At 40.7% G+C, this 72,089-nt stretch overlaps 1 protein-coding gene across 4 annotated transcripts; it reads right to left on the bottom strand.

The window, feature by feature from the left end:
- Window positions 1–51,242: 51,242 nt before the first annotated feature.
- LOC149022344 (calcium and calcium/calmodulin-dependent serine/threonine-protein kinase-like) lies at window positions 51,243–64,492 on the bottom strand. 4 transcript variants are annotated; one of them, XM_089150471.1, is made up of 9 exons: window positions 64,232–64,492; window positions 63,747–63,829; window positions 62,889–63,652; window positions 62,747–62,801; window positions 62,523–62,633; window positions 62,111–62,343; window positions 60,167–60,374; window positions 51,894–51,953; window positions 51,243–51,810 (listed from the first exon to the last, which is right to left on the bottom strand). In XM_089150471.1, exons 3-9 carry the CDS (start codon window positions 63,596–63,598, stop codon window positions 51,634–51,636), a joined length of 1,554 nt encoding a protein of 517 aa, XP_089006597.1. In that variant the 5' UTR covers window positions 63,599–63,652; window positions 63,747–63,829; window positions 64,232–64,492; the 3' UTR covers window positions 51,243–51,633. The 4 variants fall into 4 exon arrangements, with proteins under 4 accessions (XP_089006597.1, XP_089006598.1, XP_089006595.1 ...); XM_089150472.1 differs by having other exon boundaries at window positions 62,889–63,649; XM_089150469.1 differs by having other exon boundaries at window positions 62,889–63,829.
- Window positions 64,493–72,089: the final 7,597 nt, after the last annotated feature.

Below are 72,089 nucleotides of genomic sequence, written 5' to 3'. Positions count from 1 at the left end.
CCTGAAGCAATGATCCATCCTCCTATTGTTCTTGTCTTTGATTTCTATTTCGAATTCATCAAGATCCATGGTTGATTTAATTATGGTAACTTTTTGTTTCCTAATTTGGATCTTGATATCTTGATTTGACTGGTGTTTTGAGGTCCCCTATATGTTAGAATACTACTAATGTAGTCTACCCCTTGATTAGTACCCTTTTGAACCACCAAATTCGGATTTCATATCTTAAAACTCTGTTTTTTTGGGCTATCGTCGCATTGGTCGATCGATTGGTCGACTAGGCCGATCGACCAATCCACTCGACCAATGAGTACAAGCAACTCCAGAATTGGTCCGTGTTGGATGTTTTGGTATCTTTTCTGTTAGGGATCTTTCCTAATATGTTGTATATACTTGTTTAGGACCTTCTTCTCAAGTTTGCCAAGATCTTACTTGATTTCTTAGGATTCCTTTGCGAGTTATAAAAGGTAAGGATGGTTATTTCCTTAATTACATAGATAGCATGAATCTAGTTTCTATATTTGAATATCATAGATATGATTCCTAAATTAGATTCTTACAATGATATACTACTGTTGCATAACTTTGATTACAGTAGCATTACTTATTCATATTAAATTGATTCATGTATGATTTACTTACCAATGTTTTACAAGTGATTGTAATTATTGATTTCTTTCCATATATGAAGTTACCATATATGTGATGATATGAATTGATGCATGTGTATGCTTAAGTATGGTTTGGAAAGGAGAGGTGTCCTTTTGACACTTCTGTCCTTGGACTACTACGGGAATATTATGGGATGTTTCCGGAGATGCCCTCCGGACACCTTCCTAAACTGTTGGATGACATATCTAGGATTGTCTAGTAGTGTTTGGCTAGGATGTCCTGTTATGTCAGACCCTAATCGGAGGGGTATTGAGACCGAACGACCTGTGGTAGCAATGGGGATTCATGGGCGCTCAAGACCGGTAACCAACCCGTGAGAGGACAGGAATCACATTGTGGGGGCCATTTATTGGTAGGGTTGCATATGGTTAGACTTGGGCTCACGGGCGCTTAAGACCGGTAACCAACCCGTGAGAGGACGTGAGAGCTTCCCGTTTACCATATGTGGATGATCAATAGGGTTGATGAGTCCGTAGTCAGGGACTATGAGGACTCTAGTGTGAAGGATACCGGAAAGGATCGTCGGGGACGAGGAATGGAAGTATCTGGATCGACTTGATGTAACTAAGTAGAAGACTTGCATTTGGCTAGGTTTTACCCTGACATGCGCCAATACTTATACCAAATGGTTGTGAGAGAGTGTGTTGACTTAACCCCTGCCATGGTTTGTCCTGAGGGATGAAGGACCCATTACCAATCGGCTGCTCAAGACCGGTGAAATGATCCGTGAGAGAATCCAAGATATCTTAAATGGTTGAGGATGTGAGTGGACTTTTCTAAAGAAGTACGGTGCTATGACTTAAAGCATGTCTGCCAATAGAGACCAGCATACATAGAGTTAGATTCATTCATTCATTGCTTGTCTCATATCATATTGCATTCATGATTGTTCTGGAATCCTGCCATTTATGTTATTATGGATTTTTAATCGCTTTACCGAGTTTCTTTGAAACTCATTCCTTTATTGTACAATGTTGTTAGACTATCCTGCAGGTACTGAGTACTATGATGGTCCCTATGAAGAAGCGCATGGCGAAGAGGCATATCTCCAGGAAGGTGATTGCGGTTACCACAATTACTCTGAAGATCCCGCGAGTGGTTATGCTCCGTACGATGCTTAGTCCGACCATTGAGTGGAAGCGTCCTTGTGCCATTTATGAGATTTACACTTATAAGGATGTTGTCTATAAAGTGGAGAACAATTTAGTTACCCAATGTACTAGCTACTGGGATTAGATTTTATTTAGTTTATTCTCTTTAGAGCTACTTTTCCGCTGGTTGTAAAGTGGGATTTTTGCCTCACTTTACTTATCTGTTTGATACTCTGATTATATCTATTATTCTGATTTATTTATGATTCATTCTTTCTTTATTGGTCTATGGTTTATCTTCCGCACTTTTGTTATGGTTGTTCATGATTATGTTATTGTTTATGTGGGAGGTTGATCACTCGATACCTGATCTTCGGGCTGTGGATCACACTCTCGGGTATGCCAGATAGGGTACCGGCTGGGAGGGCGTGACATATACACTAGTTTCATTCTGTGCAAGAAACATGATTGATAGACCCATAATTAAAAATAATTTTAATAAAATAAAACATGCAATCATGTTAATACTATGAGGTGGTTCACACAGAACACTTCTACCTCATTAGCTCCCACTAGACCCCATTAGGCCCTCAATGCTCAAACATCACATAGATTGTCGAGCCATTGATGTCCAGTAAATAGAAACACATTCAAAACTGGACAAATTCTCAGACGGATTCTGGGACGGCTCTCTGTCTGGGAATCCATCTAGCTTTCTACAACTAGACGGAAAATCCGTTTGGGTCACTGTGGTCTGTCAGACCAATAGACGGATGACCGTTTGACCAGACGGTCGTCCGTTTGGTCCACAATGACCAAAAAACAACGTTTTTCTATTTTTTTTTCTGAACGAATTTTTTCAAAAAACTGTATAAAACGTTTTTTTTTTTTTCTCAAAAATCATCCAAAAACACATGAAAAAAATTCAGCAATAAATCTTAAACAAAATAATTATCATGGATCCTCAATTGATGCAAAACTTCATTAGAGAAATTCACAAGGATCCTCCCACTCGGATTCTAACAAAAATAAGGGTTTCCAAAAACCCTATCAATTCTCCCATGGGTTTCACATTAAACCCTGGATTCTCCATGGGTTATTATAAGTCTTTGATCCTCCCATTGGATCCATTTATTGAAAATAAACAATGGGGAGGAACCAAGAATAGTGGGAACCAATGTCTCTGATACCAATGTAAGTAATACTCCAGTTATCTCAATTCGATTAATTGATGGGAAATATCCTTACCTGGATTCTCTTTCCTAAATAATGAAGTATAGGCAGTGGAAGTAAATGATCCACGTTCTCGTTCCACCACCAAATCTCTACCGGGGTGATTCCATAATCACTAGGATAGGGAATAATTTCCACAACCCAAATGCCGTGTGGAAAAAAGGATGGATGAGTGATCTAAAGCAAAGGAAAGAAACCTCCAATGAATTTCTCCTTCCTGCGTTTCTTGGAGAAAGGGAGAGAGAGAGAGAGAGATGGGAGCCGCCGTTTTCTGGAAAAACTCTCATACGAATGAAATCACACTTACGTGATGTGGTGGTTACAAATATATAACCTATATTCTGTAACCGCCCTAATTGTGAGTTTCCATATTTGCCCTTGAGCATTTAATTTATTAATTACATTAATAAATTCCAACAAAAATGATGTCTATTACTATCAATAGGAGCCATCAATGTAGTCCACATCAGTGTACTAGTTGTATCACTGGTCATTATCTTCTCCAACGATGTCCATAGCTGTACCATATAAGGAAGGGTCCTCCATACTGAAGCACGGGATCTCTTCCGAACCTGTAAAGTCATCTAAAAACATATCCTCGAAGGGTGAGCTTAAAAGAACTCAGCAAGTAGTTCAATTGACAATAAAGAACTACAAGCAGTTCAAAGCAAATATGATGCAATGATGTGAGACAATAAATGCAAGTATGCTTCTAACTCTAAGTATGTTGGTCTCTATTGTCAAACAAACATTAAGATACAACACCATACTCCTCTAGGTAGGTTTCAAATCACTCTCCCTCATGGTTTTGATGCACGGCTTTTCGGTTCTTCGATGATGATTGTGTCACAACCACCCAGCTAGGACCCTATCTAGCATACCCAAGTGTGTGATCCACAGCCCCAAAGATCAGTTCAAGAAAATCAACCTCCCACATTTACAATAATACAATCAAGAACATGACAAAATCAATGTTTAACTATTATAACTGAATAATCAAGAGAAGATTTAAGGAGAGTTTACAATATAATCAAAGTGTGAAAAATAATACCAATAGAATAAACCACATATAGAGTGTAGCGGAAAATCACTTTACAATAGTAGTGGAAAAGTAGCTCAAACTAAAAAGAAGATTACACAGATTCCAAAAAATGGAAAGAAAAGAAATAAACTAAATCTAAGCTAAAGTCTCTTCAAATCTATAAATAATGTATCCATAAGTAAAAGCTTCAACGTCCCATCACTGGCATTCCAAAAAATGGAAAGAAAAGAAATAAACTAAATCTAAGCTAAAGTCTCTTCAAATCTATAAATAATGTATCCATAAGTAAAAGCTTCAACGTCCCATCACTGACACACAAGCACTAGATTCGAACTAATCTTGATACGCTCCAGCTTCGTACTGGTAGTCTTCATAGTCGCAATCACAGTAGCCAGTACTTTGGGTACCGTATGAGTCATCTGCTTGGGCTTCATAGTATTGGCCCTCATAGTCATCTGTACCTATAGATAGATCTAACAAAGTTGTTGCAAAAAGGAGTGAATTCAAAAGAACTCATCAAGGCAATTTATTCCACAATAACACATATAACATGATAGCAAAACATAAAAGATGGAATATGATATGAGACAGTCATGCAAGTATATATGTTTTTAACTCTATGTATGCTGATCTCTAGTGGCAGACATGCTTTAAGTGATAGCACCATACTCCTCTAGGTAGGTCTCAAATCACTCTCCCTCAACCATCTTGGTATCTTGGGTTCTCCGGTGGTACTTGGGTCCTGCATCCCTCTCGGACATTTCATGGCTGGGGTTTAGGTCACCGCTCTCTCACATCACCATTGGTCTAAGTATTGGCGCATGTCAGGATATAACTTAGCCCAATACAAGTCTTCTACTTAGTTATATCAAGTGTTGATTACTAAGACGGCCAGTACGGAGGAAGCGAAGCTGAAGAAGCATACTTCACGCAAGGTGTTGGCAGTTATGAAGATCTCGATGATGATGCCTTATGTGATCATGCTACGTACCATTATTAGCCCTACTGTGGAGTGAAAGCGACCGTGCTTAATTTCTGAAGTTTATGATTATGAAGACGTTCTTTATAAAGTAGAATAAACTCTAGCTTAGTTTGATTTCTTCTTTCTTTCATTTCTTTTGGAATCGGTTGTAATCTTCTTCTTGACTTTTGAGCTACATTTCCGTTGCAACCATGGAGTGAGTTTCCGCCTCACTTTACATTTTGAATATTATATATTGGTATCATTATTTTTGCACTCTGATTATATTGTCATTCTCCATTCTCTCTTCTTATCTTGATATCTTGTTTATGTTATTACACATTGATTATATCTTGTTCATGATTATGTTATTGTGCATGTGGGAGGATGATTTCCTCGATACTTGTTCTTCGAGGCCATGAATCACACACTCAAGTATGCCAGGTAGGGTACCGGCTAGGTGGATGTGATAGTTTTACTTTCTTTACATTACATTACTTTTGCAATTATAGTAGGTCACTCATATTGTGATTTACATACTGGATTCAATTATGAATTATGTGAATATCATTTGGACTTGATTGTGACATGTATGAAAGCATGATGTGAAGTGAATGCCTAGGTTGTGATTGGGGAATGGGGAATGCCCTTTTGGCATTTCTGTCATTGGACATCAGTGGAGGTGGTATGGGATGCATTCCTATGGTGCCTCTTGGCGCTTTCCCTGATTACTGGGTGACATACCTAGGGCATGTCTAGAAGTGTTTGGCTAGGAAACCCTTGTCATATCTGACCCTATCGGAAGGGGAATTGAAACCGAGTGTCCCGTGGCAACAATGGGGATTTGTGGGTGCTCAAAACCGGTAACCAACCCGTGAGAGGACATGAATCACATTGTGGGGGTCATTCATTGGTAAGGTTGCATGTGGTAGACTTGGGTTCGTGGCGCTCGAGATTGCGGGAAGCATGAGAGGACATGAGAGCTTCCCGTTTATTATGTGTGGATGACCAATAGGGTTAAGAGTCTAAGTAGCCGAGAAGTAGATGGTGACTCTAGTGGGAAAGGTACGGGAAAGGATCGCGGGAAGTGAGGAATGGAAGTAGCTAACCCTAAGTAGATGTGACTCAGTAGATGACTTGCATTGGGCTAAGATTATCCCTGTACACGTGCCAGTACTTAGGACAAACGATGATGTGAGAGAATGTTGACCTAAAACCCAATCAAGGATGTCCGAGGAGGTTTCAGGACCCATTTACCAAACAGAGAACCCAAGATGCTGGGAAGGATGAGGAGAGTGATTTGAGACCCACCCAGAGGAGTATGGTGCTATGACTAAGCGTGTCTGCTAGTAGAGACCAGCATACATATATAGAGTTAGAAGCATACTTGCACATATTGTTTTGTGTCATTGCATTTATGTTTGCCTTGGATTGTGTGTGAAGATGTTTATTGTGGTTGGATTACTTGCAAAGTTCTTTTTGAGCTTACCCTTCGGGGGACATGATTTTAGATGGTATTGCAGGTACCAATGACTTTGAGAACCAAAACAATGAAGCCTCGGTGGGTGACTCATTGGGTTTCCAAGATGTTGGTGACTACGAGCAATGTAGTGAAGCATACCAATGTGATGATGGAGTGCATCGGAATTAGCGGGATCTTGAAGCTTTATTGTTTTTCTTATTACTAGAATGACTCTTAATTTCCTTTCCTTTTCCTTCAGTTGTGATAGCTTAGAACTTGCTTTAGATTTCTGATCTACCTTCCGCTTGTTTGTGGAGTATATTTCCGCTATACTCTACTATTATCTTTTGATTGGTATCTTGTTATCCGTACTATAATATTATTTTGTGATCCTTCTGAGATTTTTTCTTGACTTTTATTATTAAATTACTGGAATACAATGATTTGTTCTTGCTTTTGATTATATTATTGTGCTAAGTGGATATGATCGTTCTTAAACTTGATCTTCGGGGTTGTGGATCACACACTCGGGTATTCTAGATAGGGTATCGGCTGGCTGGATGTGACAAGAGGGGGAGTGTGAGCGTGGTGACCTAAACCCCAACCATGGAAAGTTCGAGAAGAATGCCCTGACCCAATTTACTCGGAGAACCCAATAGACAAAGATTGTTGAGGGAGAGTGACTGAGAATGCGCAGAGGATTATGGTGTTCTATGTCACATCCACCCAGCCGGTACCCCATCGGGCATACCCGGGTATGTGATCCACAGCCCCAAGGATCAAGTATCGAGCAACCATGCCTCCCACATACGCGATAACACAATCATGAACAATAACAATCAAGGTAAAAGCATATAATAAAAGAATCATGAGTAAGATAAAACAGATAATCAAAGTGCAGAATAAAGATAATACCAAGTGTATAAAGATAATTCAAAGAGAGAGAGAGAGAGAGAGAGAGAGAGAGAGAGAGAGAGAGAGAGAGAGAGAGAGAGAGAGAGAGAGAGAGAGAGTGATCGGAAGTCACTTCCTCAATGGCAGCAGAAAGTAGACCATTCAAGTTAAGGTTACAAAACCAACTCCTAAAGAGTATATCAAGAAAGTTAAATTACAGATCTGGTCTTAATAAGAATTCAAAATATAACACTAAACAAATGTTTCATCGGTCACATAAAGTATGTCCTCATAACTATAAATATCGAAGTCCAAGACAAGCTGCTCCCTCACCAATGTCAGGCTAATCCTGATGTGGAGCATGATCCTCTTCGGTACCTTTACCGAGATCTTCATAGTAGCCACTACCATAAGGGTAGTTTGACTCATTGTAGGGCACCTCGAAGGACGTACCATCAGTCTCTTCAAAACCTATAGAATAGTCTAACAAAGCAAATGCACAAAAAGGAATGAGTTCAAAAGAACTCAGCAAGGCAATTATTCCATAATATATAAACCGTATGATACAAGTCATAACATGATGCGAAATGATATGAGACATATGATGCAAATATGATTCTAACTCTACATATGCTAGTCTCTAGGGTAGACATGCTTTAAGTCATAGCACCATACTTCCTTAGGTAGGTCTCAAATCACTCTTCCCTCAACCATCTCGGTATCTTGGGTTCTCCAGTGGGAATTGGGTCCTGCATCCCTCAGGACAATCCATGGCTGGGGTTTAGGTCACCACTCTCTCACATCACCATTGGTATAAGTATTGGTGCATGTCACGGTAAAGCCTAACTGTGAAACCCAACCCTAACCTAACCCTGACCTTGACCCGGTGACCTGGTTGTTTTTAGGTCCGAAGACCCGGAGTAAAGGAAGAAGCCAACTATGGGACATCTCAATAGAAGACATGGTGTTTGCCTCTAACCCATGGATGTTGTTGATGGAGTTCCATACTTGGAAGTCTGTGCAGATTTGGAAAGGAAGTTGCAGCTGTCTGAAGATGAGATTAGTTGAAGGACTTGGAGTATTATCTGACTTGGTTTGAAGGTATTTCCTCACACTAGACATGTCACTTGATCTGTGTGCAAAAGCCCATAAGGTTTAGAGCCCATTTGATCATTCGATTCCCTTTCTTGGCCTTACTGTCTGCCTTGGTCGACTGATTGGTCGAGTGGACCACTCGACCAAGCACTCGACCAAAGGAGTGTGAAATCCGAGAATTTGTAATTTTAGGGTTTTTCACTTTTATTTAAACCCTACTTCCTGTTTCTTTGCTACGGTTGCCTCCTAAACACTTTTTGAACGTCAGAAGACCTCTCCGAAACTTTCTCTGGTGATTTCGAAGACTCCTCTGCAGATCTGAAGCCTCTCATCGCTGTTCTAACAATTCAAGGTTAGTAATCGCTTCCACATTGCGAATTTATTCTCTTTAATCTTATTCTTGATTGAGATCAGGAAGAAGATGCTGCAATCTTGCAACCATCTATTCCATGATCTCCCTCGATTCTTTGAGATCTATGATCATCGTCATGATCTCAACCCTAGCCGAATTAATTCTTGAAACCCTAACCCTTGGTTGATTTCTGGAAAACTTTGGTGACCTCACATGCGAGGGAAACCTCATGGGTAATGTTTCTATTAACCTAAACTAGATTTTATATGATTTTCTTATTATGTTCTTGATTGCAATCATTCCCTTTCATCCTATGATCATAACCTTTCCTTAGGAGCCATAAAGGTTGAAACCCTAATTTCTTGGGTTAAATCAAAAACCCATATTTTTACCACGACTTGATGATTTTATCTTCCCATATGATTCTAATACATCCTAGGAAGTTCCCCTTCGAATTTCGGATCAATCCGACTTCAAACGAGGAAGTTATGGCCAAAGCAGTCTGTACAATTTCCGTACTGACTTGCTTGGTCGACTCCTTGGTCGAGTGGACCACTCGACCAAAGGAGTCAGTAGCTTTGTTTTTCGCCCGATTTGATTCGTTTGCTCTCTGATCTTTTAGGCATCTTTCCTAATGTTGTATCTATGTTTGTTAGGAGTTTATTTGCTAAGTTCGGAGTTGCTCTCTTTGATCTTTGGATTATCTTCGACGATAATCAAGGTAAGGACAGTTATTTCATAATGATATAGATCGCATACTCTCTGGTTCTACTGTATGAAACTATGAGTTTAACTACTTTCTTGTACTTTATACTTCTGATATACTACTGATAGTACAGTAGCACTTGTTTATGTATTCTTTTTCATTATTCAAGTATATGAAATGTTTATTACTGCTTGATCAGATTATGCTTTTACATTCTCTTTGATATGATGAATTGTTGGTTGTGTATGTCATGATTGATATGAGAATGTGTTTGATTAAGTATTGGTTTGGGATTGGGAAGTGTCCTTTTGATGCTTCTGTCCTTGGACATCGGAGGGAATAGTATGGGATGTTCTCCGAAGATGCCCATCGACGCTTTTCCGAATCATTGGTTGTCATACCTAGGGTTGTCTAGCAGTGTTTGGCTAGGATGTCCCCGTTATATCACATCCCATGTATAGGCAATAAAAACATGGATATAAGTGTCACATCCACCCAGCCGGTACCCTATTTGGCATACCCGGGATGTGATCCACAGCCCCGAAGATCCATAGTCCAGGGACCACATCGATGATAACACAATTATGAACAATTAATATTAAACTAACAATTGATAATAATAGAATTCAGAAATGAGATACCAAAGATAATCGAGTGCTGAAGTAAATATCTTATCAGATAAATTAGGAAGGCAGTGGGCGGAATCCACTCCTTCGATCAAGCAGAAAGTGAGGTCGAAACTGGTAAATTACAAATCCCAAGTTATGAAACTAAATTTAAAGTTATTACAATTCCTCCAAGTTTATCTGTCACAAAAGAAGGGGGGTGGGTAGCTACTCATAAGCCTCCTCCACAATAAATATGTTCTCTTCAATAGTGAAGACCATAGAGATCCTGTCACATCCTCCCAGCCGGTACCCTATCTGGCATACCCGAGAGTGTGATCCACAGCCCGAAGATCAGGTATCGAGTAATCAACCTCCCACATAAACAATAACATAATCATGAACAATAACAATAAAAGTGCGGAAGATAAACCATAGATCCAATAAGGAAAGAATGAATCATATATAAATCAGAGTACTAGATAAAATCAGAGTGTCTACATCAGATAAGTAAAGTGAGGCGAAATCCCACTCTACAACCAGCGGAAAAGTAGTTCTAAAAGAGAATAAGCAAGACAGAATCTAATCCCAGTAGCAAGTACAATGGGTAACTAAATTGTTTTCCACTTTATAGACAACATCCCTATAAGTATAAATCTCATAAACGGCACAAGGGCGCTTCCACTCAATGGTCGGACTAAGCATCGTACGGAGCATAACCACTCGCAGGATCTTCAGTGTAATTGTTGTAACCGCAATCACCTTCCTGGAGATATGCCTCTTCGCCTTGCGCTTCTTCATAGGGACCGTCATAATATTCAGTACCTGCAGAATAGTCTAACAAACATTGTACAATAAAGGAATGAGTTTCAAAGAAACTCAGTAAGGCAGTTAAATCTATAATAACATAAATGGCAGGATTTCAGAACAAACATAAATGCAATATGGTATGAGACAAGCAATGAATGAATGAATCTAACTCTATATATGCTGGTCTCTATTGGCAGACATGCTTTAAGTCATAGCACCGTACTTCTTTAGGAAGGTCTCAATCGCCCATCATCAGTTGGTAATGGGTCTGGCATCCCTCGGGACATTCCATGGCTGGGGGTATAGGTCACCACTCTCTCACATCACCATTGGTCTAAGTACCGGCGCATGTCAGGGTAAAGCCTAGCCAAATGCAAGTCTTCTACTTAGTTACATCAAGTCAGATCCAGATACGTCCATTCCTCGTCCCTGACGATCCTTTCCGGTATCCTTCACACTAGAGTCCTCATAGTCCCTGACTACGGACTCATCAACCCTATTGGTTATCCACATATGGTAAACGGGAAGCTCTCACGTCCTCTCACGGGTTGGTTACCGGTCTTGAGCGCCCGTGAGCCCAAGTCTAACCATATGCAACCCTACCAATAAATGGCCCCCACAATGTGATTCCTGTCCTCTCACGGGTTGGTTACCGGTCTTGAGCGCCCATGAATCCCCATTGCTACCACGGGTCGTTCGGTCTCAATACCCCCTCCGATTAGGGTCTGACATAATAGGACATCCTAGCCAAACACTACTAGACAATCCTAGATATGTCATCCAACAGTTTAGGAAGGTGTCCATAGGGCATCTCTGGAAACATCCCATAATATTCCCGTAGTAGTCCAAGGACAGAAGTGTCAAAAGGACACCTCTCCTTTCCAAACCATACTTAAGCATACACATGCATCAATTCATATCATCACATATATGGTAACTTCATATATGGAAAGAAATCAATAATTACAATCACTTTGTATATAATTGGTAAGTAAATCATACATGAGTCAATTCAATATGATTAAGTAATGCTACTGATATCAAGATTATGCAACAGTAATATATCATTGTAAGAATCTAATTAAGGAAACAAATCAATGATATTCAAATATAGAAACTAGATTCATGCTATCTATGTTGTTAAAGAAGTAACCATCCTTACCTTTTATAACTCGCAAAGGAATCCTAAGAAATCAAGTAAGATCTTGGCAAACTTGAGAAGAAGGTCCTAAACAAGTGTATACAACATATTAGGAAGGATCCCTAACAGAAAAGATACCAAAACATCCAACACGGACCAATTCCGGAGTTGCTTTGTACTCATTGGTCGAGTGGATTGGTCGACTGGTCCAGTCGACCAATCAGTCGACCAATGCAGACAGTAGCCTAAAAAAACAGAGTTTTAAGATATAAAATCCGAATATGGTGGTTCAAAAGGGTACTAATCAAGGGGTAAACTACATCAGTAGTATCCTAACATAAAGGGGACCTCAAAACACTAATCCAATCAAGCCATCAAGATCCAAATTAGGAAACAAAAAGTTACCATAATTAGATCAACCATGGATCTTGAAGAATTCAAGATAGAAATCAAAGACAAGAACAATAGGAGAATGGATCATTGCTTCAGGTAAAGGTATCATGAAAAGCATACTTAGATCTTCAAGGAAATAGGCTTAAAAGCATAAATCTAAATAAGGAAACAAAACCTACCATATATGTAACTATCATGATTCATGAAGAAAACATGGTATGGTAGAAGAGGAACAACTAGAGATTGATAGATCATGGATCATGAAAAGAAAACACAGCAATTGACTACTAACATGATCAATGTAGAAGATCCAAGGAGATCAGAATTCAAATCGGAAGTTAAACACAGACTAGATCATGGTTTGATCATGATTCCTTCAAAAGCTTGCAATGATCATGGTTAAGATCATTGTTTTAGCCATTAATCCTTAGGATGATCATGAGAGACAAGTCTTGAGATGTTTGCAATAGAGAATGCAGCATCTCCTCTACTGTCTCAACTCAAAAAGGAAAGAAAAACAGAGATGGAGGAGAAGAAGAGAGTGTAGACATACCTTTGATGCAGAAGGAAGAGTTTTGACGAAGATCCGTCAAGAAAATCACCAAGGATGCAAGGGAGATGACTTGCAGAGGTCTTTGGTTCGTTCCAAAGAGTTTGGAGGCAGCAAATACGAAGTAGACTCGAGATTGGACTTAAATAGAGCAAGCAAGACCTAATTGCCAAAGACAACACTCATTGGTCGAGAGGATTGGTCGACTGGTCCAGTCGACCAATCAGTCGACCAATGCAGACAGCAATTCCAAAACAGGGAATTGAAGGCCCAGATCAAATCCAATCCTAAAGGGGTTTTGCACACATAACAAGTGACTTACCTAATAGGTAGAAATGCCTTCAAACCAAGATAGAGAGCACTCCAAGTCCATCAACTAATCCGATCTTCATCAAGATTCAGTTTCCATAAATAGAACTTCATCATCAACTCTCATGGATTCAAAGCCAGACACCAAGTCCTCCACTGGGATGGCCCAAAGCTGACTTCTTACTTTACTTCAGGTCACTAGTCCTACAAATAACAAGGTTTCCGGGTCAAGGTTAGGGCTGGGTTTTACATTCTCCCCCCCTTAAAGAAATTTCGTCCTCGGAATTGAAAGCGTACCTGTGCTTCCAAAGAGGTAAGGAAACTTCTCCTTCATGTCTTCTTCCTTCTCCCAAGAAGCTTCTTCAGGGGTATGGTTCTTCCACCGAATCTTCACCAAAGGGATGGTGCTATTCCGCAACTGCTTGTCCTTCCTATCCAAGATTTCGGCTGGTTCTTCATCGTAGGTCAAATCAGCACTAAGTCCTTCAGGTGCTTGCTGCAAAATGTGTTCCGGATTCTCTATGTATTTTCGGAGCATCGAAATATGAAACACATTGTGAACACCAGCAAGAGGCGGAGGTAATGCTAATCGATACGCAACAGGTCCAACCTTTTCCAAAATCTCGAAAGGTCCAATGAAACGAGGGCTAAGCTTTCCCTTAACATTGAATCTCATTACACCCTTCATTGGTGAAACCTTCAGAAAGACTTTCTCTCCAACTTGAAATTCCAAATCGGTCCTTCTCTTATCAGCATAAGATTTCTGTCTTGAGTGGGCAGACTTAATCCTTTCTCTTATCATATCTACCATAGCACTCGTAGCTTCAATCATTTCAGGACCTAAGACTTTTCTTTCACCTGTCTCAGTCCAGTACAAAGGTGTCCTACAAGTACTGCCATACAAAGCCTTGAATGGAGCCATGCCTATTGTTGTTTGATAACTGTTGTTATAGGCAAACTCAACCAAAGATAGGTGTTCATCCCAATTACCACCCATATCCACCACACAAGATCTGAGCATGTCTTCCAATGTCTGAATTGTCCGCTCGGATTGTCCATCGATTGTGGATGATGAGCTGTACTCAAGTTCAATTGGGTTCCCAAGGCCTTCTGCAAACTATTCCAAAACCTTGAGGTGAACCTAGGATCACGATCCGAAACAATACTCAATGGCACACCATGCAGACGAACCACATTATCCACGTAAAGCCTCGCTAGCTTATCCAGAGTATGAGTGATCTTCATAGGAATGAAGTGGGCTGATTTGGTCAACCTATCAACAATCACCCACACGGTGTCATTGCCTTTACTTGTCCGAGGCAAGCTAGTCACAAAGTCCATAGAGATATCCTCCCACTTCCAACTAGGAATAGGAAGAGGTTGAAGTAATCCAGATGGGGGTTGTCGAACGGCTTTCACACGTTGGCAAGTCTCACACTTGGCAACAAAATCATCAACATCAGCCTTGAGACCAATCCACCAAAAATGTTCCTTCAAGTCCTTCTACATCTTGGTGCTTCCCGGGTGTATAGTAAAGACTGACTGGTGTGCTTCCTTCAATATTTCTTTCTTAACTTCTTCGTTTGCAGGCACGCACAGTCTTCCTCTAAACAATAAAGCACCATCCATGGATATACCAAAGTCGGGGTCCGACTCAGGATTCGAAGAAATCTTCTCAACTTTGATCAAAAGCTCTTGATCGGAACTCTGCAGAGCAACAATCTTATCTCTAAGACCAGATCTTGCCGTCATGGCGAAAGAATAAAATCAGAATTCTCGGGGACAATTTCCAAATCAAAACTCTCAATAGAAGACCACAATGGTAAACTCAAAGCATTCAAATCCAAAGTCTTCTTCGGTTCTTCCTACTAAGAGCATCAGCAACAACGTTTGCTTTCCCCGTGGTGATCTTGAATATCACAATCATAATCGGAGACTAGTTCCAACCATCTCCTTTGTCTCATGTTCAACTCCTTTTGGGTAAAGAAGTATTTCAAACTCTTATGATCCGTGAAAATGGCAATCTTCTCACCGTAGAGGTAATGTCTCCAAATCTTCAAAGCAAAGACAACAGCGGCAAGTTCTAGATCGTGAGTGGGGTAATTCCGCTCATAATCTTTCAATTTCCGAGAAGCATAGGCTACGACCTTGCCATGTTGCATCAGATCGCAACCCAATCCAATCTTTGACGCATCGGTATAAACTGTCATACCACCGGAACTATCGGGTATAGTCAAAACCGGGGCACTTGTCAATCTATCTTTCAACTCTTGGAAATTCTTCTCACAAAGCGTCGGACCAAACAAACTTTTCTTCCTTCCTGGTCAACTTAGTCATAGGAGCAGCCAACCGAGAAAAATTCTCAATAAACCTTCTGTAGTAACCCGCCAATCCAAGAAAACTTCTTATTTCCGTTACCGACTTCGGTCTTTCCCAATCAGCCACAGCTTGAACCTTTTCAGGATCGACACGAATACCTTCGGCTGAAACCACATGGCCAAGGAATACTACTCTCTTAAGCCAGAAATCACACTTGCTAAACTTGGCGTACAACTTCTTTTCTCGCAACCTTTGCAAAGTGAAACTTAGATGACTCGCATGCTCTTCTTCGCTCTTCGAATAGATCAAGATGTCATCAATGAAAACAATCACAAACTTATCAAGCACATCGTGAAATACTCGGTTCATGAGGTCCATGAACACCGCAGGAGCATTGGTCAATCCGAAGGGCATGATTCTAAACTCGTAGTGACCATACCGCGTTCGGAAAGCTGTCTTGAAGATATCACTAGACTTCACTTTCAATTGGTGATATCCGGACCTTAAGTCAATCTTTGAGAACACAACTGCACCCTTCAACGATCGAAGAGATCATCAATTCGGGCAGCGGGTATCTATTCTTGATAGTCAGCTTATTCAACTCACGGTAGTCGATGCACAAGCGCATACTACCGTCTTTCTTCTTGACAAACAAGACCGAAGCTCCCCAAGGTGACACACTAGGCTGTACGAAACCTCTATCAATAAGCTCATTCAACTGATTTTGCAACTCTTTCAACTCAGTAGGAGCCATCCTATACGGAGCTTTAGATACCGGAGCGGCACCAGGGACGAGATCAATTGAAAACTCGACATCCCTGTCTGGAGGCACTCCCGATAGATCATCAGGGAAGACATCAACAAAGTCACAGACAACCCTGACTTCATCGACTCTTTTCTCCACTTTACCCTTGCCTTCAGATGAAGCATCATCCACTAGGGCATAGACTTGCATCAGTGCGGACAGCACCTTCTTACAAACCCTTCTCTTTTCCCCCTGAAATTCTAAGACCGGACTTCCACAAATATGGAACTGAATCTTCTTTGAGGAACAAAGGAACACAGCTTTGTGGGCTGTTAACCAATCAATTCCCAAAATAATATCGAAGTCCTTCATATCAAGAATTACAAGATTGGCTTCCAAGTTCTTCTCACCAATCAACACAAGACATTTAGATAAACCCTTATCTAGTTTCACAACAGGACCAGTAGGTGTACTAATCAATAAACAACTAGACAACTTCTCAAGGATTAGGTTAGTCTTCTTGATGAATGCAGATGACATGAACGAATGAGATGCACCCGTATCAAATAAGACAAATGCAGAAATAGAAGCAACTAACAATGTACCTGTAATCACTTCATGGCTTGGATCCTGCCAAAGACGGAAATACTGAAAACTCTACCAGAGGGAGGAGCAGGAGCACTCTTCACCACCGGAGCGGGGCTGCTTGGGTAGGCCGCTTCGGACAGCACGAGCGAAATGACCAGCTTGCTTGCGGTAGAAGCAAACAGGATTGCTTGGATCCAACAGGGGTGGCTGCAACAGAGGGCTTCGAACAAAAGGCCTAGCACTTGCACTTGCTGGTGGTCGGTTTCCGCCATCTTGTCCTAAACCGGCCGGGCTGCTGAAAACCCGAGTTCGACCTACACTCTTAGGCTGAAAGGTAGGAGTGGGGTAGGGTGTAGGTCTCACAAAACGTCGATCATTACGATCCACCAAACCAGAGTTCCTTGGCTGCCAGGGCTTTTGCACACATACACTTTCCTTCTCTGTTTCTTCCAATTTCTTCGAGTTCTGCACCACTTGAGCATAGCTCACTATAGGCCGGACTGTGAGGTAAGCTTTAATGGCGGGCGCAGTCCTTTGAAGAACTTCTTCGCTTTGGCGAGGTCATCCTTCGAGAGAATGCGGAGCAAAGAAATGAAGCTCCTCGAACTTCGTTGGTACTCCAACACAGACGAGAGATCCTTGTGTAAGAACCATGAACTCAGCTTCCTTCGCATCTTTCACCGCCTCGGGAAAGTAATTCATACAAAAAGCCTCTTTGAACAACTCCCAAGTTACAACTCCCTGCATGCAAACCTTCCAAAACAGGCCGAGTGGAGATCCACCATGCATCAGCTTCTTGTTGCAACTTCGTTCTCAAGCAAACAGAATCTTTCGAGCTTCCGAGCATTGCAAATGACGGAAAGCCTTCTCCAACTCACGAAGCCACTTGTTAGGAAACAAGGGGTCCTTGGTAACTCCGGTGAAAGTGGGTACTTGCATCTTCGAAAACTCTCCATCAAAGTAGTATGAGGAGTTCCAGCTAAACCTCCCGCATTCGGGGACTGCGGCATGCGGATTCACATTAGCACCAGCTCGAGTCTCATTATGCGAGTCATGAAACCCACCAACATCTGGTTGAACCGAGCCGCTTGCTGTCGCAGCATCATATTGCCCATAATATTGGCAATATCTCGGAAACTTCCAACATTCGGGGCACCGGGTATCTCATAGGTACCCTGATCAACATTAGGTATCTCACCACCTCCATGAGGTATTTCACCACCTCCTTGAGGTATTTCACCACCTCCTTGACCACTGGATTCACCACGCCCACTTCTCAGAGTAACCATTCTGCAAAACTGAGAACATCAAAATACCGAATTTCGAAGTTTCAACATAAACCACAAGTCCAAATGATTTGAAAACTTAAATCATGCTCAAATATATCCATATAGTCATCAAACAATAATCCATAAGGCAAAAATCACATTTTCCAAAAATTCAACAGCAAATGAGGTCTCTGTGACCATTGGTCGAGTGATTGGTTGACTAACCCAGTCGACCAATGCAGACAGAATGCGAAAATTCGCATTATAAGCCTTATTTCCACATTCCAACTTCATTCTATCTTCTTCCAAAGGTGAGAGAGCTCTAGGGAAAGTCTCCAAAGGTTCTCACAGGTGTTCTTGAGGTGTTTTGGTGCTTCAACAACAACACAACAACACACAATCATCACAAACAAGGTAAATCTCTCATTCTTTCTTCCATTTTCATCTTCTCATGCTTGCATTTCAATCAAAACCATGCTTTGCTTGTATCCAATGCTAGAAATCATGCTTAGGAATGCTTAGAAACATATTCCCTAGGTTTTAAACACAATGCCATGCATAGACAACAAGTTCTCACATATTGGTGTTCATCTCGCAACGTTTTCATACCGAAATCGTTATCTTTAGAAAAATTTCGTTTTCTCTCAAACCGCTTGAAATTTTCGCACGAGATCAAATGCTACATGCTCAAGATGATACTGTAGATAGGTCCATAAAATTTGATTAAACCAATTTCAACTTTTCAAAAATCCAATTTTGACCTAAATTGCAAAATCCCCAAATTTCCTTCTTGCTGAATTTTTCGCTTAAATCCAAGTTTTCGCTTAAATCCAAGTTTTCGGTTGATTTTCTTCAAAAAAACTTCATAGGCATGAAATTCCAAGTATTGCGCACATGCTAGTATGCTCAAATCAAATTTCCCCCAAATTTGAAATTTTCCGAAAAAATTACGAAAATACCCTTTTGGCTCAAATCTTAAGGTAGCACTAACTCGAATTGTCTCTTGTCTCTTTCACAGATACACACTATGCAGAGGGGAGGGCGAGGACGAGGTAGAGGTCGTGGTCGCATTGTAGGGGCACTTAGGGGCAGAGGTCAGGTTCCTTCAGAGCCTAGACAGGAGGTTAGGAGACTAGACATGTTCGACACACCTCAGGCCGAGTTCCTGTACGAGGCCTACTTTAGTTACTGCAATATCGAGATGGGACGTCTACTTCAGCTACGCCAGCTCAGAGTCTTTAGGATTCGGCAGAGATTCGACACGTTGCAGTGGACTCATCTCTTCACCGAGGATCTGCCGGTATACCCGGAGCTAGTGAGGTTGTTCTTCAGCAACCTTACCTACACAGAGGAGGCTCGAGGCCAAGGACATCCACTTAGACTTGTCCTAAGGAGCAGGGTCTTCCGGACTCAGATTCGCTTCTCCACCCGAGCACTGGCTGAGATCTTGCAGGTTCCTTACTATCCACAGCAGTGTGTGTGGATACCTGCAGGAGCAGATATGGACAGCCATCTGATGTCGTACGAGCTTTGCGAGATATGCTCTATGCTATGGGATAGTCGTCGATGCTTCACTGCGTGGACCAGCGGACGGATGACGGATTCTGCCCAGATTATCGGTCGCATAGTCGGCCGAAACATTATGCCGAAGGCAGGACATCACCATCGGGTCACAGTGATGGAGGCCTTAGTCATCTACCGCATCTACATGGGCTTCGAGATCGATCTCTCCTACATCATTCAGCAGGTCATGTTGGACTTGGTTCTGCGGCCTAGCATGCGGAACCTTTGCTATGGGAGGCTACCGACTTTGATCTTCGGGCATTTCGGGGTGAGTTTCGAGGATACACCGGTGGACACCGGTTCACGGGGATACTCAATCGGGACTCGGACCATTCGTCGGATGAGACTGCATGAGTCCGGAGAGATCTCCTGGTCCGGAGGGTGAGGATGATGAGGAGTTAGAGGATGAGGATCAGGAGTCGGAGGATGGAGGAGAGGATATCGGTCCCGATAGTGATGATCAGGCCGGAGATGATACAAATATGCACGAGGCTGAGCCGGTGCATCACGAGTTTCCTTCATCACACTTCGAGGCGGTGGCCCTTCACATGCGGTTCCGGAGACTTCGGATCTTGGGGCACAGATGAGATCGATGACTTCCATGCTAGAGAGGATGGAGGTCGGACAGAGCAGATGTACGAGAGGATGGAGTCACGACGAGATAGGATAGAGCATCGGGTGACTCAGCTAGCGGAGGAGTTCGGAGCATACGAGAGATCGGAGAAGATCACCTAGATAGATCTGTACCCTAGGATTTTCATTTATGCATTTCAGATGTAATCGTTGTAAAAGCTTTTGAAATTAATGAAATTCATTTTGTTTCACTTAATTATTGTATATTATGCACCTTTCTTTTCTTTGCATTAGTGACATTTGTTTAAGTATAATTATGGTATGTTATTCAGAAATGTTCGTTATGCTTCATAGGTTAAGTTTCTAATCCCAGGTGTTCTATTATTCACTTCTAAGAGTAGAAGAGTCATTTCAGATCAATGACTCAGGAATGTTCAGTTATTGTCTTTTGTGGTTAGGATTTCCTCGAACCTTGGGCTCTTATACCAATCTGTCACATCCTCCCAGCCGGTACCCTATCTGGCATACCCGAGAGTGTGATCCACAGCCCGAAGATCAGGTATCGAGTAATCAACCTCCCACATAAACAATAACATAATCATGAACAATAACAATAAAAGTGCGGAAGATAAACCATAGATCCAATAAGGAAAGAATGAATCATATATAAATCAGAGTACTAGATAAAATCAGAGTGTCTACATCAGATAAGTAAAGTGAGGCGAAATCCCACTCTACAACCAGCGGAAAAGTAGTTCTAAAAGAGAATAAGCAAGACAGAATCTAATCCCAGTAGCAAGTACAATGGGTAACTAAATTGTTCTCCACTTTATAGACAACATCCCTATAAGTATAAATCTCATAAACGGCACAAGGGCGCTTCCACTCAATGGTAGGACTAAGCATCGTATGGAGCATAACCACTCGCGGGATCTTCAGTGTAATTGTTGTAACCGCAATCACCTTCCCCGGAGATATGCCTCTTCGCCTTGCGCTTCTTCATAGGGACCGTCATAATATTCAAGACTGCAGAATAGTCTAACAAACATTGTACAATAAAGGAATGAGTTTCAAAGAAACTCAAGTAAGGCAGTTAAATCTATAATAACATAAATGGCAGGATTTCAGAACAAACATAAATGCAATATGGTATGAGACAAGCAATGAATGAATGAATCTAACTCTATATATGCTGGTCTCTATTGGCAGACATGCTTTAAGTCATAGCATCGTACTTCTTTAGGAAGGTCTCAATCGCTCATCATCAGTTGGTAATGGGTCCGGCATCCCTCGGGACATTCCATGGCTGGGGGTATAGGTCACCACTCTCTCATATCACCATTGGTCTAAGTACCGGCGCATGTCAGGGTAAAGCCTAGCCAAATGCAAGTCTTCTACTTAGTTACATCAAATCAGATCCAGATACGTCCATTCCTCATCCCTGACGATCCTTTCCGGTATCCTTCACACTAGAGTCCTCATAGTCCCTGACTACGGACTCATCAACCCTATTGGTTATCCACATATGGTAAACGGGAAGCTCTCACGTCCTCTCACGGGTTGGTTACCGGTCTTGAGCGCCCGTGAGCCCAAGTCTAACCATATGCAACCCTACCAATAAATGGCCCCCACAATGTGATTCCTGTCCTCTCACGGGTTGGTTACCGGTCTTGAGCGCCCATGAATCCCCATTGCTACCACGGGTCGTTCGGTCTCAATACCCCTCCGATTAGGGTCTGACATAACAGGACATCCTAGCCAAACACTACTAGACAATCCTAGATATGTCATCCAACAGTTTAGGAAGGTGTCCATAGGGCATCTCCGGAAACATCCCATAATATTCCCGTAGTAGTCCAAGGACAGAAGTGTCAAAAGGACACCTCTCCTTTCCAAACCATACTTAAGCATACACATGCATCAATTCATATCATCACATATATGGTAACTTCATATATGGAAAGAAATCAATAATTACAATCACTTTGTATATAATTGGTAAGTAAATCATACATGAGTCAATTCAATATGATTAAGTAATGCTACTGATATCAAGATTATGCAACAGTAATATATCATTGTAAGAATCTAATTAAGGAAACAAATCAATGATATTCAAATATAGAAACTAGATTCATGCTATCTATGTTGTTAAAGAAGTAACCATCCTTACCTTTTATAACTCGCAAAGGAATCCTAAGAAATCAAGTAAGATCTTGGCAAACTTGAGAAGAAGGTCCTAAACAAGTGTATACAACATATTAGGAAGGATCCCTAACAGAAAAGATACCAAAACATCCAACACAGACCAATTCTGGAGTTGCTGTACTCATTGGTCGAGTGGATTGGTCGACTGGTCCAGTCGACCAATCAGTCGACCAATGCAGACAGTAGCCTAAAAAAACAGAGTTTTAAGATATAAAATCCGAATATGGTGGTTCAAAAGGGTACTAATCAAGGGGTAAACTACATCAGTAGTATCCTAACATAAAGGGGACCTCAAAACACTAATCCAATCAAGCCATCAAGATCCAAATTAGGAAACAAAAAGTTACCATAATTAGATCAACCATGGATCTTGAAGAATTCAAGATAGAAATCAAAGACAAGAACAATAGGAGAATGGATCATTGCTTCAGGTAAAGGTATCATGAAAAGCATACTTAGATCTTCAAGGAAATAGGCTTAAAAGCATAAATCTAAATAAGGAAACAAAACCTACCATATATGTAACTATCATGATTCATGAAGAAAACATGGTATGGTAGAAGAGGAACAACTAGAGATTGATAGATCATGGATCATGAAAAAAAAACACAGCAATTGACTACTAACATGATCAATGTAGAAGATCCAAGGAGATCAGAATTCAAATCGGAAGTTAAACACAGACTAGATCATGGTTTGATCATGATTCCTTCAAAAGCTTGCAATGATCATGGTTAAGATCATTGTTTTAGCCATTAATCCTTAGGATGATCATGAGAGACAAGTCTTGAGATGTTTGCAATAGAGAATGCAGCATCTCCTCTACTGTCTCAACTCAAAAAGGAAAGAAAAACAGAGATGGAGGAGAAGAAGAGAGTGTAGACATACCTTTGATGCAGAAGGAAGAGTTTTGACGAAGATCCGTCAAGAAAATCACCAAGGATGCAAGGGAGATGACTTGCAGAGGTCTTTGGTTCGTTCCAAAGAGTTTGGAGGCAGCAAATACGAAGTAGACTCGAGATTGGACTTAAATAGAGCAAGCAAGACCTAATTGCCAAAGACAGCACTAATTGGTCGAGAGGATTGGTCGACTGGTCCAGTCGACCAATCAGTCGACCAATGCAGACAGCAATTCCAAAACAGGGAATTGAAGGCCCAGATCAAATCCAATCCTAAAGGGGTTTTGCACACATAACAAGTGACTTACCTAATAGGTAGAAATGCCTTCAAACCAAGATAGAGAGCACTCCAAGTCCATCAACTAATCCGATCTTCATCAAGATTCAGTTTCCATAAATAGAACTTCATCATCAACTCTCATGGATTCAAAGCCAGACACCAAGTCCTCCACTGGGATGGCCCAAAGCTGACTTCTTACTTTACTTCGGGTCACTGGTCCTACAAATAACAAGGTTTCCGGGTCAAGGTTAGGGCTGGGTTTTACAGATCCAACATGGCTGCTCCCAAACTATCCAAGGGCTAACCCTGATACGCCGAACGATCTGCTTCGGTACCGTCACCGAAGTCTTCATTGTAGCTAGCCTCCGGATAGTAGTATGAGGTATCCGGGTCCGCCTCAGGGAACATACCATCAGAGTAATCACCTGTAGAGTAGTCTAGCAAATATTGCAACAGAAAAGGAATGAGTTCAATAGAACTCAGCAGTTGAACTCAGCAAGGTAGTTATTCCACAACACATAAGCCACAAGATAATCATAAAATGATGCAGATGATATGAGACATATGATGTGATATGATTCTAACTCTAAGTATGCTGGTCATCTAGGGTAGACATGCTTTAAGCTATAGCACCATACTTCTTTAGGTAGTCTCAGTCACTCATCACCGGGGGGAAATGGGTCCTGCATCCCTCTCGGACAAATCCATGGTTGGGGTTTCGGTCACCACTCTCTCACATCACCATTTGGTCTAAGTATTGGAGCATGTCAGGGTAAAGCCTAGCCCAATGCAAGTCATCTACTTAACCATACCATGTCAGTTCCAGATACGTCCATTCCTCCCCTCTCGGGATCCTTTCCAGTATCCTTTACACTAGAGTCACGGATATTACTCACCGGACTTATCAACCCAATTGGTCATCCACAAATAGTAGACTAGAAGCTCTCACGTCCCTCTCACAGATCATTTCATCGGTCTTGAGTGCCCGTGAGCCCAAGTCTTGCAATTTGCAACCCTACCAATAAATGGCCCCTTTCGGGTAACCGCAATGCAATTTATGTCCTCTCACGTGGTGGTTACCGGTCTTGAGCGCCCACAAATCCACACTACTACCACGGGTTGTTCAGTCTCAATGCCCTTCCGATTCGGGTCTGATATGATAGGGACATCCTAGCCAAACGCCACTAGACAAGTCCAATGTATGTCATCCAATAACCCGGGAAGGTGTCGACGGACATCTTCGGAGAACATCCCATACTATTCCCTCCGATGTCCAAGGACAGAAGCACCAGTAGGGTACTCCTCAATCCCAAGTTATACTTAAGCAATCACATGCCCAAGTTCATCATATCAATTCACAAGATATAACATCATAGTAAACATTCGATTCATGACATTGACATAATTCATCATATATTGAAATTGATAAACATAATAAGACATTGAAATAAAACTAATGTGTTCACAAAGCTACTGTTGAAAGACATATGTAACAAGTCTAACATGATAAGAATATGAGATAGAGACTATGTTCATTAGGTTAGGAACACCAAGTCAAAATTTCACATCCTATGTAATTATGTCGATAACTATCCTTACCTTCAATTGGAGAAGAGGATGGTCCAAGATCACAAGCAAGTGGCCCAAATAGTCTTAAAACCCTAAACAAGCATATATGAAGGGTTAGAGAAGAAATCAGAACAATCGAAGATTGAACGAATCAAAACTAGGCAAAAGTTGCTGACAGCAACTCTGTTGGTCGATACATTGGGTCGATAGTATCGACCAACAAGCATCGACCAAAAGAATTTCTGGACAGCAAGCTGGCTTTTTGGGTTTTTGCCCAAATTTGGTCTTCCGAGTCTCGGATCGATACGAAACTTGGGGAACAGTCTAAGCACGATATAGAGACACTAATTATCAAGGAATTAATATAACCCAATGGTCCATTTAGAAATCCCCAAATTGGCATATCAAAGTCAAGAGTTGTTAATCATGGCATTGGCTATATCTTAATGCAAATTGGGGGAAAACATAGTGGATTAGGTAGGGAATCACTTAGGAGCAATATTGAAATCATATGCAAGGTATAGATTAGGTTAATCATAGGCTTCATCTCAATTTTGGTAAATAAAGCAAGTTATTGGTGAGTAATAAATCATGGAAATGCATGGTTAATGATCAAGAGGTAAGTAAATCATAGCAAGATCAGATAAAACATCAATGTATAAGGTATAGAAGACTCATGGCAAGGTGTTTGCAAGGTTGCAGGACCTTGGCCATGGTCCCAACAGTAAAATAAGAGAAAGGATGAGTGAGAAAGTGACTAGGAGAGAGAGTCATACCTTGAGAGTAGAGCAAGAGAGTGGAAGTGAGTGGTTGGCAATGATTAATGGGGAAGATGCTTCACCATTACCAAGGAGGAGTTCTTGAGAGGCTCTTCCACGTTCTCAGCTGTTGCAATCGTTGGAATAGGGCTCCAATCTCGAGGAATAAATAAATAGAATGAAGAATAATCCAGAGAATCTTTAAACCTGGGTTCAGCAATACTGTTGGTCGATAGATTGGGTCGATAGTATCGACCAATTCATGTTTCTGCAGAATTTTTCAGAATAGTTCAGCAACTTTAGGTCTGGACTTGGAGGGCTATACAAAGTCAAATTGCATGGGGTTTTCTCCTACAGTTCACTCAAGAGGTCTAGTTTCAGGGAGTACCTTCGGATTGTGTACAGGAGTCCGTTTCATATCTCAACTGTCTCACTCTTCATCAGTGCGCAGATTCTAACTTAACACTGATAATGTGCTCAAGGAAGGAGCAGTATCATCAATGTCCATAAACTGGAATTCCAACACCACGTCATCAACTAGCAGGGCCCATAAGTCCCTTCTACCACCACTTCGGGTCTTCGGACCTACAAACACAACAATGTCCGGGTCAGGTCAAGGTTAGGTAAAAGCTGGATTTTACAATAAGAGACCTGATGGAGGTGGTCACTAGTTGTGCATTGCGAACTAGTACCTTGGCAAAAGGGAAGGGGTCCTAGAAGAAGAATCGATCACTCTTTCCTGCGCCACAAAGACAAGTGGGCAATTTTCAAACTCCTTCTCACTCATAAGTTCCTTTTCGCTAGCTTGTGAATACCAAAACTGTTAGCCCCCTCAGTAGATACACCGAGAATCCGAGCTAAGTTATCACTGTGAAATATAATCTCGATCCCCTTCAGCAAGCTGGTGAGCTCTAGTCCAGGTCATTAGTCTTCTCAACAGTGAGGTTGCAATAGCAATATCAAATGAGGCAGGAATAGGAAGGAGGGGTGGAATAAGAACTGGGCAACAACCTAGCTGTCTGGATTTACCCTCAACCCCAAATGAAGCAAAATTCTGGGCAGCGACAGTTCTCTCATAAATGAGAGTCCAGTCTCAATACCCTAGCCAACTAGCCTTGGCTGCTATTGAAGCGAATGGGGTCCGGTCATAATGGGGTGGACCTGCTGTGACAGTCTTTTGGGAGCTAACCATAATGGCTGCAAGACAAAGACAGAGAGGAAGTTAGGTACAAGATATGAAGAGTATGTAGATGCATTTCAGCATGAAAGTATGTAGAACAGGAGAGAAATAAGCTGTGTGCTATGTAGGGCAACATATACGCTTGATACCATGTCAAAATGAAGAATGAGAATGCGTGCTAGACTCAAAGAGGCAATTGAAGCAAATGTTTTAGTATAGAAATTAGACTAGATATGTGCTGTTGCAGCAGGTTAGATTAGTGAGAAATGGAGAGGACAACAACATGGAGAATGTTAACAACAAGTGCAAAGTGCCTAATGTATGTGATTGAGTTAAGGTGGATGCAAAGTAAGAATAACACAACCTAGATAGGAATTGATTTGAGTGTAGTTGATGCAAGAAAAATGAATAGTACTGAAAGAGAATCAGCATTTGTATATAATCTAACCTAGGTATGAAAAAGAGTGAAAAAGAACAAAAGTAAAGTGGAAAGAAGGGATTTGAACTTACCTTGAAGTGAAATTGGAAAAAACTCGAAGGAGAATTACTGTGAATTGATCCTAGTAAGTTCAGGGAGTGGAACCCTTGATTTTCCCGTAAACTCCACATGGATGAAAATTAGGGTTTAAATACAACTTTAGTAGCAACGAGCTGCTCTTTCCTGCCATTTTCCCCTGTTATGGGGTTTTTGCCCAATGAAAATCCCGAATTTGACCTCGATGACTTAGGGGAGGCGTTGTAAGGGTTATGAGGTAAAAATACATAATTTACGTGCAAACACACGTGGACTTTCTGCAATTATTCCCATTAGGTAGAAAAAATACAGATACAATTTTTAGTGGTAAAGCATGATTTTGCCAAAATCTTTATAAAAAATAATAAAATAAAATAAAAATTTATAGACATGAAAATGATAAGGCCAATAATGCCCAACGAGAACAACCACTTCTTGAATTATCAAACCATAGAGTTCAGCCAACACGCATAAAAATAACCGATTAAACTGTTAGAAAAATTTTAAATACAAAATGCAAGAATTTCGGGGAGAAGAGGAAGAGGTGATTAAGCTGTCTTGAAAAGCTAGTACTCATCATTTATCAAACTACCAACACTGAATGAAATGGGGACTTCAAAATGATAAAAACACTAAAACATGGCTGGTGTAATACTAAAATGGTTCATAATTTGTTATCCAAATAATGCCATTGCATGTATTTTGACCTACATAAATCTCATGTGCTTAATGTGTTTCTATCTTTCCCTCTTGGGCTTCTTCTTATTTCACTTCTCTGCACCTCATGGATTTTCCACCTCTTGACCTACAAAGAATTGAGAAGTTGACATTAAAATATTTGACAAGATACACATCTTTGACAATCAACAAACTCCATTTCCAATTTAATAAGAATTTCATGAATGTCAGGACCCTTCATTTCATGAGTCTCACATAGCACACCCCAAACAGGATGCATACTTCACTTAAATCATACATTATTTATTGTTAAATTTACAATCCTGACAAAATAATTTATTTCCTTTGTAGCTGAACACTTCCCATACATAATCAAGTCAACAAACTTTAATTTAATATTCTAATTTATTGTTGCTTTCACCAAGAGTCATATTGTTATAGATGAATTAGCTTATTGTTTTACACAATTTATCTCCCGTCAATATCAAGTGAAATCAAATTATACTTAAAAGTCTCTGATAAGTTTAATTTGATTTTAAGGACACCCCAATATATATGGTAAAAGACAGAGACACTCTACAAGTAAGTAAAATTGGCAAACACCTTTTATATTAGAACTGTTAAGTATAAATTTGAGAAGACTTTCCCACAAGTAGTTTAAATCTAATGAGTGTCATTGGATTAGAATATTTACACGTGTTCAAATCTTATCACTTATTAGACAGTCATTGGTAGATTTCTCTAAGAAAATGATTCCAACCCAAACAAGCTTCAAATATGTTTAACATTGTATACCATTTGTGAGTTAAATCAAAATATCAAGCCTTCCCAATTATATTTTATAATGTACAGCAACATCCAATTAATTATCCTTTTAATACTTAGTACAAACTATTGAAACCATCGAAACAAAATTACAATTCATTGAAAAAGTTTCTTAGTTAACTACCTTCATCTGCTTTCATCAAATAGTTGGTATAATTACCACATTTAGAATTAAGTATAGAAAAAAACTTCATATCCATACCGAGAAGTCCATCCCTCCCATATCAAACATATCAAAGTCACCAGGAGCAGGAGCAGCACCTAATGAAATCAGGAAAAAACATTCAATGAGTTTCAAGAGAAGGCAGAAGCTCATAAGCATATAAGACCAAAATGAAGCCCAAAGAATATGCACCGCCATCATCTTCTTCTCCAACTCATTTGCCCCAATCAACTTTCACATAATTTGGTGGCTATGGAGGCAAACTTTTGGATAGTTTTCATCAAAATGATCATTAATTCAAACAAACAATGAAAAAACAAGAAAAGAAAAGAAAAGGATACAAGACCAATAAAAAAAGATATACCCCGATCGTATCTTAAGCAGTGAAAAGGATTCAGAATTGGAAAACAGAAACACCACTTGATATGGAGAGTTTATGATCTGACCGGGTTCATACCTGGTCCGACTCTCGACCCCGGTGGAGACGGAGAAAACCGAATCGCTCCCGAGCGAACCGGATCCAGAAGATGGCTTGCTGAAGAAGAAAGATTATTCGGCTGCAAGCGTGCCCTAATCTTACTTATGGATTAGGGTAATCACCCTGATGACAGCAGACTCGAACTGACGGCTGCGGATAATCATCATCAAAGGGATAACTATCGCATAACCTAACGGTTATCTCAGGAGTCCTCTACTAGCCCAAACTAGTAGAAGTCTATCGCTCAACGGATCTTATTGATAGATCCAACGACTACCCGAAGAAGGCTCGAGTGCATCCAACGAAGGAGATTCGAAGGTACACTCTATATAAACCTCACTACCATACAAGGTGAGGGACGGATCAATCGATCAAAAAGAATACTATCTGAGACTCAGGTTCAGATACATACTGATAGATCCAAACTATCAGCGTCCTGCTATCTAGATCACCTTTCCCGTTTCTTCATTCATTAGCTCTGTGCTTCTAGCAGAGCCGTTTGTGATTAAGTTCATCAACTGACTTAGCCTTCGGAGGTGGACTCCCGACCCCAGCGGTTGGGCCACATATGACGCTTTCGTTTTGCAGGACATCACGTGGAGATCCAAGGGCTGAGCAGATTTTGGACGCATCATTTGGCGCCGTCTGTGGGAATGACTTGAAAAGGCCATGGTGACTAGATCGGCAGCCGCAGCAGCCGCTGCACAACGCAATTCCGGTGTTCAGATACCTGGGGTGAATAATCCGGATATTCCCGGAAAGCCAAAATCCTATCGAAGTGGATGATGGCCGGGGAGGACGTAATCCTCCTCCTGATACAATCCAAGATCAATTGGATCAGGTAAAGATTCAACTCTTGGAGGTGAGCCAAGCACTCCGCTTGCTCACCAGACGAGTGGTTTTACCACAAGAACCTGATCAACACGATTCAGGGAGACGTGCATTGCCACGTGATCAAATACCACGTGACCAAAGAATGGCTGAAGACCGGAATGTTGATTAGAATTTCCGTGAAGGAGACCGAGGACTTCGGAGGATTGATGATCAACCAAGGCGAGGCGATCGGTTCGACAGACCGCAAGAGAGTACAACTGATTCAAATACAAGGTTGGATACTGGGGTAAGAACTCACTCACCCACTCTCAGAAGAACCGTTCGTGATGATCGAGCAGTTCGTGACGAGAGAAACGTTCGTGAAGGACGGGCTGTTCGTGATGATCGAGTAGCACGTGATGATCGTGTTAATCGAGGTCGTGATCGTATTGCTGAAGATCACCCGACCCAGATTGGTCAGGAATTGGCCAACATCAATGAGAAGTTAGGGCAATTGGCTAAGGGAAGAATAACTGAGGATATTTACTCAATCATTCGGAAGACTCCTTTTGCTGAGCCAATTGCGGGATATCGGTTTCCCCATAACTTTCGTTTGCCTACCTTCTCAACATTCGATGGCTCCGGAGATCCAACAGCTCACATTGGCTATTACCAACAGACCATGGCGGTTTCAAGTAATTCGATGAAATTTTATGCGGGTTTTCGGTTCATCTCTACTCGGAGCGGCACAAAAGTGGTTTTCTAACCTCCCCTCGGGAAGGATCGTAAACTTTGACGAATTGGCACGCCAATTCATAGGGCGATTCCAGTGGGATACAGGTCAAGAAAACGGAAGAAACCTTGTTTCTTGTCAAACAAGGAAAGAACGAATCGATCGGAGAGTTTCGAAAAGATTCAACAAAGTGACGATGGAGATAGAAAACTTGGATGAACAGGTAGCCGTAACCGCTCTATTCACGGGACTCACAAATCGGAAACTCCCGGAGTTATTACTACAGGATATACCCACGACTTATGCTGAGTTGGTACGGAGATGCCGAAGCGGCTGAAGTCATGGAGATTCTAGATGCGCGCCAAGGAGATAATAAAGTCTCCAATAAGGAACAAAAAGCTCCTGAGCAGAAGCAGAAGCCGAAGAAGAATGTTCGTGATCGGGTTGGAAGATCCCAACCTTAGCGCCAAAGATACCCCGGTAGAAGTGAGTACACTCCATTGAATGCTCCTCGGGCTGATATTTTGAATATCCTCGAAAGAAAAAATATTTTGAAGTGGCCGCCTAAAATTCTTTTGAAACCCGGAGAGCAGCAGGATCGGGAAAAATATTGCCGATTCCACAAGGACTATGGTCATTATACTAATGACTGTCGTCATCTGAAGGCAGATATTGAGAGATTGATATCTCAGGGACATCTGTCTAGTTTTATTAGCAGGAGAAGGGAGGAGCCACGTGGGCCACGTGTAAAACCCAGCCCTAACCTTGACCCGGAAACCTTGTTATTTGTAGGTCCGATGACCCGAAGTAAAGTAAGAAGTCAGCTTTGGGCCATCCCAGTAGAGGACTTGGTGTCTGGCTTTGAATCCATGAAAGTTGATGATGAGGTTCTATTTATGGAAACTGAATCCTGATGAAGATCTAATTAGTTGATGGACTTGGAGTGCTCTCTATCTTGGTTTGAAGGCATTTCTACCTATTAGGTAAGTCACTTGATTTGTGTGCAAAACCCCTTTAGGATTGGATTTGATCTGGGCCTTCAATTCCCTGTTTTGGTCTTGCTGTCAGCATTGGTCGACTGATTGGTCGACTGGGCCAGTCGACCAATCCACTCGACCAATGAGTGCTGTCTTTGGCAATTAGGTTGTTCTTGCTCTATTTAAGTCCAATCTCGAGTCCACTTCGTATTTGCTGCCTCCAAACTCTCCGGAACGAACCAAAGACCTCTCGCAAGTCATCTCTCTTGCATCCTTGGTGTTTTCTTGACGGATCTTCGTCGAAACTCTTCTTTTTGCATCAAAAGGTATGTCTACTCTCTCTTCTTCTCCTCCATCTTTGTTTTTCTTTCCTTTTTGAGTTGAGACAGTAGAAGAGATGTTGCATTCTCTGTTGCAAACATCTCTGAACATGTTCTCATGATCATCCTAAGGATTTGAGGCTAGAACAATGATCTTAACCATGATCATTGCAAGCTTTTGAAGGAATCATGATCAAACCATGATTTAATCTCTGTTAAACTTCTAATCTGAATTCTGATCTCTTTGGATCTTCTATGTTGATCATGTTAGTAGTTAATTACTGTGTTTTCTTTCCATGATCCATAATCTATAGATTTCTAGTTGTTCTCTTCTACCATACTATGTGTTCTTCATGATGCATGGTAGTTACATATATGGTAGGTTTTATTTCCTTATTTAGATTTATGCTTCTAAGCCTTATTCCATGAAGATCTATGTATGTTTTCATGTTTTCATTACCGAAAGCAATGATCCATCCTCCTATTGTTCTTGTCTTTGTTTTCTATTTCAAATTTATCAAGATCCATGATTGATTTAATTATGGTAACTTTTTGTTTCCTAATTTGGATCTTGATACCTTGATTTGATTAGTGTTTTGAGGTCCCCTATTTGTTAGAATACTACTGATGTAGTCTACCCCTTGATTAGTACCCTTTTGAACCACCAAATTCGGATTTCATATCTTAAAACTCTGTTTTTTTTTTAGGCTACTGTCTGCATTGGTCGACTGATTGGTCGACTGGACCACTCGACCAATCCACTCGACCAATGAGTACAGCAACTCCAGATTTGGTCTGTTTCGGATGTTTTGATATCTTTTCTGTTAGGGATCTTTCCTAATATGTTGTATATACTTGTTTAGGACCTTCTTCTCAAGTTTGCCGAGATCTTACTTGATTTCTTAGGATTCCTTTGCGAGTTATAAAAGGTAAGGATGGTTATTTCCTTAATTACATAGATAGCATGAATCTAGTTTCTATATTTGAATATCATAGATATGATTCCTAAATTAGATTCTTACAATGATATACTACTGTTGCATAACTTTGATTACAGTAGCATTACTTATTCATATTAAATTGATTCATGTATGATTTACTTACCAATGTTATACAAATGATTGTAATTATTGATTTCTTTCCATATATGAAGTTACCATATATGTGATGATATGAATTGATGCATGTGTATGCTTAAGTATGGTTTGGAAAGGAGAGGTGTCCTTTTGACACTTCTGTCCTTGGACTACTACGGGAATATTATGGGATGTTTCCGGAGATGCCCTCTGGACACCTTCCTAAACTGTTGGATGACATATCTAGGATTGTCTAGTAGTGTTGGGCTAGGATGTCCTGTTATGTCAGACCCTAATCGGAGGGGTATTGAGACCGAACGACCCGTGGTAGCAATGGGGATTCATGGGCGCTCAAGACCGGTAACCAATCCGTGAGAGGACAGGAATCACATTGTGGGGGCCATTTATTGGTAGGGTTGCATATGATTAGACTTGGGCTCACGGGCGCTTAAGACCGGTAACCAACCCGTGAGAGGACGTGAGAGCTTCCCGTTTACCATATGTGGATGATCAATAGGGTTGGTGAGTCCGTAGTCAGGGACTATGAGGACTCTAGTGTGAAGGATACCGGAAAGGATCGTCGGGGACGAGGAATGGAAGTATCTCGGATCGACTTGATGTACTAAGTAGAAGACTTGCATTTGGCTAGGTTTTACCCCGACATGCGCCAAGTACTTATACCAAATGGTTGTGAGAGAGTGTGTTGACTTAACCCCCTGCCAAGGTTTGTCCTGAGGGATGAAGGACCCATTACCAATCGGCTGCTCGAGACCGGTGAAATGATCCGTGAGAGAATCCAAGATATCTTAAATGGTTGAGGATGTGAGTGGACTTTCCTAAAGAAGTACGGTGTTATGACTTAAAGCATGTCTGCCAATAGAGACCAGCATACATAGAGTTAGATTCATTCATTCATTGTTTGTCTCATATCATATTGCATTCATGATTGTTCTGGAATCCTCGCCATTTATGTTATTATGGATTTTTAAGCGCCTTCTTACCGAGTTTCTTTGAAACTCATTCCTTTATTGTACAATGTTGTTAGACTATCCTGCGGAGTCTTGAGTACTATGACGGTCCCTATGAAGAAACGCAAGGCGAAGAGGCATATCTCCAGGAAGGTGATTGCGGTTACCACAATTACTCTGAAGATCCCGCGGGTGGTTATGCTCCGTACGATGCTTAGTCCGACCATTGAGTGGAAGCGTCCTTGTGCTATTTATGAGATTTACACTTACAAGGATGTTGTCTATAAAGTGGAGAACAATTTAGTTACCCAATGTACTTGTTACTGGGATTAGGTTTTGTCTAGTTTATTCTTTTAGAGCTACTTTTCCGCTGGTTGTAAAGTGGGATTTTTGCCTCGCTTTACTTATCTGTTTGATACTCTGATTATATTTAGTATTCTGATTCATTTATGATTCATTCTTTCTTTATTGGATCTATGATTTATCTTCCGCACTCTTGTTATGATTGTTCATGATTATGTTATTGTTTATGTGGGAGGTTGATCACTCGATACCTGATCTTCGGGCTGTGGATCACACTCTCGGGTATGCCAGATAGGGTACCGGCTGGGAGGGCGTGACACCACGTGCGGCTGCCCCTAAAAGGAATCGTTCGGTTAGTTCAGAACGATCGAGGGAGGCCCCGAAGTCCAAAAAAGGCAAGGAGGTGATTGAAGCTGCTACTCGGTCACCGATCCTTACCATCTTCGGGGGATCCAGAGCCCGAATCATTCCGGAGTTTAAAAACCAAATCCAAATTTGTTGGAGCCGGAGAGGCGCAGAAGCGGAAGAAGCTGAATGGTGAATGTAAAATCCAGCTTTTACCTAACCTTGACCCGACCCGGTCATTGTTATGTTTGTAGGTCCAAAGACCCGAAGTGGTGGTAGGAGGGACTTATGGGCCCTACTGGTTGATGACGTAATGTCGGGATTCCAGTTTATGGACATTGATGATGCTGCTCCTTCCTTGAGCACATTACCAGTGTTAAGTTAGAATCTGCGCACTGATGAAGAGCGAGACAGTTGAAATAGCAAACGGACTCCTGTGCATAATCCGAAGGTACTCCCTGAAACTAGACCTCTTGAGTGAACTGTAGGAGAAAACCCCATGCAATTTGACCTTGTATAGCCCTCCAAGTCCGCACCTAAAGTTGCTAAACTATTCTGTAAAAATTCTGCAGAGTTTGTTTTGGTCGATACTATTGGTCGATACCATCGACCAAAGGTATCGACCAACAAGTCTCATTTGAGCCCGCATTTAAAGATTCTTAGAATATTCTTTTCTATTTATTTATTCCTCGAGACTGGAGCCCTATCCTCGCGTCTTTAACATCTGGGAACGTGAGAGAGCCTCCCAAGAACTCCTCCTTGGTAGTGGTGAAGCATCTTCTTCATCAATCATTGCCAACCACTTATTCTTACTTTCTTGTTCCACTTTAAAGGTATGACTCTCTCTCCTAATCACTTTCTCACTCATCTTTTCTCTATTTTACTGTTGGGACCATGGTCAAGGTGCTGCAACCTTGCATACACCTTGCCATGAACCTTCTAAACCCCATACAATGATGTTTTCACCGATATGACTATGATTGATTCACCTCATGATCATTGACTACACATTTCCATGATTTATTGCTTACCAACTTGCTTTATTTACCAAAACTGAGATGAAGCTCGTGATTTACTTAATCTATACCTTGCATATGTGCTCCATGTTACTTCTAAACGATTCCCTACCTAATCCCCCATGTTTTCCCCTAATTTGCATTGAGTTATAGCCAATGCTATGATCTACAACTCTTAACCTTAATATGTCAATTTGGGGATTTCCAAATGGACCATTGGATTATGAAAGTTTCTTGATAATTAGTGTCCCCATGTTGTGCTTAGACTATCCTCCAAGTTTCATGTCAATCCGAGACCAGGAAGACCAAATCTGGGCAAGAATCCGAAAAGCCAGCTTGCTGTCCTGGAATTGATTTGGTCAATACTATTGGTCGATACTATTGACCAAATGTATCGACCAATGGAGTTGCTGTCAGCAACTTTTGCCCAGTTCTGATTCGTTTGATCTCCGATTGTTCGATTTCTTCTCTAACCTTTCATATATGCTTGTTTAGGACTTTAAGACTATTTGGGCCATCGCTTGTGATCTTGGACCATTCTCTTCTCCGATTCAAGGTAAGGATAGTTATCGATGTAATTACCTAGGATATGGAAATCTTGACTTGGTATTCCTAACCTAGTAAATATAGTTTCTATTTTATATTCTTATCATGTTAGACTTGCTACATATGTCTTTTAACAGTAGCTTTGTGTTTACATTATATTACTTCAATGTTTTATCATGTTTATCAATTTCAATATATGATGACTTATGACAATGTCATGAATTGAATGTTTATTATGACGTTGTATCTTGTGAACTGATATGATGAACTTGGGCATGTGATTGCTTAAGTATAACTTGGGATTGAGGGGTACCCTACTGGTGCTTCTTGTCCTTGGACATCGGAGGGAATAGTATGGGATGTTCTCCGAAGGTGTCCATTGACGCTTTCCCGGGTTATTGAATGACATGCATAGGATTCGTCTAGATGTATGGCTAGGATGTCCCTATCATATCAGACCCGATTCGGAAGGGCATTGAGACCGAACAACCCGTGGTAGTAGTGTGGATTTGTGGGCGCTCAAGACCGGTATCCACTCCGTGAGAGGACATAAATTGCATTACGGTTACCCGAAAGGGGCCATTTATTGGTAGGGTTACAAATGGCTAGACTTGGGCTCACGGGCACTCAAGACCGGTGAAATGATCCGTGAGAGGGACGTGAGAGCTTCCCGTTTACCATTTGTGGATGACCAATAGGGTTGATGAGTCCGGTGAGTAATATCCGTGACTCTAGTGTGAAGGATACCATAAAGGATCCCGAGAGGGGAGGAATGGAAGTATCTGGAACTGGCATGATATGATTAAGTAGATGACTTGCATTGGGCTAGGCTATACCCTGACATGCGCCAATACTTAGACCAAACGGTGATGTGAGAGAGCGGTGACCGAAACCCCCAACCATGGATTTGTCCGAGAGGGATGCAGGACCCAATTCCCCCGGTGATGAGTGATCGAGACTACCTAAAGAAGTATGGTGCTATGACTTAAAGCATGTCTACCATAGATGACCAGCATACTTAGAATAAAGTCATATTGCATTATATGCCTCATATCATCTCGCATCATTTTATGATTATCTTGTGGTTTATGTGTGGTGGGATAACTTCCTTCCCGAGTTCTTTTGAACTCATTCCTTTTCTCGTTGCAATATTTTGTTAGGCTATTCTACAGGTGATTACTCTGATGGCACCCTCCCTGAGGCGGACCCGGATACCTCATACTACCATCCGGAGGCTGGCTACGTTGAAGACTTCGGTGACCATACCGAAGAAGATTACCAGGCGTACCAGGGTTAGCCCCGGAGTCGTATGGGAGCAGTCATGTTGGGTCTCCATGATCCTCAACTTTGAAGAAGATATATTTATTATGGAGGAGACTTATGAGTAGTTATCCCTTCTTTTGTGACAGTATACTTAGAGAAATTGTAATAACTTTAACTTACCTTTATAACTTGAGATGTGTACTTAACTAAATTTTGACCTCACTTCCATTTGGTGAAGGAGTGGATTCCGCCCACTGCCTTCTTAAGTTATCTGATTTGATATTTATTTCCGCACTCTGATTATGTCTGACACCTTATTTTTGAATTCCATGATCATTCATTGTTAGTTTATGATTATTACCTGTTCATGATTGTATTATCGTCGATGTGGATTATGTGGTCCCTGAACTATGGATCTTCGGGGCTGTGGATCACATCCCGGGTATGCCAGATAGGGTACCGGCTGGGTGGATGTGACAGTGAAGATTCTATCACCTTTAGCGAAGAAGACGAAAGAGATGTTTGTTTACCTCATGATGATGCTATAGTCATCAAGGTAGAGATTGCACGGCGGGAAGTGCATAGAGTATTGATTGATACAGGGTCTGCAGCTGACCTAATTTCTTACGAAGTGTATCAAAAATTGAAGGTGGATCAGGACTTGATGAAACCTTCATCTACACACCTATATGGCTTTGCAGGGTCATCTACAGTAGCGGAAGGATCAGTTCAGTTGGATCTTTCCATTGGAAGTTTTCCCAAAGAAACAACTGTCCGAATCAATTTTTTGGTGGTTCGAGAACTACCAGCCTATAATATGATTCTCGGGCGACCATCTTTGTCCAAGATAGGTGCTATTGTTTCGACAAAGCACCTGAAGATAAAATTCCCGACTGATATGGGAATCGGTCAAGTCTCCTCTGACCAGAAGATCTCTCGGCAGTGTTATGTTGCCTATTTAAAAGACAAGGAGGGTCCGAGGAAGGTTACTGCCCTCCCCGTAGAAGTTCGAGATGATCGGGAAGAGACAGAGATGCAAAGGCCCAAACCAGTGGAGAAGCTGGAGCAAATCCAGCTGTGTACCGAGGATGAGAAAAAGATTACTTATGTCGGATCTGAACAGCTAGAAGAGTTTAAAGATGAGTTGAAGTTATTTCTTCAACGAGAATAAGGATGTATTCGCATGGTCTCGCCGAGGACATGCCGGGGATCGATCGGGCCATTGCAGAGCACAAACTCTAGATAGACCCTAAGGCGAAACCAAGTGATACGAGTAAAAGAAGAAATTTCTCTATTGAAAAGTATGAAGCCGTTCGGAACGAAGTTGAAAAACTTAAGAATTCTGGTTTCATAGAACCAATCGAGTGCCCAACTTGGTTGGCCAACGTGGTAATGGTGAAAAAGGCGAATGGGAAGTGGAGGATGTGTACAGACTACACGGATCTAAACAAAGCTTGCCCAAAAGATTGCTACCCGTTGCCTCGGATTGATCTCTTGATAGATGCTACTACAGGATATGAAACTTTAAGTTTCATGGATGCCTACTCAGGGTATAATCAGATCCTTATGAATAAGGAGGATGAGAAGTATACGGCTTTCATGACTGATTGTGAAAGCTATTATTACAAGGTCATGCCTTTTGGTCTGAAGAATGCAGGAGCAACATATCAGAGGGCCGTCAACAAGATTTTCAAAGAGTTGATAGGAAAGAATGTTGAAGCATATGTTGACGACATGCTTTGGTGAAAAGCTTTACAAAAGCAAATCACATTGCGGATTTGACCGAGGTTTTCTCGATCGAGGAAACATCAAATGAAGTTGAACCCCGAAAAATGTGCCTTTGGAGTCTCCTCGGGCAAATTCTTGGGTTTCATGGTATCATAGAGGGGAATTGAGGCAAATCCTGCCAAAATACAAGCTCGATTGATATGGAGGCTCCCAAAACTGTTCGGGATGTACAATGTTTGACGGGGAGAGTTGTTGCCTTAAATCGATTTATCTCCAAGTCCGGAGAAAAATGTTTGCCTTTCTTCAAGGCACTTAAAGACTTGAAGGGCAGTAAGGAAGCAAAGTGGACTGAAGAGTGCCGGAAAGCTTTCGAGGAATTAAAAGAAGCACTTGGACAACCACCGATCCTGTCCAGGACGGAGAAGGGGGAAATAATTACAGCTATATCTAGCGACATCCCTTTCGGCGGTCGGTGACAGTACTTGTTCGGGAGAAAGATAAGAAACAAGTGGCCGATTTACTATGTAAGCCACGTGTTGCTAGATGCGGAGACGAGATATTCGCAGATTGAGAAGCAGTGCTCTGGCTCTCATGATGGCCACCGGGAAGCTAAGGCCATATTTTCGGGCTCATCCAATTGAGGTATTTACAACTTTTCCTCTTAGTAAAGTTCTTAACAAACCTGATTTGTCTGGAAGGATGGTATCCTGGTCGGTTGAGCTAAGTGAGTTCCAAGTGAGTTTTAAACCCAGAACTGCAATCAAGGCTCAGGCATTAGCCGACTTTGTAGTAGAAACTACTGCACCAGTGGAACCCACCATTGAAGATCCCATTATACCAACCACTTGGGAGGTATATGTGGATGGTTCGAGTAATAAAGATGGAGCAAAGCGCTGGAATTTTATTAAAAAGTCCAGCAGATTTATTATTCGATATGCTTTGAGATTCGCATTTGATGCAAGTAATAACGAAGTAGAATATGAGGCTCTGATAGCAGGACTTCGGTTGTCAAAAGCATTATCTATTGCAGATGTTACTATTTATAGTGACTCTCAACTTATAGTCAACCAAGTCCAGGGGGAGTATGGCATTAAAGAACCACGTTTGCAAAAATATCGGGAGATAGTGCAGGCATTTCATAACCAATTTCGAATTTGAAGATATCTCGATTTCGAGGAATGAAAATTCAGTGGCGGAGATGAGCTATCCCGACTAGCCAATGCCAAGGAAAAGAATCTAGACCCTTCGGTCTACATTGAAGAGGTAACTTTTCCAAGTTATCATGAGAAAGAAATTTCTTATATTGAAGCAGAACGTTGCTGGATGGATCCAATAATCGAATATCTAAGAGATGACAAGTTACCCGAGGATCCAATAGAGGCAAGGCTGATCAAGATTCGATCAGCTAGATTTGTCATTCAGAATGGGAGACTATACAAAAGATCTTATGCTGGACCCCTTATGAGATGTATAGGCCCCGAAGGAGCAAAATCAACTTTGGCTGAGGTTCATGAAGGAATTTGTGGCGCTCACATGGGTGGCAGAGCCCTGGCCCACAAAATTCTAAGACTTGGGTTATATTGGCCTAAGATCCAAGAGGCTGCTATGGACTACGTTCGTCGATGTAGTAACTCAAATTCATGCTACAGTATCGAAGCACCCGGCGGAAATTATGACTTCAATTCTAAATCCTATTCCCTTTGCAATGTGGGGAATTGATATCATGGGCAAATTCACCAAGGCATCGGGCGGACGAGAATATCTGATAGTAGCAATTGATTACTTCACAAAATGGGTAGAAGCGGTTGCCGGCGACAATTACCGAGAAAAAGTGGAGAAATTTGTGCTTGAATCAATCATATATCGCTTTGGGATTCCAAAGATAATTGTCACTGACCATGGTACTCAGTTCGACTGTCCACAATTTGAGCAATTCTGTGGAACATATATGATCGAGCATCGTATGTCCTCAGTGGCATACCCCCAAAGCAATGGGCAGGTAGAGGTTACTAATCGAACACTACTGGAAGGAATAAAGAGAAGACTCGAAGCTGACAAAGCTTCTTGGGTCGAAGAACTACATAATGTACTGTGGGCTTATAGAACTACGGTTCGAACACCTACAGGAGAAACTCCATTCAGGTTGGCATATGGATCAGAAGCATTGGCACCTGTGGAAATAATGGCGGGGACGTTACGGGATCGTGAGTTCGAGGAAAAAGCAAATGAACAAGGACTGCTTGATAGTCTTGATTTGTTGGACGAAGTTCGGGCAAAGGCAATAGCACGAACTCAACATTATCAAAGAAGGATAGCATCTCATTATAATACTCGAGTGAAGAATCGTCGGTACTTAGCCGAAGATTTAGTGTTGAGAAACACCCTAGCTTCCGACCCGCGTCACCAAAGAAAGTTGGACCCTTCCTGGGAAGGACCTTATATGGTTGTGAAACCGGTCGGTTCAGGAGCTTACAGGCTGAAGAACATAGATTCCCAGAAAGAGTTGGATCGTCCGTGGAATGCTAGGCATCTCAAAAAGTTTTATCCTTGAGGATGATTTCGATTTTGTTCGTGATATAATCATTTTCAACTCAATCAATGCAATTTTTGGTTTTTCAACAAACTATCTTTTGATTGGGGGGCATCATACACCACATTCAAGAACAAGATCCAACTATAAGGCATCGGATGAAAATTCGTGTGGGTCCTTCAACACTTCAACACTTATGGAAAATCTTTCGAACTTTCTTAAGTCGGGGCATCGGATGAAAATCCGAGTGAGTTCCTTTTGCAAGGCGTCGGTTTGATACCCGAGTGAGTTCCTTCGAGACTTATTGAATTTTTGAATTACCCTTAAGTATAAGGCATCGGTTTAAAACCCGAGTGAGTTCCTTCTCAGACTTATTGTATTTCTCCGGAAATCCTTAAGTATAAGGCATCGGTTTAAAACCCGAGTGAGTTCCTTCTCAGACTTATTGTATTTCTCCGGAAATCCTTAAGTATAAGGCATCGGTTTAAAACCCGAGTGAGTTCCTTCTTAGACTTATTGTATTTCTCCGGAAATCCTTAAGTATAAGGCATCGGTTTAAAACCCGAGTGAGTTCCTTCTCAGACTTATTGTATTTCTCCGGAAATCCTTAAGTAAAGGCATTGTTTCAGACAACTAAGACCTAATACAACGGCGATTCAAGTGGCTAGCAAAGTTCAAGATAAAGTAATTTCTTATTTCTTCAGAAGATCCAAAGAGGCCAGTATCAAAATAATTACAAGAGCTGAATACAATCTTTGATCAAAGAAGCAAGTCATTACAGGTGACTGTTAACAAGTTATACAAGATCGACGCGACTTTGCTAGAACAAACATATGAGTCAACCATTGGTGGGGAGTCAAGGAGAAGAAGAGAAGAAATGAGGATTACAAAAATATTTCGATATTCAGAAAATCCTCCGCAATTTCATACTCTTTGTCCAGCTTGTCCAAGAGAAGAATGGTCCTCGACCAAGCTCGCATTCGGCACAAGCTCGTCATAATTGACTTCTTCCAGCGGAGAATAAACAGGAGAATCTTCCAGATATTGCATAATATCTGGATCGGAAGGTGGAGGATCAATCTTATCCTTGGTCCCGGTCGGGAGGAGGAATACCCGGGTCGGTAAATACTTCGGGATGGCAAACAAGATCGTAGGGAGTCGTATCAAAATGAGGATCTTTCCTTAATATTGATTCCCATACTTCGTTCTCACCATCCCGGTACGCCTGCAAGTTATAAGCATTCAACATATCAACAAAAGGCTTACTGTGTAAATACTTGAAGACGCAGCTCTCTGCGAACATCGGTTGGAAGGGATTCGGGCAAAGGAACGACAGCTTGCCTTTCGGGTAATGTTTCAAATCCTTTAGCTCTTGACTTTCCAACTGTCCGCTCCAGTCGCCGGATCTTCTCCCTGGCATCATCCAAATCCGACCGAAGACGACCAATCATCGAATTCTTTTCTCCCGCCACCTCCCAAGCTAGATTCCGAAGGCGAGCAATCTCAACATCTTTAGCTTCGAGATTTCCCGAAGCCTAGAAACTTCATTGCTCAACCTATCGAGTCTAGAAACTGCTTCCACTTGATTGTGGAAGTTACCCAAGAAGGCTCCCGCAAACAACTTTCGAGTTAGCGAGGAGCGAGAAAAGTAATTTTTCAAAATCGGAGGATAATGAAGAAAGACTTACATCACCAAAGTGACTTCGTAAAGACTTCATCTGGAAGTTTGGAAAGAACTGCGCTCTCGAAGTCATTCGAGCAGCAGTACACCATTCCAACGCTCTCGTCAAACTCGTTTGACACTAATTCAGCGAAGGATGAGAAGGATGAACTACACCAAGCAAAGGATGAGCTTCATCACTTGTCACCCGACGGCGCTTCCCGGTAGCAAAATCCTCCAACTCGGAAGGAGAGGAGGAGGATGCCAAACAAGCACTAGAGTTAGAAATAGGAGCAGCACTGCTGGGACCACACCTTCATCGACGCCAACATAGTTTCCTCGGATGCCCGAAGAGTCTTCTTCGGGGGTGCACCAACAGGCTCACCAACAGGCTCACCAGCAGGATTGCCGGCATCACCATCGGCAACGGAGTGATCAAGATCTTCCTGGGAAAGACGAGCGGTCACTTCGGGCAAAGGAGGCACAGGGACAGCATCAACAAAAGCTGCAGGAATCTGACTTGAAGATTCACCGCCAGCAGTCGCCTTACGCTTGGAGGATTCACTAGCTGAAACCACCGCACTGGCCCCAATCACCACCGACGGAACGCTATTCTTACGAGATTTTGCTCCGATAAAGTTCGGGTTGATCTTGGGAGCCACTAAGCAAAACAACAAAAAAAAAAAACAGCCGTATCAGTACAGAAATAAACGACAGCAACAATGGGGAAACCCTAGTTTTCGAAAAGCTTCTGACAGACCAACAAACTAAACCCCAAGTATAACTACTGTGCAGTTTACTTCGGGGGGAAGAGGGGAAAGAGATGAGAAATAAAAAAACTCACTTGTTCAGAAATGAATAGAGCTGCCGTTGAAGTACGAGGAGTACGGAAGCAGGCCGAAGGACGAAAGGTTGCTTTGGCACTTTAGCAAATCTAACTTGCAGAAGCTAGGATAGATGGAGAGTACCCACGAAGGCTTTAAATAGCCTCAGGTATAAGACGACGGTTGAAGGCTAAGGACAACCGACGACCCAGATCGAAACGACGCTTCGAAATCCGCAAAAAGCAAGATCAACGGTCGAAGGGATGCCACATGGAAACATGTGGAAGCGAGCACCTGATGCAGAGAAACCTCCAATCGTCGCACTGCCATTAAAATAATGGATGTATTTCCGATTCATTGGAAACAGTGAATGGTACACAAAAGCAGGAAAACGTTTGAACTTCGCAGAAGGGAAACGTGCGGACTTTGCAATAAATGAAGTAGTGGGGAAGATTAACACATCTTCCCGAAACGCATCTTCACAATATTTCTACAAGATCATTATTCAACGAGGAATGAAGAGTTAAGTGATAAGTTTTATCATTAATACTTTGATATTCAAGGCAATACTTCGGCAGGAGACGGGGAAATTTTGAGGCCAACATGAATAAAGAAATGTCTATTCATTATATTGAGGGTACGTCTTTACAAAAGAACAACTCCCTAAGCCTTTTCTTCATTGTTGCCCGAGGGACCCTGGTCGGGAGGACTTTTCTCAGGACCATGAGAAGGACCTTCCTCAAGAGTGGCATCAGCTGAATCCTCTACAGCAACAACTTGAGACTCGGCTTGTGATTTCTCCTCTGGAAGTGCCGGCTCATCATCTAGATATGCCTCATATTGAGGGTCACTGGAAAAGGATCATCTACTCCCCGAGCCCGGTCCGGGAGATCCATACCAACTTTCCCGAAGACCTCTCGGGTGGCATACCTCGCGAAAAGGAGCAAGTGTCGAAGTCGGGGATCATTCCAAGGATCCGCTCCCAAACGTCGTTACGCCCCCATGCGATAAGCCCGAATGTTGTAGAAACCTAGCAATTCGGAGAAAGGTACGCTGTTCGGGTATTTTCGAATGCACTCCTTCCGAAGGTCGGCTTTATATGCTCGGGCTTGCTAGGGATTGCCAACTTCGGATGTTCTTCGAGATCCCTACTTTTGATTTCAAGGCTGTCACCAAACAACGTGGCAGCCGCCTTTTGCTTCCCGGCCTCGCGCTCGGCAGCAGAGACACGAATTCTCGAAGCTTCAAGAGTTTCCTTGAGGGAGATCACTTCTTCCTCATGCTTTTTCTGCAGCTCCACGGTAGCTGCAGTCAACTGGTCTATTTCAGAATTGGCCTTGGCCAATTTCTCTTCACAAGTTTGCAGCAAGGAGCTGGTGCAACCAACCTGGCTCAATGCTTCCATGTGTTGATAAAAGCTCAACACAACATTCCTGGGAAGACGGAAGATATCAGAAGAAGTCATAAGAAATTATGAAAACATAAGTAAGCAAGAAGACCGGTACCTTGTAGATTGACTAACAAGGGAGGTGTCATCCAGGGCTTCAAACTCCCGGCGATCGAAGGAGCAAGACCGAGGGAGCTCCACTGCAGCTTTCTCGGGATCCCGAGTGACCCTGTCGGTCATCTTCAGGGTCCACTGGGGGATGAAGACTTCCTCACCATCCGTCGAAGCTTTGGATTTTTTGTTGGAGGGAGCATCAATTGTGTCATGCCTCCTCTTGGTTCGGACGGAGGAGGAGACATTAGCCCTCTCCACCATTGGTTTCTTCCCTTTGCCTGAAGCATCAGCTACGGGCCCGATATTCCCGATACCCCCGTAAGAGGGGTCGGGAGAGGGAAGAGAAGCCTCTTGATCTGCAGTCAAGACCCTGGGTGATCGTTGCTCGGCTGTCACAACGGCCCTAGCGGCCTTCACCCGCAGGCTTTCAGGGTTCGTTTTGGGAGGCACTGCAAAGAAGAAGGACAAGAATCAGAATTCAAGACATATCACTTCATTCAAATCAAAGGATGATGGTTAGAAGCTCACAATGAGCCAAGCCCCAGTACTGAAGGATGGGGTTATACTCCATTTCATATCCATGTATCTCTTGATACCACGGAATGGATTTGATCTTCCTGATGGCCGCCTCGTCTTCTTTGGATAAGGGAAGGCCCCGGTTACTTTCGGACGAAGAAGTAAACCTCCTCCAGGTGGTCGGGAAGTTAAGATCTGATGGAGGCGCTCGACAGAAAAAATATCGTTCGCGCCATCTTTTGTGGTTAGAAGGGCAAGTTCCTTTGACAAGGATGCTGCCCCTCCAATCAAGTTCAGCCTTATTGCGTTTGGAAAGAAAGACCCATCCGGGAGGATGGGAGATAGAAAGAACATGAAAATGTACAAAAAGAGAAAGAGATGGCGTGATGCCAAGCTCAAAACACAAACCCAAGAAGCCGACGATGAGACGTCAGCTATTGGGGAGGAGCATTCCGGGACAAATGTTCCAGTGATTCAAAACTGCAGGAGAATAAAGGATTAAAAAGGGAAAGCGAACCCCGCTTTCCAGGTGCATCTATGTACAGAGAAAATTCACCCGAAAGGGATGAATCAACCCTCTCATCGGGGTGGGGAGCCCTAACCCGATAGGAGGAAGGAAGGTCAAAATCTTGGACAAGTTGAAAGAAGGGTTTCTCCATTATAAATGGAAGGAACAGAGCCAGCCCACCATTGGACCCGGAGGTTTGAGGTTGCCTAGAAGAATCAACGATCTTGGAAGATCCAAACTCGACAAGGACAGGGGAAGTTTCGGTTTTTCTTTCAAAACCTTTTTGAGAAACTTCAGCGAACTCCCGCCGGAGGACGGTTAGGGTTTTGTTATCACTATCCGATTGTTCGGGAGCAGGAGAAGCAAAAGCATCATCGCTATCACCAACATGGGGTACTAAAGAAGCCTATCGTCCGCCATTACTCGTTCCAAGTAAGCTACAAAAAGAAAAGACCAAGAAACTTACCGATTCAAGTGAGACGGAAGCTTGAGAGCGGGAAGGCGCGAAGCGCACAACAAAGGTTCAAATTCCAGACAGGAAGAATGAAACCTACGAGGACAACGAACCGCTTTTAAAACTCCCGCACGAGTGTTCGGGAATCTGAACGATCGAGATTGATTCAAAATCAACGATCAAGATTGAAAGACGTTTTGAAAGTTTGAACTCACGAATCCGAAATAGGCGTTCGGAAACCGTCGCTTGGATGACGTGAGCCACGACAGATCAACTGCAACGAAGACATGTGGCCTTACACTCACAACGCTCGAGGAAAAGTGACCACCGCATTAAATGTGATATGACATTTAATGAAGCACGCAGAGATCATCACCTGACTACGAACCCGGTTAAAAACCAAGCCCTCGGGATCGACCGAAAGCTTGGTCTCGGGGGCTCGTGATATGGAGAGTTTATGATCTGACCGGGTTCATACCTGGTCCGACCCTCGACCCCGGTGGAGACGGAGAAAACCGAATCGCTCCCGAGCGAACCGGATCCAGAAGATGGCTTGCTGAAGAAGAAAGATTATTCGGCTGCAAGCGTGCCCTAATCTTACTTATGGATTAGGGTAATCACCCTGATGATCATGAGACTCGAACTGACGGCTACGGATAATCATCATCAAAGGGATAACTATCGCATAACCTAACGGTTATCTCAGGAGTCCTCTACTAGCCCAAACTAGTAGAAGTCTATCGCTCAACGGATCTTATTGATAGATCCAACGACTACCCGAAGAAGGCTTGAGTGCATCCAACGAAGGAGATTCGAAGGTACACTCTATATAAACCTCACTACCATACAAGGTGAGGGACGGATCAATCGATCAAAAAGAATACTATCTGAGACTCAGGTTCAGATACATACTGATAGATCCAAACTATCGGCGTCTCCGCTATCTAGATCACCTTTCCCGTTTCTTCATTCATTAGCTCTGTGCTTCTAGCAGAGCCGTTTGTGATTAAGTTCATCAACTGACTTAGCCTTCGGAGGTGGTATCCCGACCCCAGCGGTCGGGCCACATCTGACGCTTTCGTTTTGCAGGACATCACGTGGAGATCCAAGGGCTGAGCAGACTTTGGACGCATCACCACTTAAGCAAACCTCGAAGGGGTAATAATTTAACTAAAGAACACTAACCATAGTTGCCTCAATAATTTTACCCTGCCATTAATGGAAAATAATCATACAGAGTTATCTCATGATATCAGATCTTCACTTTCTCCCTTAATTTACCCAAATCATTGCTTTAGAATAACTCTTTTGCCATTCTTCATAAGATGACATTAGATTTGACTCTACTAAAAGTTCCATTAAAATCATTGAAGCACGATGATACGAGGAAAATTGCACTGAACCCATCAGACCGGGTTCATAGTCTTCGTCCCGGTTAGACCATGACTGGGACCCACCAAAACCTAATGAATCAATAATGAGGGCGCCGTACTCCAGTTACTAATCCGGTATGGCCTCTCGAACTTTGCGGTAGACGAAGCTGACTTGTAGAAGGCCTCTATTAGCAAAGTGATGAAGGAATCATGCTGAGACTGGTAACTAGTTACGTCCCTAAATATCTAGGGAAAAACCCTAAGATCGGACGGTCACCGAAGGAGATCGAGAATTTGTTCAACGGTCGATGATTAGAGGTAAAATCTATATAAACCAAGTACGTACAACTTATCAGGTATCTGAATCATTTCCCAATTACGTATTCATTATTATTCTTATGCTCTGCAATTAGCCAGAGCCTTTGTGATCAGTCCAGTTATTGACTTAAGCTTCGGAGGTGACCTCTCAACCCCAGCGTTTGGGCCACGTCTAACTTTATTTTGCAGGTCATCTTCACAGATCCGGAGGCTTAACAAATTCTGGACACATCACATGGAATTTTCTTATTAATAAGTTTATTTCATGATTTTCTATTTTTTATTAGGTTTCTAAAATTGGAAAGGTATATTTCTGCACCAAAACTACCACTTGTTGCGAGAAATGAATAGATTTGATAGAGCAAATTTTCAGGCATCAGTGAGAATTGTAATCTCTAATCTTGTTCTTTACCTTAGAATGGATACTCAATTTGGACATTAGCGCATTTCAAGCTGGTTTTAAGGACCCAGCCTCAGCTGTGTAGCATGAATAAATGAATTTTCTACCAAAAATTTTTTAAATAAAATAAAAGAGGCTCCAAAGGTTATGTGGTGTAATGTCAATTTTGCATGTGTTAGTAATCAAAAAGATAAAAGATTCATTTAGAAAAATCATATGGAATACCAAATTTGTCTGTATATTCTAATCTTTGGATTTGAAAGAGTTGATCCTAATGAGATTGACATAAAGTGTAAATAAGTAATAACAAATCTTGGGGTCATTTTTAGGGTTTTTAAAAAATATAAATATTTCATGTCATCAATTAACTGACAGAACTTAACAGTAGTTGGTGACAGTAATTTCAGACAAAGTTTAAGATTGGATTCATAATTTCAAAAAGTATTGGAAATAAAGTAATAATTAAGCTAAAATACAAAGCTGTCTTGTTTTTTTTTTTTTTTTTTTTTTTTTTGTAAACAACAATCTTATTCAAAGTGGGTAATGGGGTTGGGGAACATAGCTCAACCAACCACTCAGTGGAAGACTGCCAATCTTTCAGGCCCGAAATCGAAAGGGCCTTCCTGGCTAAGAGATTTACAATTACATTAGAACTCCTAGGGATAAAGGTAGGGATACAACGCTGTCTAGCTTATATCCCATGGTTTATTCATACCTAAATGTAACATTCAATAAGCCTTCTCTCATTCAAAGAAACTTCTCTCTTGTACTATAATCTAACTCTCATTCCCTTCTTACTTTGCAGACAGAAAGATAACTCTACATCAGAGATATGATTTAATATCAAGGTTGCTGTGCCTGGTCATTTCGGGTCTTTGACTGCTGCAGGTAGCAGTTTTCTGTCGGTCAACCTTAAAATACTCGCCACAAAAGTAGAAAAGAAGGTGGGATTCAATGTACAAACCTTATCGATGTCCAACCCATAGCTGGAGTTGGAGATGCATTACTAAGATGCGAAGTATATTGAATTGAACCTGCTTTTGATTCTTTCACGATATATTGCACAAGTCTTCCATCAAGGACAAGAAAATGACTGACAAAGAACAGTTCATGCCCAATGCTTCTTGGAGGAAAAGAGGAGCCAAGCCAAGGACAGTTGCTGCCCAAACATGAATTTTTATATCAATGACGTTTATATGAAATTCGATTTCTAGTTGAGCTGGTGAGTCAGCTAACTAAATTAACTGGATTATAGTCTGTTCCAATGATATTACAGAATCAAATTGTTCAGTAACTAATGCCTGGATACAAGATACACACATTTAAACAAATACCTAGATACAAGCTTCTTCTTCTTTTGTCTTTTTCTTCTTTGATCAAAAAGCTAATCCAATTATCTATAACATGAATTTGCTTGAAAAATCTGAAGTGATTCCTACACGATTTGAAGCAATTAGGTCATATGCTTTTGAAGACAAATGTGAATGCTTCCTAACCGGCTGGAAAAGAATATATCATTAGCTCACAGTAGCAAAACTTAATTAGGTCGCAGGGAGTGGAGGACTACATCTTGGAGGGAGCTATCTCTCTTCATGGCAGCTTTGAACTCTTCGAATGTGACCTTTCCATCTGTATTGGCATCCATTCTTTCAAATATCTCATCCAGTGTTCCAGGTTCTGTGATATCTGCCGGAAGGCACTCCTCAGGTAATGCCTGCACGGTTCAATGTGTCCTATCAAGAGCAATGGAAGACAAAAAGTGTTGGATTCAAATAAAGTGAAGAGGGGAGATGGTACTCTGAGCATAGATGCCACTTCTTCCTTAGTGATGCATCCAGACCTATCTGTGTCATACATCTAAAAGCCACAAAAATCACAATTCAGTCCCAATTATCTTAAAATTCATCTGCAAAGTCAGAATTCTGTTATAATGGGTTCAAAGGAAACGGAACCGGCCATGGCAAATCTTGTTTGTGAGAAGTTTTGTCCAAGTTGATGGTAAGCGGTTTTCTTTCCATTTGTCTTTCCTTTTTACTGGATATTATCAACGAAGTTGGGAACCTTACAAATCTTCTGTGCATTTCAATGAAAATTTTGGTATCCAGACTCAACTTTAGACATTATCACAATTCAGACTGCATTGGTAGAAAAATAAATAAATAAATTTGCACTTCATGATACCTTAAGCGGGCAAGACATCACATTTGAGGGTTATATATACTGCAGCAGATTAGTGACGCTAAATCCCAGTGCAATTATAATAAAAAAATAAAATACCCTGGACAAGTGGGATTTGTGTAGTAACTAGAAACCCTTATATAATGAACAGTTTATGTAAAGGAAAACAAATCAAACTTTCTTTTTTGGAGGGGGAACAAATATCAAACATGAATATAAATGCCTACACAACCTTGGATGAAGAATCCTTTGTCAATTGTTATAGACTCATTTTTTAATCAAAATTGAATAGTTAACTCTCAGATTTAACCTAACAATTTTGCTCCATAGACGGTTCGCATTTAGCCAACCCATTTAGTTGGGATAAAGCTGGGCTGCTGTAGTTTGGTCACACATTAAACTGTGAGCAATGCTTCAAGCACGATGGCATAGTAAACTCAAATTGTGTTGTTTCATACAGGGGCCACGTGTATCTGTAGCATGTAGGCATGTGTAAGTGTGTCTGTGCGGGGTGTTTTGCACAGGTGGAATTACAGGATCTCACACACATGCATCGTGAATGGACCTCTTATAAAAAATTGGAAAGTAAAATAAAAAAAAAATGGGAAGAAAGATAGAAAGAGAAGGCAGGATCAGCTGTTTCAGGCTGAATTCCAGCTTGCAATGGATCCTTATGTTCAGCTCGAAAGGTATTAGTGGAAGAATAGGGTAAGGAGGATCTTGAGTTGGTACTACTCTGATTCAAGGATCCAAGTTTCCTTTTTTATTTGAGTTCCTATGCTAGATAGAATCGTTGGTCCTTCCCATAAGTAAAGGTATTGGCCTCCTAGTCTCTTCTTTAATCTTCTTCTACCTCCTGCCATTCTGGTTTTTCTCCTCATCCTATTATCTAACTTACATGGTATCAGAGTAGCAAGTGCTCTAGATTACCTTCGTTCCAAAGCTAATAAGGTTCACAAACACACCTATAATTTTTGGAGACCTATTGCTGCTGTTTTTGTGGAAGATTTAAGGTTTTGTTTGAGGGGGAGACAGCACCTGATGTTGCATCATTGGGGTTTGCCGGAATTGATGAAGTAGAGAGGCTGGATCCTTTATATTTTGGATGAATTTGCTGGAATCGAAGACATAGAGAAGCTCGATCTCTATTTTGGTTGAAGATTTGTTGGATTCTTTATGATAAGTTCTAAATTTAACTTTTAAAAGGTTAGTGCCCTATTTCTTCTTGTTTCGAAGGGATTTCTTGGAGAAGAGTGTAACAAGTAATGAGATAATATTATGTAACACGATGAGTGAGTCCCCTTATCATGATCCTCATTAGTCTGTCTTTGGAATTAGTGGCTTCCTTTGTTGGGTCTATGCTCATTAGTATTCTAGTCTAAGTGAGTTTCCTACTGAGGTTTAGGTTTTATTAGGTAAGTGTTAAGAGATATATTCAAATTTCCTTTTGTAATCATAATTCAATTTATTATAAATATGTGCTGGTATGGTAGAATACTCATATTCTATCACCCAAACCTGTTCTCCAATTATGCTCTCTTATTCCTCAATCTCGGTTTCTTCTTCTCTCTACCTACTACTTGTTACAGATCTTGGGATTGTTTACATGGAATCAGAGACATAATCTATTGCCAGTTTGACAGTCGTTTAGGTTTCTAGTTTGAAAAGCGGGACCCTAGTTCAATGAAGAAGATGAACTAGGGCTCCCATAAAGATTTAACCCAGGAAATTGTATGTTTTTCTTGGTTCTCCTTCGTAGCTGCTTCTTTTTTTGATTCTCATGTAATGGTGTGCTATCCTGCTCACTTTGCTGTTGAGTATCTTGATTCTCGACTTTGGTTGCTGTGCTTTTTGTTTGTTGGTGCTGGCTGAGGTTCTTGGTTTTTGCTCTTACTCTTCTGTTGATGCTGAGTGTCTCTCACACTATCATGCAAAATTGAATTGTATGGTGCTGCAGCCATGTACCTGACCTCTTCCTTTTTTTCCCATTTGGATGAGCTACCTGACCTCTTCCTTATGCATCTGGCTTGGAGGATCAAAAAGCATAATCTTAATGGTTTAATCTCCTTCAGAAGCTAAAAGCAGTTAATCTCAATCTATGAGTAGAATTTATTGAAACAACAATCATGTCAGTTCGATTGCTAAAAAAAGTTTTGAATGACCAAGAAGAGCACAGGAAGTGCCTGGAGCTTAACAACCATTTTGTTAAGGTATTCTAAGTAAATCTTCTATTCATTTTGTAACTTCTGTTCAGGAATTTGTCGAGATCACATACTCTGTTTCTTTTCTATCTGTTACCATTTTGTGTCAGAATCAGAAGATCGGCCTAATTTCTAGTTCCAACTTGCAATAGCAGATTTTATTGGGGTTGTATTGACCTATTTTTGAGCGGATGATTTTCTGAAAATTTTGTGATGGCTAAAACTAAGATTGAAAAAAGAAATACCATGACTGAGTGTTCCTCTTCCTCATATCAGCTTACCGAACATAAACTTGAAGGAGTTAATAACTTAAATCAATGGACGAAAATTATTAGAGCAGTGATTCTTGGGAAAGACCAACAAGACCACTTGATGAAAAAACCTGATACTAAAAACCCTAATTGGGAGATGATGGATGCTGTCTCTTAGGACACATGTTAAATTCTATGGAGAAACATATTGTAGACCTTGTTACCCCTATTGATATTGTCAAGGAACTATAGGAATATCTGAATGTTTTGTACTCTACATAGAACAACCTTTCCCGTATATACGAGCTATCCTGGGAGTCCTACCAAGTTGATAGGAAGGGTCGGCCTTTGACCTAACAATTTGCAGATTTGAAGAGGATGTATGAAGAGATGAATTTATCCTTTCCATCAATTCAAATGTTGAAACATGATGAACTTGCTGTGATGAGTCTTTGAGGGCGACTTGGAAAAGATTTTAGTTCAGTAAGATCTCAAGTCCTCGGTGGTGACAAAGTGCCCACCTTATTTGACACATTCTCTAAGGTTCTCCAAGTCTTTAAAGAGAAGTCCCATAATACTACATCTAGTGACACATCTGCACTTGCCACAATCACTAACAATCGTGGATCCAATTCTAGGAATACTTGTGGTCGCGAGCTACTACTGGAGGAGGAAAAAAAAAGCTCTTACCACCTCTCAGGAGTCTACAGATACACTAGTTAGGACTTGTCACTATTATGGTCAGCCAGGTCACATTCAAAGATTTTTGTTGTAAATTGCACATCAAACCCCTCAAGTTTCCAAGACACCCCCATAATTTGAAGATAGAACCAAGAAAATGTCTGCAAAAGACTATATTCACTTTACATAGTTTTAGGCAGCCAATCTCAACCATCTACAGCTACATTTGTACAAACAAGTAATGCCACAACTTGCCTCTCATCCACTTCTAAGCCTTGGACCATTGATTTTGGTGCCACTGATCATATGACTAGCACTCCAAGTATCTTTTCTTCTTTCTATTCATCCACTTCTATGGCCACCGTTGCGAATGGTTCCCACACCATAATTAAATGCATTGAACTATTCATCTTACCCCCATCCCCTAACCTTATCCTCTGTCCTTTATTTACCAGAATTTCCATTTAATTTATTGTCTTTTTATAAACTTACCATTGAATATAATTGTTGTCACATTTTTTCCTGGCTTTTGTCTCTCACAAGATCTTACAATGAAGAAGACAATTGGTAAAAGGTCATGAGTCTGGAGGGCTATGTCTGTTTGACACATCTATTACTTGTTTGAGCATCTCTTTACAACATCAGATTTATTGCGGGCTGGGTCATCCCTCTTTTCAAAGTTTAAAATTACTAGATAGTAATTTTTAGCATATTTTTAAGTTTTAGTGTGAGTCGTGTTAGTTTGGAAAGCTTCACCATGTGAACCATCCACCCTGGGTTATTCACCAGTCTTCCCACCCTTTTCTTTAGTTCATTCTGATGTATGGGGTTCGTGTCTAACAGTTTATACCTTGGTTTTAGATATTTTGTTACCTTCATGGATGACTTTTCCAAAGTTACCTAGCTTTATTTAATAAAGAACTGTTTTAAATTATTTCGTATATTTTGTTATCTTACAACGGAAGTTCATATACAATTTGGCATTATGATTAAGTTTATATTGGAGAAAAGACGTGCTGCAAGTAAATATGTAGACATAGTTAAGGATATGTATGATAGTACAGTGACAAGTGTAAGAATAGTGGGGGGACAAAGTAATGAATTCTCAATTACAGTTGGACTACATCAAGGATCAACTTTAAGCCTATATTTATTTGCACTTGTAATAGATGAATTAACCAAAGACATTCAAGACGAGGTCCCTTGGTGTATGCTTTTTGCTAATGATATTGTGTTGATAGATGAGACTCAAGTGGGGATTAATACCAAATTAGAATCATGGAGAACAACTTTGGAATCAAGAGGCTTTAAATAAGTAGAACGAAAACAGAATATCTCGTTTGTAACTTTAGTCATGATCAGGTAGACGATGAGGTGCTGAAACTTGACAATGAGGAGATTCCTCAAAGTGATTCTTTTAGGTACCTAGGTTCAATCATAAATAAAAGACGTGATATTGAGGATGATGTTTCCTAAAGAATTAAAATAGGGTGGATGAAGTGGAGAGGTGCGTCCAGGGTCTTGTGTGATCAGCGTATTCCATTGAAGCTTATTGGAAAATTCTATAGGACTGTCATTCGACTAGCTATGATGTACGGTGCAGAGTGTTGGGCTATTAAAAAAATCATATAGCTAAACTTAGTGTAATAGAAATGAGGATGCTAAGATGGATGAGTGGCAAAACTAGGAAGGATAAGATAAGGAATGATCATATTAGAGTTGGTCTGGGAGTTTCTCCCATAAGTCAAAAGCTTCGGGAAAGTCGTTTGAGGTGGCACGACCATGTTCAACGGAGACCTATAAATGCTCCTGTACAGAGAAGTGATATAATCCAGATTGAAGGAACTAAAAGAGCTAGGGGCAGACCTAAGATAACCTTAAGAGAAGTGGTGAGAAAGGATATGCATAGCTTAGGCCTTGTATCTAGCGTGGTCTCAAACAGAACTGATTGAAAGGCAAGAATCTTTGTAGCCAACCCATTAGTTGGGACAAGACTTGTTTTGTTGTTGTTGTAGTTGTACACTCTTTTACCTCCTTTATGAATTTTAATGGCAACCTTCATCAGTCCTCTTTTGCCTACACCTCACAACAACATGGTGTTGTAGAGAGAAAGAATCGTCATCTTATTGAAGTGACATGTTTTATATTGTTTGAGATGAATGTACCTAAATCTTTTTGGGGTGATGCAATATTGGTTGCTAGTTTTCTTAATAACTGTATGCCATCTTCTGTTTTAAAAGGGGGAATTCCATATTCTACTTTGTTTCCTTTTGTTCCCCGATTTACCTTACCCGCCATGAGTTTTTGGGAGTGTTTGCTTTGTTCGTGATCTCCGTCCTAGGTTATCTAAATTAGATCTTAGAGCTCTAGCTCTAAAGTCTATGTTTGTTGGTTACTCTAGCACTCAAAAAGGGTATAGGTGTTATTCATTTGACTTAAAGAAGTATTTTGTCTCTATTGATGTTTCATTCTTTGAGTCAACTCCTTATTCTACAGACGTTTCTACTTCCACCCTTGATAATGATGTCCCAATCAACATTGTTTAGACTATTGTGGCACCGGACATTGTTGGTCCAGAAATTCCAGCGGATCAAATGGATGGCTCAATAGTGTACCAGTGATGTTGCCAACCAGATGCTGCCCCTCCTACTCCCATACCTCCACTAGCATCATCTTCTTCTCCAAATTCGGTGGCAAGTCCTCCCCCTCCTTTATCTGCCCTTGATGATCTAGTTTGCCCTTCGTAAAGGCAATCAAAGTTGTGTTCAATATCCGGTTGCTAATTTTGTTTCTTATGCTAACGTATCCTCCACATTCCACAGTTGTTTATCTACCCCTGAAAATTATCCTCTCTCTAAGTTTGTTGGAGGAGCCTTGTTCAGTATAAGATGGATATCTCTATAAAGGAAGAATCATCCACCTTAAATGATAATCATACTTAGTATTTGGTGTATTTGCCTCCTGCAAAGAAAGCCATTGGTGCCAGTGGGTACTTGTTGTAAAAGTTAACCCCAATGGGAGTCTTGCCCGTTTGAAAGCTAGACTCATTACGAAAGGATATGTTGAGGTGTATGGTGTGGATTACTTTGAGATGTTTTATCCTAATGCTAAGATGACATCTAGTCGGATTTTGATCTCTTCAATTGCCATGCGTTATTGGCCTCTATCTCAGCTTGATGTTAAAAATGCTTTCCTCAATGGTGATCTCCATGATGAAGTTTATATGGAGCAACCTCCAGAGGTTGTTGCTCAGCGGGAGAGTGGTATGGTGTGTTGTTTTAAGAAGTCTTTGTATGGGTTGAAGCAATAGTCTTGGGCATGGTTTGATTGGTTCACTTCCATGGTATCAAATTTTGGAGTTACTCATTGTGATAGTGACCCTTTAGTATTTTACTATCATTCTAGCACAGGAAGTTATTTTTCATCATTATGTTGATGACATTATTATCACTGGATATGATTCTATAAGGATTGATAAATTGAAGTTATATTTATATCAACAATTTCAGACCAAGGACTTGGGAAGATTGAAATATTTTTTGGGTATAGAAGTTGCTCAATTCCATAAAGGGATTTTCTTGTCACAACAAAAATATGTACTTGATTTGTTGACAAAGACTGGGTTGCTTGGCCTAAGCCTCTAGATACTCCTATGGATCCTAATATGAAGCTTATGCCAGAAGATGGAGATGTTCTCGATGATACAGAAAGATATCAAAGGGTAGTTACAAAGCTGAATTATCTTATTGTGACTCGACTTGATATTGTGTTCCCAGTCAGGGTTGTGAGTCAATTTTTGTCTGCCCCTAGGACATCTTATTAGGATGCGGTTCGCCGAGTATTGAGGTACCTTAAGAAGGCTCCTAATCCTGGACTACTATGCAGAGACAATAGTCATAGAAGAGTTGAAGGGTTTTTTTATGTAGATTGGCAGGATCACCGGTCGATTGGAGGCCAACCATAAGCTGTTGCACTCTATTGGTAGTAATCTTGTATCTTGGAAGAATAAGAAACAGATTGTTATGGCTAGGTTAAGCGCAGAGTTTGAGTATAGAGCTATAGCAACGGTCACATGTGAGTTGATATGGACCAAACACATGTTGAAGAGCGAGGCTTTGGTAATGATTCCTCTATGACAGTATCGTGTGATAATCAAACTGCTATTCACATTGCTATTAATTTGGTGTTTCATGAATGTACAAAACATGTTCATGAAAGCTACAAGAAGGATTGATTTCTCCCAAACATGTTCGTATTGGAGAATAGTTGGCGGATTTACTCACAAAGTCCTTAGGAGCTGCCAGAGTTCACTATATTTGTAACGAGCTTGGCATGTTTAATCTCTATGCTCTAGCTTGAGGGGAAGTGTTCGATTAGTAGAACAATAGGGCAAGGAGGATCTCGAGTTGGTACTACCCTGGTTCGAGGATCCAAGTTTTCCTTTTTGTTGATTCTTTTTTTATTTGATTTCATACGCTGGATGTAATCACTAGACTTTCCTATAAATAAAGGTATTGGCTATAGGAGGCTTACACAATGAGTAAGCCTCCTAGCCTCTTCTCTAATCTTCTTCTTCTTCTTCTTCTACCTCTTGCCATTCTGGTTTTTCCTCTTCATCCTATTCACTAACTTATATGTTCCACCAATTTGCGGATATGGAGATTTATTTGAAAACAATATCATCTAATACAACTATAAACCTCCCACTAAATGCTATTATGAAAATATATATTATGATGAAACAGAGATTTAACAGAACCTGGAAACAGAGCTGAAGAGCATCATCTCCTTGTGAATTTCTGAGGCTCGAGAACCCACATAGTATCTCTCTCATGTCGACAGTCCCATCATGGTTATTGTCAAAGAGATCGAATATGCGACAGGCAAGAGGGCACAGTGAATACATATTCATTGCTTTTAGGACCTCTTCGAATTCAGCTAATGTGGCAAAGTCGCGATCTTTATGCCTGCATTTTGGAAAACTAATCACTTTTAGAATCAAATACTGCAACATTTGTGGTCCAGCGATGACCCTTCAAGTTTTCTTTGAAAAAATTATATGGACAGTTTTAGCATGTGAACAGATCAGATCTCCATTCAAAAGGTTTATTATTCTTGTCACAAAGGTCTGTTATTTTCTAAATATCACAAGACATTAATTCTCCAACAGATGGTCTAATATAGCCACATGGAAATTTAGTCTATTTCAATCAAATACCCCCATTTGTGTTGGCAGCATCCCGACTGTGTACCAGTACTGAATGCATAAGTAGGGAACTTTCCCAACTTTGAGCATGAATATCCATTTTATATTAAGAAAAGGTGTAAAGATGGATGACTTGATTTTTGGTATCATCACCTTCCCAATTGCATGGATGACAAGCCAATAATTGTGACAATGATAATGATAATAATAGTAAAAACAACACTAATAATTCTAATGGATGAAAACTAAATATCCTAGTGTTATAGATTTCACATACCCAGACAAGTTAATGTGAAATTCTTGATATTTTGTCCAGATAATGCATTTGTCTTTTGTTCTCAATATAAATTTCACATCATATAGGCAGCCAAATTATTGAGCTTCGGTCTGAACATCACAATAATGAGAATATCTTGGGACTGAATTTTGACATGGCAAGCTAATAGATCTTGTGATGGTTGTCTGGACAGTTTACCCAAAAAAAAAAAAGAAGGGTAAATATCACTTACCTCCCCTCTTAGTTGAACAAATAGCACTTACACCCCCTCTTAATTGGATAATATCACTTACCTCCCCTCTTACCTAGCAAATATATCAAACACCTCTCCTCCCTTAACTTTCTTGGTTAAATTTAATTTTTACCCTTAAATATTTTTCTAAAACCCCAAACTACCCTTGGTTAAAATATTTTTTATTTTAAACCCAAATTACCGTAATCATCCTAACAGTTAAAATACTAAATTACCCTCAATTAAAATAATTATTATAAACCAAAACACTATAGTTAAAAACCAATTTATCTTTAATTATTAAAAGCCGAACATACTATTTTTTTTTTTAATTTGATGAAACAATTAAAAAAACACGTACAAGTAAAATTAAAGATGCAATTAAAAAAAAAGGGTATGTTGATAAAATTAAACACGTACTACTATTTTGGGTTTTTTTAATTGTTCGATAAATTATATAAAAATTAAAAAAAAAAAAAAAAAAAAAGAAGGTATGTTGGGCTTTTAATAATTAAAGGTAATTTAGGTTTAATTATGTTGTTTTGGTTTTTTAATAATTATTTTAATTGAGGGTAATTTAGTATTTTAACAGTTAGGATGATTACGATAGTTTAGGTTTAAAAAAAAATATATTTTTAGGCAAGGGTAGTTTGGGGTTTTAGAAAAATACTTAACAGTAAAAGTTAAATTTAACCGAGAAAGTTAACAGAGGGGAGGTGTTTGATATATTTGCTAGGTAAGAAGGGAGGTAAGTGATATTATCCAACTAAGAGGGGGTGTAAGTGCTATTTGTCCAGCTAAGAGGGGAGGTAAGTGATATTTACCCAAAAAAAAAAAGATGGTTGTCTAGACATAGTAATAACAACAGAAATTAAAAACAAACAAAAAAGAGTCATTCTCCAATCAGGGTTATCTACCCAAACAAGTTCCACAGGGTATAGAGGAGCTTGTCAATAAAGATAGGTCTAGAATGAATCCGGAAACTCACATTTTTTTAAAATGTGTCCTCAACTTGTCAAGTTCCTCTATTGTAAGATTATGAGACCCTAATAGATTCCTTAACCTCTTTGTTCGCAACATAACCGTGCTACTCATCAAGCTAGCTATCCCAGCTACTCGGAATTTACGACGGGCATTGAAAGTATGTAGCCGAGAAATGATTTCAGCATCCATGAGCTCCTGATTTGCTGACTGCCCCATGACCCAAGGATGCACGAGAAGCTGTTTACAGATTGAGTGAACAAATAAATTACACACTTTGTATATGGAGTCAATAAAGTAAGCTCAAAACAGAGTGACTCAATTGGTGTTTTGCATCTTTTCAGTTGCAATATGTCTTCTGGATTTTTTTTAAAACAATCCTAATGTCTTGAAATTTGTAGTATGTAAGTATGTCATACCTCTTCAGCAGTTGGTCTCCTTTGGGCATCAACAGTTAGAAGGCTGGATATTAATTTCTTTGCTGAAGGAGAAATGCTTGTCCATGTAAGGTCTTCAAAGCTTACATCTCCCTATGAAGAGACCACATGAATGAACTTCAAAAAAGGATTCATGAAAAGAGCAGCTAAAGTTGGAACATGACAGAGAATTCTGGAGTCAGGTGTAAGGAAAAGAGAAGACTTACAGCCAATATCAGTTTCTGTTTTTGCCGATATGATGTGGCTAGGAAGGGTGTGTCACTGGAATATTGACAGAAAAATGATGGAGATTCAAGAAAAAAGGGGAAGATTCAAAGGGAACAGTTCCAAAAAGAAGTACTAACATACCCAGAGAGTAGTATATAAATGATCACTCCCAAAGCCCACATATCAGTTGCAGATGTTACCCTTCCCTGAGTTAGTGCCTCAGGTGAGATATAGTCAATTGAACCAAACAGTCCAACAATTGGTTCAGTGAATTCCTCTATGGAACTCACACCGAAGTCCATTATTTTCAAAGGTGAATCTGCACTACTGTTTAAGAAAAGGCAGTTCTCTGGCTTCAAATCACGGTGGATGATGCTGGCACTATGAAGGGCACTTAACCCATTGGCAATTTGCCGAACCACAGCTGCAGCTTCTGCTTCAGAGTATTTCTCCTGGTCTACTATTCGGTCAAAAAGCTCACCCCCAGAACAGAACTCTAGCACAAGGTGGACTCCATTTAGGTCCTCACAGAGATCATAGAGGTCAATCACATTTGGATGAGGACTTACTTCTTCCATGATCTTCCTCATAACTATAATCTCGTTAATCAGCAAAGCATCTGAAACTGATAACTTCCATCTTTTATTTGTTTCTGAGGCTCTGCTGTTCTCCTCCATTGGACTGTATGGTGTCCCCCCAGGACTTCCAAACCTCTTGAGAGTTTTGATAGCTACCTGGAATTTTCCCCCACTGGACTTGCGAACTGCCCTTCTCACTATTGAAAATCCACCGGTACCCAAAACTTCTTTGACATCATAATCGTCTGATAATTCCCTTGTTTTCTCCCCCATGCTTGACCCAGTTTCCACTATCAAAGATCACCAAGGATATTGATATGCTTCCTACTTGATGACTCCAAAACAAAGAGGTGGTGTTCTTAAAATTCAAATCTTAGTAGTACAAAAATGGAATTTGAACTACCAGTGCCAAGAATCTCACCCATGATTCATTTGAAAATCATCCAGGTTTCATCATTTGAGAATCACAACTTTATAGAGGACAAGTAGCTGAACCCTAGAGATCTGGAAAGGGAAACATAATATTTAGCCAGTGTTTTTCAGGATAAACAGATGATTGTTTGCACTAGAATGACAAAATAACAAATGCATTACCGATATCTCAATTGTCACCTAGTATTATTATATAAACAAAAAGAAAAAAAGAAAAAAAATCACATTGCATGGGGTCTGTCTAAAGCAATTCAATAAAAAAAAGGAAGAGTAATATTTCAAAAGCATCTCCAAAATCAAACCGAGTTCAGTAATGTGCTTTAAACGATGATTAGGGAAAGGACGGGAAAAAAATTGAGGGGATTACAAACTACTTTCTAAAGGAGGACACCCCAAATCACAAAAACCATCTAGAAACCCAAGAGACACCAAACTTAATTCAAAATCAGAAGACAAGAAAGGACAGAGACCTACCTTACAGATTAGTACCAGGAAGAAATTGGAAGTAGACATTGATTGATATCGTTTCTTCCATTAAATCACAGCTCTAAAGATGTTACTGGGTGGATGTGTAAGGAAATGAAGAACTAAATCTTGTGGGTTCAGGGCCGAAGATGAAGAGATGAGAGATTTTCCCTAACCTTTGGCGTTTCCATGAAGATCACCCAATCTTTTTAGCTCTCTGTGTAGCGAGAGGGAGAGAGGCAGAGAGCCGTTAAAGGATGACGAGTTAGTTAAAAGGGTATTCTTAATAAGGAAACGAACAATGCCGATGGACTCATCAGTTTTTTATTTTAATTTTTATTATTATTCATCAGACTATTCAGTTTTAAATCCTAAGAATGGACGGCCATGCGTCCACCACATCTCCTTGAAAAGGGACCCACTGTTCAGATAGTTCCCACTGCATTGGGATCTTACTTGTGTGATGCATCTGATATACAGGGTGCCCATGATGCCCATTGGATGCATGTCGTGCCTATGATGCCCATTGGATTCATGCCGCATGTATTTTTTTCAATCCCAGCGCGCAACTCAAAACACGGATAGGTTTATTTAAAAAAAAAAACCGGTTTTGCTTCACATAAATTGGTTAAAAGTGCACATGGCATTTTGAATTGCTGAAATTTAATGAAATTCACGTGAAGTGTATCTAGTGATGGGCACCACAGGCACTACCACGTTAGATGCACCACTTAACAAATCTAAAAGGCTCCTACTAACTTCCTTTTCTTGAAAGTAGTTTTCTCCTCTTGTTCTGAAATATGCAAAACTCTATTTTAGTCTTCTAATTCTTTCACCCATCAAGGCGTTTACTACCTCCTTGGGCTAGGCTCCGAATGGGGAATGTCAGCTAAGGTGAATCCATTAAGGTAAGGACACACATACACACACCATCTCACTTACAATTTTGCACTCATTTCTAGCAGGTTGAGAATGAGGGACTGAGACTTAAACGAACTTTCACTGGGCCTTTATGAACTTCTCAGCTATAGTGACATCCTGTCACATCCACCTAGCCGGTACCCTACCTGGCATACCCGGGTATGTGATCCACAATCTCGAAGATTAAGTATCGAGCAACCATGTCTCCCACATACGCGATAACACAATCATGAACGATAATATAATCAAGATCAAAGCATATAAACAATGAAACCACGATAGGGATAAGAAACAATATAATCAAAGCACAGAAATAAACGATACCAATGTATATAATCCAAAAGAAGAGAGTGAGCGGAAATCACTCCCTCACTAGCAACGAAAAGTAAATCAAATCATAGTTAAGCGTTACAGATCCAAGTCTTAAAGAGGGGAAATAACTATATAAAAATCTAAACAATCGTTCCCTCGGTCTTATACAAAATGTCTTCATAAGTATAAATATATGAGACCAAGCACGGCTCCCACACAAATGCCAAATTAATCTTGGTACGAAGCGTAATCACCCCGGGATCTTCATAGTGATCTTCATGTTAACCAGTACCCTAAGGGTAGTATGCCTCATCGGGGTTTGTCTAGGTGTAGGTGCCATCAAATCCTTCCGAACCTGTAGAATAATCTAAAAAACAATTGTACATAAAGGAATGAGTTCAAAAGAACTCAACAAGGCAGTTATTCCATAATACATAAGTCACATGATACAAAACATAACATAATGCAAAATGATATAAAACAAATGATGCAAATATGATTCTAACTCTACATATGCTAGTCTCTATGGTAGACATGCTTTAAGTCATAGCACCATACTTCATTGGATAGGTCTCAAACACTCTTCCCTCAACCATTTAAGATATCTTGGGTTCACCGATGATAATTGGGTCCTGCATCCCTCGGGACAACCCATGGCTGGGGTTTAAGTCACTGCTCTCTTACATCACCATTAGTATAAGTACTGGCGTATGTCACGGTAAAGCCTAGCCCAATGCAATTCATCTACTCATTCGTATCATGTCAGATCCGGATACTTCCCTTATGGCTACAACCAACTCGGACTACGGACTCATCAACCCTATTGGTCATCCACAAATAGTAGACGACAAGCTCTCACGTCCTCTCACGGGTTGGTTACGAGTCTTGAGCACCCGTGAGCCCAAGTCTAGCCATTTGCAACCCTACCAATAAATGGCCTCTAACGAGTATCTGCAATGTGATTTATGTCTCTCACAGGTTGGTTACCGGTCTTGAGCGCCATCAAACCACATTACTACCACGGGTCGTTCGGTCTCAATGCCTTTCCGATTCGGGTCTGATACAACAGGGACATCCTAGCCAACACTGCTAGACAAGTCCTATATATGTCATCCAATAATCCGGGAAGCGTCGATGGGCATCTTCGGAGAACATCCCATATTTTCTCCCTCCGATGTCCAAGGACAGAAATGTCAATAGGACATTCCCCAATCCCAAATCGTACTTATCCAATCACATGCTCAATTTCACCATATCATACATAAGTGATACTTCATCATATTGAAAGATAAATCATAACGTCACATGATTAATCATACATGTAATTGATAAGAATGAACAGTCAAGATAAACACAATACTACTGTCTCAAGTACAAACAACAGTCATATGATGTCCAAATACAATAAAGAAGCCAAGCCAACTAAGTTGCCAACATCAATGTAAGATTCACATTGTAACAACCCCCGTATTTCTTGTCACATCCACCCAGGGGATACCCTATTTGGAATACCCGGTGGAGTGATCCACAACCCAAAAGATCAAGTTTAGGAACGATCGTGACCACTTAGCATAATAACTTAATCAAAAGCAAGAACAATTCATAGTTTTCACGTAATTTTGTAAAATCCAGCTTTTACCTAACCTTGACCCAACCCAGAAATTGTTGTGTTTGTAGGTCCAAAGACCCGAAGTGGTGGTAGAAGGGACTTGTGGACCCTACTAGTTGATGACGTGGTGTTGGAACTCCATTCTATGGACATTGATGATGTTGCTCCTTCCTTGAGCACATTATCAGTGTTAAGTTAGAATCTGCGCACTGATGAAGAGTGAGACAATTGAGATATCAAACAGACTCCTATGCACAATCCGAAGGTATTCCCCGAAACTAGACTTCTTGAGTGAACTATAGGAGAAAACCCCATGCAATTTGACCTTGTATAGCCCTCCAAGTCCACACCTAAAGTTGCTGAACTATTCTAAAAAATTCTGCAGAAATATGTTTTGGTCAATACTATTGGTCGATACCATTGACCCAATGTATCGACCAACAATGTTACTGAATCCGAATTAAAGATTCTGTGGAATATTCCCTACTCTATTTATTCCATCCTCGTCTTTTGAACTCTATTCTAATCATTAAGGCACCTGAGAACGTGGATGAGACTCCCAAGAACTCCTCCTTGGTAATGGTGAAGCATCTTCCCCACTAATCATTGCCAACCACTCACTTCTACTCTCTTACTCTACTCTCAAGGTATGACTCTCTCTCCTAGTCTCTTTCTCACTCATCTTTATTCTCATTTTTACTATTTGGACCATGGCCAAGGTGCTGCAACCTTGCAAACACCTTGCCATGAGTCTTCTTTACCTCATACATTGATGTTTTCCCTAATCTTACTATGATTTACTTACCTCTTGAGCATTAACTATGCATTTCCATGATTTGTTGCTTACCAACTTACTTTATTTACCAAAACTGAGATGAAGCCCATGATTAATCTAATCTATACCTTGCATATGATTTCAATATTGCTCCTAAGTTATTCCCTACCTAATCCACTATGTTTTTCCGCAATTTGCATTAAGTAATAACCAATGCCATGATTTCCAACTCTTGAACTTGATATGCCAAATTGGGGATTTCTAATTTGACCATTGGATGATGTTAATTCTTTGATAATTAGGGTCTCTATAGTGTGTTTAGACTATTCCCCAAGTTTCGTATCGATCTGAGACTCGGAAGACCAAATTTGGGCCAAAACCCAAAAATCCAGCTTGCTGTCCAAGACTCTTTGGGTCGATACTTGTTGGTCGATACCATCGAGCCAATGTATCGACCAACAGAGTTGCTGTCAGCAACTTTTGCCTAGTTTTGATTCGTTCGATCTCCGATTATTCTAATTTCTTCTCTAATCCTTCATATATGTTTGTTTAGGGTTTTAAGACTAATTGGGCCACTTGCTTGTGATCTTGGACCATCTTCTTCTCCAACTCAAGGTAAGGATAGTTATCGCTACAACTACTTAGGATGTGTGATTTTTGACTCGATATTCCTAACATAGTGAACATAGTCTCTATCTCATGTTCTTACCATTTTAGACTTGCTACATATGTCTCATAACAGTAGCATTGTGTTTACATTAGTTTTATTATAATGCCTTATTATGTCTATCAATTTCAATATATGGTGAATTATGTCAATGTTATGAATAGAATATTTACTATGATGTTGTATCTTGTGAATTGATATGATGGACTTGGGCATGTGATTGCTTAAGTATAACTTGGGATTGAGGAGCACCCTACTGGTGCTCCTGTCCTTGGACATCGGAGGGAATAGTATGGGATGTTCTCCAAAGATGTCCATCAACGCTTTCCCGGGTTATTGGATGACATACATAGAACTTGTCTAGTGGTGTTTGGCTAGGATGTCCCTATCATATCAGACCCGATTAGGAAGGGCATTGAGACCGAACGACCCGTGGTAGTAGTGTGGATTTGTGGGCGCTCAAGACCGGTAACCACTCCGTGAGAGGACATAAATTGCATTGCGGATACCCGAAAGGGGCCATTTATTGGTAGGGTTGCAAATGGCTAGATTTGGGCTCACGAGCACTCAAAACCGGTGAAATGATTCGTGAGGGGATGTGAGAGCTTCCCGTCTACTATTTGTGGATGACCAATAGGGTTGATGAGTCCAGTGGGTAATATTCGTGACTCTAGTGTGAAGGATACCGGAAAGGATCCCGAGAGGGGAGGAATGGACGTATCTGGAACTGACATGATATGATTAAGTAGATGACTTGCATTGGGCTAGGCTATACCATGTGAAATCCAGCCCAAACCTAGCCAGGTCACCCTATCTGTTTTGGGTAAAGAGGGTTAGTTTAAATGTTGACTTTAAAGTTGGACCGTGATTTCAGTTTTGTTTAATGTTGACTTTGAAGTTTGACCGTGATTTCAGCCATGTCAGACCTTTCTCTTAGGGTTGATCCAATGTCCCAAAATGAGGGATGATGTCTTTGTGGGCCATCTCAGTAGAAGATATGGTGTTTGACCCAAAACCCATGGATATTGATGATGGTGTTTCCTTATGGAAACTTTAATTGATTTGGTGTTGAACTACTCATTGGTGAAGAAGAACTTGGTTGATGGACCTAAAGCTTAGTTGGATCTGGTTTGAAGACATCCCTCCATACTAGGTAAGTAGTATGATGCGTTGAAAGAAGCCCATCCAAAAATATTGAAGTTAGGCCCATTAAATCCCTATTTTTGAACAAGCTGTCTAGGCAGTGGCATTTTGGTAATTTTCTGTTTTGAAGGTTTTTAAAAGCTTTATTTCTTTTAATTTCGTGGTAAACAATCCCACTAGGTTTCTAACTCTCTAGAGAACGTGGAAAGGACCTTAGAACTTCCTCTTTGGCAACCAATCAATCAACAGGGTCAGTTTGGTTAGTTTGGTGAAATCCTAGTAATTCTTGGACTCTGTGTGCTATTTAAAGAGGGGGAACTCCATGTTTTTCAATCCCAATCTGTTCTAAACCTTTGGAGAACGTGGGAAGAGCCCTAGATCCTCTCCTTCGAAGCCAAGAAAGACCCTCAAACATTTGTTCAGATTGCTTCATCGGTTTCTCTTCTAAAAGGTTAGTATTCAATTCGTTTCTTCTTTAATTCATTCTTTCTTCTCTACTTCTGATATTCTGATTATGAGAAGGGTATTACACTGCTGTAATGACCTCTTCTCTAATTCTTTTAGCCCTAGAGTGAATTCCCCAATTCACTCTATGTTCTTGAAGCCATATGGTGATGATTCTTGAATTTGATTCCACCAACAATCTTGATGTTACTTTCCCTGAATTTTCTACCTATCTTTATGATTGTGGGAAAGGTCTCATACTATTACCTTGACCTTCCCTTGTGTCCTCATGATTGAGGAGTTGATCCTTGTTTTTCCTTGGACCAATTGGCAACCCTTCTATTTTCTATTAATTCATTGGATCCTCCCCAAGACTTTCTTTATTATGATTTCTTTATCTTTATTCCCTAGGGTGAATCTTTATTCTCCTTAGTCTTCCCATGGGATGTTAGGATTTCTCTCCTTTGAATTTATTTACATTCTTTTCTCTCATTGGTACACCCTTCCTATTTCCATTCTTGATTTTGAAATATTAATGAGATGTTCCTTTATCTATCTTGGGTTGTTTTTTTTGTGAGAGTTTATTATGGGTAACTCTCATGGTAGGTAACCAACTCTTATGAGAGGTAACCATATTTGAGACCCTAATGTTCTTTTATCTGTTGGAAACTTCCCAACACCTTTTCAGATTGTGCATTCTTTGTTTCTCTTTTCCTAGGGTGAATCTTGATTACCCCTAGCCTTTCCATGAGAGCCATCAGTTTTGTTTTGAATCTGCGCACCGAAGAGGGGTGAATTAGTTGAAATACCTGATGAACTCCTGTTGTAAAACCCAGCCCTAACCTTGACCCAGAAACCTTGTTATTTGTAGGTCCAGTGACCCGAAGTAAAGTAAGAAGTCAGCTTTGGGCCATCCCAGTGGAGGACTTGGTGTCTGGCTTTGAATCCATGAGAGTTGATGATGAAGTTCTATTTATGGAAACTGAATCTTGATGAAGATCGGATTAGTTGATGGACTTGGAGTGCTCTCTATCATGGTTTGAAGGCATTTCTACCTATTAGGTAAGTCACTTGATATGTGTGCAAAACCCCTTTAGGATTGGATTTGATCTGGGTCTTCAATTCCCTGTTTTGGAATTGCTGTCTGCATTGGTCGACTGATTGGTCGACTGGACCAGTTGACCAATCCACTCGACCAATGGGTGCTGTCTTTGGCAATTAGGTATTGCTTGCTCTATTTAAGTCCAATCTCGAGTCTACTTCGTATTTGCTGCCTCCAAACTCTTTGGAACGAACCAAAGACCTCTGCAAGTCATCTCCCTTGCATCCTTGGTGATTTTCTTGACGGATCTTCGTCAAAACTCTTCCTTTTGCATCAAAGGTATGTCTACACTCTCTTCTTCTCCTCCATCTCTGTTTTTCTTTCCTTTTTGAGTTGAGACAGTAGAGGAGATGCTGCATTCTCTGTTGCAAACATCTCTGGACTTGTCTCTCATGATCATCCTAAGGATTAATGGCTAAAACAATGATCTTAACCATGATCATTGCAAGCTTTTGAAGGAATCATGATCAAACCATGATCTAGTCTTTGTTTAACTTTTGATTTGAATTCTGATCTCCTTGGATCTTCTAGATTGATCATGTTAGTAGTCAATTGTTGTGTTTTCTTTTCATGATCCATGATCTATCAATCTCTAGTTGTTTCTCTTCTACCATACCATGTTTTCTTCATGAATCATGATAGTTACATATATGGTAGGTTTTGTTTCCTTATTTAGATTTATGCTCTTAGACCTATTTTCTTGAAGATCTAAGTATGCTTTTCATGATACCTTTACCTGAATCAATGATTCATTCTCCTATTGTTCTTGTCTTTGATTTCTATCTTGAATCCTTCAAGATCCATGATTGATCTAATTATGATAACTTTTTGTTTCCTAATTTGGATTTTGATGGCTTGATTTGATTAGTGTTTTGAGATCCCTTATATGTTAGG

This window comes from Hakea prostrata, chromosome 3 (assembly GCF_041222555.1).
Source record: "Hakea prostrata isolate BN-2017 chromosome 3, UWA_Hpros_2, whole genome shotgun sequence".
NCBI classification, from domain to species: domain Eukaryota; kingdom Viridiplantae; phylum Streptophyta; class Magnoliopsida; order Proteales; family Proteaceae; genus Hakea; species Hakea prostrata.
Note: the sequence above shows the minus strand (reverse complement) of the source record. Positions and strands in the feature narration are given on the sequence as shown.

Excerpts from the sequence above, each read along its gene's own strand:
- LOC149022344 (XM_089150469.1), bottom strand. The coding sequence starts at position 63,598 with ATGGGGGAGAAAACAAGGGAATTATCAGACGATTATGATGTCAAAGAA. Across the intron at positions 62,634-62,746 it reads AACAGAAACTGATATTGGCT|GGAGATGTAAGCTTTGAAGA; the intron begins GTAAGTCTTCTC and ends GTCTCTTCATAG. Across the intron at positions 51,811-51,893 it reads AAGTGGCATCTATGCTCAGA|GCATTACCTGAGGAGTGCCT; the intron begins GTACCATCTCCC and ends TGAACCGTGCAG.